We start from the raw sequence: 72,089 nt of genomic DNA on the forward strand, positions 1-72,089 counted from the left end.
AATCTATATGCTGGCAAGGGAGATGTGGGAGATGGAGATTTTGAGTTTTGCTATTCTTTTTGTGTGTTTTCTCACTAATTTGGTTTTGTGCTCTCACTGAATTTCGCACACAAGAAACTCTCTTTTAGTGGCTGAAAATTTCAATGGTTCATTAATTCCTTTCCTTGGTAAGATCCCAAAAAGGTCTCTTTAAAGCTGAGGTGAATGGCCTGCCCTACAGAGCAAGAAAAGATGGTCTAATTAAACTATGCCCTCCACCACTCTATTTAACATTTGCCTGCTTTTTTAATGAGTCACTTGCATGGAATAGATTTGATTTATATTCCATTTATTCATAGACACAATGAGAAAAATATGGGTCGACCCTCCACAGAAGTCTCAGTCTTAACCTGGGGTTACGACATTAAAGCAATTGCAACAGTGAGAGTTAAATATTTGTTAAACACTTCCTAGTTATAAGAACTATAACACTTAAAAGTCATGTTCACAACAATTGAGTTGTGATAAAAGTTCTTGCACATCCACTGAGAAGGTGAGGAAAGGGACAGACACAGGAGGAAAATGAACAAAACAATGGTGAGTCTGTTGGGGTTTTGTAAATACATATTATAGTCTGAGATTGTATAGCTGATCCAATGTAATCAGTCCATGCAAGCCTTGTGTCCCAAGAGCCTCATCAGTGGCCATCTGTGAATGAAGCACAAAAAAAATAAGCAACAGGGAGTTTTGGAACTCTGGAAATGCTGAATCAAATCTGCACAACCAGCTGCGGTAAGAGAAAAGTAAGATGTGGTGGCCTGGGAGCGGAAGAAATCATAGAAGAAGAAGAAAAGAAGACTTTCCTTTGATATAATGAGCGTATGACAGAAAATAATGCATGCCAAAGTTTCTCAATCCAGAAGAGACCCTTATTAGACTTCAGATTCAGAAAGGTTCAAATATTTGCGTCCCCCTTTTTTTAAATCCCAAGGCTGAGAAATTTAATAAAACATGCATGAGTTCAGTCAGGACTGAATTATCATGAGAGTAATGCAAAAACTGAAAACTGGCGCCACACGATGCATTTAGCAACAACCCTGTCGTCCTATAAAAACAGAAATTCAAACAAAATGTATATTATCACATACATTTTTTGCTTCATGACAGTCTTTATTAAGATGATGAGTGACTGAATGACTGGGTGAGGAAGAAATGGAGGGGGTGAGGGAGTTAGGGAGGGAAGGAAGAGACTGCTCTATCATCTCCACCCAGACACCACTGGGATTCAGAGTGAGAGACTGTATAGAGCGGTGGAGAGACAAATCGCTTCTCTTGACCTTTGAGAGAATAGCTAAATACAGTAATAATCCACTGAGGGGAGGAAGTTGAGCCGGCCATAATATTAGGGTTTTTCACTTTTGCTACAGAGAAGCACTCTTCCAACGGACTGCTGAGGGAGATAAGACTGGAGGGATGAAGGCCTGAGCACTCCTGTGGAGTTCTGTACTTGTACATGTTTGTTGGTGTTTGATCTCTTAGTGTTACAGCTCTGGTGATTGTGTGAGAATTCATTTATTCCACGGTTTAAAACTAACCAGGATGACACAGTGTATTGCGAATGCTCAAATCAGTTTAAAAATTTGTTCCAGCTGGATCAAAATCTTTCTTCTAGTGCTTTTGGCTGCACTTTTCCCTCCCAGCTAGCAGTTCATTGAGGTCTTGAACGCTGAGATTTCCACTTTATGTGCCTTCATTAAATTCTAACTAGTGCTATAATTCTCCTCCCTTTGATTCAAAAGCTCTTCTCTGCACTTTTTTGCCATACAGTGCATGCGGGATGTAGCCTGCAGTGGTGTGCAAGCAGCAGAGTTGCTGCATTATGGGCCCTTAACTTTTTCATCTGCTACAGTAAAGAGGTTAGCATGATGGACTAGTTACTGGTGGTGCCTGTCACTGTAGTGTGCACTACTCTCTGATCTACATCGTTCTGGGCTTTAAGTACTACTTCATGCCCTGAGCAATTATGGGCTGCTTCACTATAGTCTGCCAGAGAGAAAGCTGAAGATGTATTGGTGGGAATAGTACCATTCCTGCTAGTGAATTATTCATCTGTTACATTACTGTAGAAATGATCTAGATCTTTCTCTGGATTGCTTGATTCATTTGAACCTGTAATTTCTAACAGCCCACTCTGTCACATGTGCTTGGAACAAAGTTTTTTCTTACACTGTGGGCCCACCTTAGAGTATTTTAAAATTGTTGCCATATTGTATATCCTAGGTAACCATCAGTATTTTTGGCTGACACTGTCTCAACTATTGTTCTTTCTCACCTGTTCACTTGTTCCCTCCAAGTCGTACAGTGGATGCACTCTGCTTGAAAGGGTCCATACGCTTCTAGCAGACACTGCAGCCCATGACCTGTTTGCTGCTAATGCATCATCTCTAATCATTATCCCTGCCATGCACATCCATTCAGTATGTGGGGAATCCCTTTAGTTTACACACTGAATCTGGGTCTAATGGTCCACAGTTGACTGAGCAGGAGGCAATGTATGGCACATTGCCTCCTGCTCCTACTGTGGGATCATATCTTACTGCATGTCCCACTGAATCCAGTAGAGGCAGGCCCACCTCATCACATCGACACATTAATAACTGCCACAAATATTCAAATGACTTATGGGTCTGTGAAAAGGCATCATCCTCCACAAACGGTGTGCTGTACAACATAATCAATTTCAGGGTAGCACAAATACGTGCCACTTTATTATTACAAAATAATAAATGAACATTAGGCAGCTGGTAATGCAACCAATTTGTCTTTCTGGGGGTCGTTAATGGCGCAAAACACTCTGCGTGAACTCGGCAGAAAGAACTTTGGATATTCTGGCACTTTCCATTAAAAATTGAAATGCAATCAGTGTTGTAATCTTCGGGTGCAACTCTTGCTGAAGTCAATGGTGCTGAAACAACAGCCAGTTCAATCTAATATCAATCAATCATAGGAGATTGTGCTCACTGGATGAAACTGCTGAGACAGAGAGATGGAGGCAGGTTCTGCTGGTGGTGTATGCATAGTTTATGTATATTCTATATTGAGACAAATGTGAATTGATTTAGGTAAATGTCCCCATATAGTAGCCTGCCTTGGCATTATGATTTTCACAACAAATATGAGCACACTGCTCTGAACTCTAATCGACCTTCTATAAATATACTCGTTTGTTCTTAGAACTGAGGGCGTCCTTGCCTGTGTGCTCCATTTGGTGCCTATGCTCATAAAATATCCTCTCATCAGGTCGCAGGGTCATGGACACTGGGCTGGGCTGTCTGAGTTGTCTGTGGTGTGGAATACCAGAGAAGCTCTGTCTGAGTGCCAGTCAGACACTCATACAACCCCCCTCCCACCTAACACACACACACACACACTCAGCTCTAATGAAACAGATGAATTATTGCTCCAAGTGCCCGGAGTTTCACAGAAAGTGACATTAGCAGGAGCCACAATAAAGCTGTACCTCATATCTACACAGAGAGGGGAAGGAGAGGACTTTAGACTTCAGACTTTGTGTGTCTGTAAAAGGGAAAGCACGTAGAAGGCGGCGGGTAGTGAAGTGCAGGGGGGTGGGGACTGTACGCACAAACAAACACACACACACACTGCAACCCTCCTTCCTCTATGTGTCAGTGGCTCAGTAAAGGCCCAGACATCGTAAACAGGATTTATGTCATTTAATTAAGCTTTTGTACAATTACCTTTATTTACAGCTGCATGAAGCAGGCAATGGGGAACTCATGGCAGTGTGAGCCAAACAGAGAGATTGTAATTTCTCTCCTTTACTTCTCATTGTTCCAAAGATATGAGAACAACACTCACGAGTATGTAGGCTACAGGCTTTGCTTGGTGGAGCCGCATACTTACATTTATCGGAAATCAATTCCTCTTGTGCGTGATTAATAATTGTAGATGATTTGTGAGTCAGTTTCGGATTATGTCATAGTTTTAGCTTTGGGTTATGGATGGCCAGTATGACTGATTGATTTTAAACATGTAAATGTGAAGCTCAGAATCTATCTAGATTTTGTATTTTCTTCTGTCATCATCTACTTTTTTTTATTACACAGCTTTAATTCCAATCATTCTGTTCCCTAATTTGAGAGGAAACATGAGACTGACCTGTCCTATAATCATGATGTACAGTATTTAGCTTCTACTGTCATATAGCAACACGAGGACACTTGATTCAGCTTTAAGGTTACAGTGCCATCTACTGGCCAGTCTAAAACCATTCCATACTTGGCAGGTTGCTGACACAGAAAAGAATTCAAAACATGTGATCCTGTGCCCCATGTCTGTTTTTCTTTGACAGCAACAGAGGACCCGTTCTGACAACTGTTCCCATCTCTGTGTCAAACCATCAGAACACATGGCCGTGTCTGTGTGTGCTGGCTCACTGCCACGTGGAGTCACACAGACGCACTGACACTGCTGGCATTGTTGTCCTTTCAGGAGGACATGACTCTCATCAACATGGGCATTGTGGAGCAAGAGTCACACAATATCATCACTGTAGTTTCTTTTTTTAATGCATCAGATTACAGCTAATATTATAAAGCAAGATTTTTGTGTATTATCTGTCATAAGCTACAATTATTTTTTGAATGTTTTCAGTTGGATTTTGCAGATGAATTGTACATTGTGTGATTTTTTTCCTCACATTTATTGAGACAAAACATCTCTTGTTTTAAGGTTGCAAAATCTGACCAGGAGAGGGAGCCTTACCCACACTTTTCCTCTGGCTGCATGGGCTCAGACAACAGCATGGAGGCTTAGAAGTCTTACAAGTCAAAATACCTTCCTGCTAGTTTTCTTGAAATTGATACCTCAGATAAGCTTAAAATCGGTGATGCAAAACAGATAAGTGAAATCAATCAGTGGTGCTATTTTTCTTTTGTTAATGTAAAGGTATGCTACTTTCCCTCATAACACCTACTGACATCTACTTGTAACAAACACTAATAGTATCGGTGAACAGTAGAATCTGTATCGCCCTCTCTTCACATCGCAGGCAGTGCCCCGGCCTCCTAAGAATAGCCTGCTGTTTGCTTTTTTGTTTGTGCATCGTGTCCTTTCGTCAACCCTTGTGAATGGGATGGGACATGAAACTAAGCTCAGAAATGCAACAGGCCCCCGAGGCTCCGCGACTGAATGCAGAGCTTTACTTCTCATTATGGTTCTCATAAAGAGGCTTTTGGATGCCGCTGGCCTGGGGAGGTCCATGGAGAAAAGTAAAAAGAAAAAAAAAGAAGAAGAAAGGAAAACTAAAGAGGCAGATGGAAGAAAAACAGAACAAGAGCAGTGAGTCTGGATTTGCCAGTCACAAGACAAACATGGCAAGGAGATAAAAGACTGACTTTCACACAATATGTCTATCTATCTATCTATCTATCTATCTTACACTCTGTAATATAGAGTGCAGTATGTGTGTATTCACACAGCCCAGGATTATGAATTCACAGGCTGCCATTGTTATGGAAAGTGAGAGAGAATGAACACCAAAACAGCTTTGTCCACTGTACTGCTGCAGTCAGTGTCTCACGGCATTTTTAGTGTTTTGGAAGACAGTGAAGGAAAGGACGGATAAAAATAGTTCCTGTCTAGCCAGTAATGATAAAACCATACCTGCTGATCCGGAAGCTAACCCTTATCTCCTTTGAAGACAAAAAGCCAAGAGCAATATCGAGAGCTCTGAGCCTATTCGATCATGCACAAAACACACAGTCTACAGGGAGCAGTTCTTTGCGTTGTCTCGAGCCCATATTTTTGCTCTCTAAATCCCAAGGTGCGCCAGAAGAACAGCTATCATCTCTAGATATAAAAATGCAGCACTGAAAGACTTGAATCAAGGACACTGAGACAAATTCTGTATTCTGAGTACATGCTGAGGAGGTATGTGTGTGTGTGTGTGTGTGTGTGTGTGTGTGTGTGTGTGTGTGTGTGTGTGTGTGTGTGTGTGTGTAAGAACATTATCTAGTAAAAGCAAGGAATAAAGTACGTTTTAATTAATTGCAGAGCGAGTTTCGCCCTCAAGCAAAAAAATATTCCTGCTCCTGGTTTCCAGAGATATTGCCATGGGTGAAAATACATGCGTCTTGCTGCAGGCCTTTTCCAGTCAAAATGAGATCTGTCTAAACATCAGCATCAGGATCATTACAGTTAGTGCCAAAGAGGCTACAGGTTCTCCAGCCTGACTCAGTGGGATAAAAAGTGTGTGTTATTGCTCTCACCTTTGACACCAGAAGTACCTAATTTTGAGAGTTCTGAGAGATCAGAGACATACATTTTGTATCCAATTGTGGTTCAAACTAAGTTATTTGAGTCATGGCAATTGGCAAGATTACAGTAACAGGAAAGCAGTAGAAGCTGTTTCATATTTCTAGGCTATTTCTGCTGGAAAGCATGGGCTAAGTGTTGAAGATGAATATTCTTCCTCATCTAATGGCTCGTCCTAGATTTCCCCACCTGCAGTGCCTCCATTTTTCACCGAGAGGTCTAATCCACCATCGCTCTTCCACTTACTGTAACACAAAACAAAACCTCCTACAGTGTTACTCTAGGCTGCTCTAGGGAGCTGCTCTGTTGAGACCCAACTTCATCACATTGTAAGTAACACACTTTTAATGATATCCATTCCAGGGAGGGGATCATGCCAAACAAGATAGCAGACAGTCACCTCTTGCCTCCAAGCACTCTGCTGATTTATAATACAATCTGTTCCATGATCTAAATTTGTTTTGCATTATTCATGCTTGAATGTACTTTTTTTCAGAGGAATAATTTGTTATTGAGCTGCTGAATAATATAAAGAGCTTCACATGGAATCCGGAGTATAAAGCAACAGCTGAAGTAATCAAACAGTTTCTCCCAAGTTGAAAAGTCAGTGTATGAGTTTACAGCTACTGTCATAACCAGATGTGTGAACTGAGTCTCTTGGCATGCTCAGGTCCCTTGATCATAGAGCGCCCTCCCTCTATTTCCTGCTACTGTTGCTGTGGTAAATGTAAGGCCGCAATGCAAGGAATGAGCAATATTTCAATGTAGAAATGGTTTATTTTATTGTACTTACATACAATGGCTCAGAGAAAAACCCCAAAATGTAGTCTTCTGAAACATTGTATATATATATATAATATATTATTGTGAACCAATCCACTGATTGTGAACCAATTCTGGTCCTTAAAATACCCTGTTTAGAAGATAGCATCAGTATACCTGACTGATTAGAATACACTGTGGTTTTAAGATTCATAATTACAAAGTTATTTAGATCATTTACAAACATGCAGAGTACCAAGAAAAAGTGAATAGATTATTAATGTTAGTAAAACATATCATACAGCACACAGTTGTCAGGTATTAATTAAAACATGCAACACAGAGACACATAATACAAGACATGCAAAGCAAAGAAATGGGGAATATTAATGTTAACAGAAATATGGACGGAATAAGACAACACTGTGCTGCATTATTAGACACTAATATGATCCATGCTGATTCCATATCCAGTAGATCGATAATCAACAATAATAGCTATTTGTGAATACTGTGACAAAATCAAAAAAGCTCCATATGTGTCACAAAATGTATCACATGTCATGAGAATGCGATTATATTTTTAAAATATATCACATTCCCTGAGGTACGGTTTTGGAAAACTAGATCTCCTTTTGGCAAAGGAGCTGTATACCATGAATATAAAAAAGAAAAGAACTAGAGAGGATGTTATGTCATAAGTGCCATGCTGAAGGATGTTTGCATGTTCACACATACAGTCCATATACACACAGATTCCAATATGTACACATGGGCTGCATCAGAACAGCCACAGGGAGCTAGATCAAGCAGAATTAAACAACACATACCTCAGTGTTGAACAGTTGGGGGTTTGCACAGGTGATTGTTAAACACACTCATCCTATGCAGTGTATTTGCTGAACATAGCACAGATTAATAAGCACATGGTGTGTTACCAGGTTATTACCCCCAAGAGATTTCCTATGTTGATCTGATCACACTGCCATGACATTTACATCTCTGTCTCACACTCTCTGTCTGTAGATGACACATATGGAAACACAGATTACATACATGTGCATGCACATATATGACACTTTATTCTGCTGCGTATTTCAGCACTGTGTGAAAACAATACTGTAAGGGAACTGTTGATGGACCCATTACCTCAGGTGGTGTCATACTCTTGTCTGCATAGTGTATGAGAGAGATGGGAAAATAACATTGGGTGCATATGACCAAAGCCCACTGTAAACTTGTATACTCGCAGTCACACACACTCATCATTCAAAATCTGTATTTCAAGTTTGAAACACCCCCTGTAGACTTGAAAAGCAGCTGTAAAAAGTTTGTACTTTGCTCCATCACAAAGAAAAAAGTATGTGGTCAGCTTGGATTCACGGTGGACTCAGCTTTTTTTTATTCCACAGCTGACTCAGTTTTCTATCGGTGCATCACAGCATTGAGCCCTCTGTTATATTACTGGCTTATTTGTCCAATTTATAGCAAGTCGTAAACATGCCTGATACCCTGAAAATTGATAATGGAGAGATCCTGCAGGATGAGTGATGCTGTCACAAAGAAAAGAAGACAAATTACAAGGGCACTATGTATGGCTCCCGGAGCTTTACTACCCCATCCAGGCTTAGTCTCCTGCCCTGATCCATTCTTTATTGATGTACACAGAACAAATATCCTAAAGGTAGATATTTGAGTAGGACAAGGGGATCTTTGTTGTATTTGAGGAATTGCTTAGCTATGTTTAACAAGCAGATCATCCTAAAGACTTGCCTCTAAAGACTGCCCTGTGAGAATTAAGCGAGGGCCTTGCCTCCTCACTGATGCCCTGATTTCTCATTTTGTTTCACAACAATATTGATCTGCACATCCTGTTATGGGGTTTAAGGAATGATTCCACAGAAGATCACTGATGGGATGCTGCTTCGAACCCCCTCTGCTGTGAATAATGCCAATAAAACGCCCAGAGGTGATCAATGGTAAAGATTCTAGCAGTGGGAGAATGTTAGCTTGTTTGATAAATGATCCTCAACTTGATTTTATGAGGAATACAATCTGCAACAATGCAGCCTATTGAAATAAAATGAATAATTGAATTAAAAATGTGATGTGAATACACAAAGAGTAAATAGTGAGTGTTATTTATATGGCATTAGAAAAAATATAATATAATTTATAACTTAATGTGATATCTGTGCAAGAAACTTAAAATGATAACACTCATTTCTTGATTTTTTTTTTTTTTTTATGTTGAAGGTACAAAATGTCCGACGAGAGAAACATGGCGTGTCAGTCCACTATGCAAATGCCTGAAACACTTGAATAACTGCACTTCCTGTTTGCCATATGTGTAAAAAATAATGTTATGAGCATGACATATGTGTTAAAGAGGCATAGAAACACAGACTGTTGTCCTGTCCTCTCCGTGGGAGCACATGGTGCGCTGCTGTGACAGTCAGCATTGAACATGTCTTTGGGGATGCTCCATTATTTACCGTGCCTTCCTGTGGCCCCGATGAGACATGACAGGAGCCACAGGAAGCTCATGAATTAAACAGAAGGTCCTAAAAGCACAAGGGGAGGGTACAGGGTGATGGGGGATGCCTGGAGAGGCCTGGGGAGACAGCAGAGCAGTGGGGCTGCAGATTGCAATGCACATGTCGCCATGGCCTGAGGGGCTGGAAGGAGGTGAGGCACAGAGGAACGCAGGGACATGTAGGGACAAAGGGAGAGAGATGAGAGTGCAGAGAAAAAAAGATTTTGTTGGAGAGGAAGTAGTAAGAGGATACAAGAGAGAGGGGGTGATTAAGACGAGTAAAATGGCAGACAGGAGGAATACCGGAAATGCTATAAGTGGGTTGTAATGAAAGAGACAGAGAGGAGAGGTATAGGCAAAAGAGCAACAGCAGTCTTAATTTAGCCAGAGCGACATTAATCCCTTACTGAAGCATATGAAACACAGGAGTGGAGATGATGTCATGCATTCAGTGGACAGTTAGTGGGGTGTGTGATGTCTCAGCTGTTGCTCAAATAGGTTGGGCAAAGAGTAGCTTCTGGTGTCAGCCTGCATGTCCGGATGTATGGGATAACCTCATTTAGACTGACTCATCACCTGATGCAGCAAACCAACACACACAGTAGCTGTGGGCTATAAAAGACTCAGGCAGTACCCCTCCTCTTTTAGTGAAGTGATAAAATTTGACTAATGGGTATTGAGGTCAGAGACATGAATGCTGAATTTTGATGGATGTTTTTTCATGCTTTATGTACAGACATCAATAGGTTTTCACATTGTGCTATGCAATTTTGTGTTTATATTCATACCAAATGTTTCCATTTGTCTCAGGATTAACCCATGATGCGGATTAGTCTCTAATGCAATGGCTGTTTCTATGGAGGACCACAAGTGTCATGGAAATAATAATAAAGCATTTCATCAATTAATAACTAATTGTACAATAAAAACAGGAATTAATAAATTGATTTACAAATCAGTTAATTAATCCATAAACAAATAGACTAAATTACAAAGTAATTCATTATTTGATATTTTAATGGGTAATAAAAAGAGGAATTATAAAAAGAAATTATAAATTAAATAATTATCCATCAATAAATCATTCAACTTAAAACGCGATTTACAAAAACATAATGGAATTTCAAAATCAATTTGAAAATGCAGTTTAAAAAGATCAAAAAATAACTGAATTTGCAAACTGAATTAAGAATACCACTTTTAATTGTGCATTTAAAAGGGCAACTCCTTTTCCCATTTGCCTTTCCTTTTCCTATTAGCTAACATGTTAGCTAATGGATTCAAGTAGGTCTATCTGTGTTATTTTTTTCCCCACCCACATTCTGCGAAGACCCACCCCTATTCTGTCTCTGATTGGCTCTGACCCTGATAATTTTATCCTTACCCTCATCATCTCACTCCTCATGCCTAAACTTAACCAATCTAACCAACAAAGGCAACTAGTACTGGCCAATCAGAGGCAGAGTAGGGCAGGTCTTTGCAGAATGCGCGTAGGAAAAAAATAAGATGGTTGATCCACTTCATGGATATATTATAAGAGCTGGATTGGGCGCCGACAATTTGCAGCCAATTTTTCCCAATGGTCACTCGTGGTATTGCAGCGAAAAATCCCCATAAACCACCACTGTAAAAGAGACGTCTGTAAAACTGTTGACAGGACACCTCGAACTGCAAACAAGGTCAATTATGACTCTCTCTATTATCCATTTTTGATCCACAGAGGTTTGATATTGGTAAAACTTTCCTCGAGTCGAGAAAAGCTATTTAAAAATCTGTGATGTCATCACAATGTAATGTCTATGGGCCAAGCAAGAACTTGCGGGTGGGGCCAGCGGGGGAAACACCACTGAGCTAATCATCAATTAGATGTGTTATTTACGTTGTCTACATACAACATAGTTAGCCTACATTTGTTAGAATCTGAGTATCACTACAAACAATCAAACCGCGGACATAACATGACAACCTGTACTGAGACTCAACAGAGTTTTTATTAGCCTATGAAAACCAGAAGCCACTCACAGAAGGGGGGGCTTCCGGGGAGACTGATTTGCATTGTTTCAGCAGAGCGAAGTGTCACAGAGAGGCTAAATGGAGAGGCTAAGAGCAGAAACTAAATGACTCAGCAAATCCACTTGTTAACATGTTAGCTAATAGGAAAAGGAAATGGAAATGCAAATGGAAAAGGGGAAATGCGCGGTTAAAAGCCATATTCTTAATTCAGTTTGGAAATTCAATTATTTATTTCTCAGACTGCATTTTCAAATTGATTTTGATAGTCTATTGTTTATTTAGTTATACATTTATTAATGTATTTTTAAATTATGTAAATATTGACTATTTTATGTTGTTTTTGCAAATCCGTTTTTAATTTGAATGATTTATTGTTGGATAATTATTTCATTTGTAAATTATTTTTATAATTACTCTTTTTATTGCCCATTAAAATATCAAATAATGAATTATTTTGTAATTTAGTCTATTTATTTATTTATTACTATTTACGTGACACTTGTGGTCCTCCATAATTTGCTGGATGAGACCATGCTTTTGTATATTTCTCTCTCATTCAAACACATGCACACACTCACACACCCATTTTTGTGTTGTATGAGTCTGATATTTGTAAGTAACTTTTTACAGGAAGGGCTTCTAATGACAACCCCTTTCATTGGCCCCAAGAGAGCTGCTGTCCATCTCTCATGGCAACCCCAGACGGGAAAAGGAACCGCCCAGACCGTTGGTGCCAGGGTGATATCATCTGATCATCAACCTCAAACATGGGCGCTGAGCCACACAGTGCATTTTCATATAGTGGAAGGTCTTCATTCTTCACTTCCCCCTTTTATATTCGGGGCATTTTTTTCTGCAAATATTGATCCTGCAGAACTAGTGAAATTGGCTTGTCATATAAAATGGGAAGTTGTGAGCGTTATATATCTGAATGTGTGCCAAGTAAATTAGACTTATTAACTTGAATCAGTAAAATCTTTTTTTAACCTCAAGCTGAATGTGGCTTCTCTTATTGATGCAGTCCATTAGTTGTAATAGTAGTCTGTCGAGTATCAGCTGTCATTCTACTTGTGCTTGAGTGCTCTTAATTCCCTCCAGAGCCCATCTGGACAAGCATCTTTTCAAACAGTATGACAACGCACTGCAAAATTTAGATGCAGGCACCACGCAAGCTGGACATTTACACAATCTTTTCAGCTATTACTGAATGAACATAGTCTCAAACGTGTTGAAGCAGTTTTAACCCGTTGAATGAAGCAGTGACATCTCTATTAATTTACATATCCAATTTCAATGACAGAGATAGTTAACCATATAAAATGATAAAATAATCAAGTCTAAATACATAAATGAAAAGCATAAGACTCATGATTGCGAAAACATGAATTGATATGTCCCAGTTAACCATTTTTCCCTTCTAAGTAACTAAATGTGCCTGTGGCTGGCAGTGGGGCAAATTAGATTATGTTGCTCTCCCAACTAGCTCTCTGAAAAAAAAATCACATTACAAATTTGGAAGATAAATTTAGAAAAAAAAAGATTCTCTGAATGTCCGTTAATATCTGTGTATGTGAGAGAGTGTGTGTGTGTGACCTATTCAGTCTCTTTTGTCAAAGTTGCTCTTATAAAATAAATTGATAAGTTATGCATGCATAGGGCTGCCCATTTTCTACCAACATCCCTCTCTAAAAGTGTGACTGAGGGGGCCATGTGCTCTCTGTCCCCCCACCCCCATCTCACCACCACTCTGCCCATATGTGCATTCAAGTGGCAGCTGCAAACTCCCCCGCTTGCCCTCTGAAAAAAGAAAGTGAAAAACAGCCCTCTGCACTAGTGAAAGTAGAAGAGTTTTTTCTGGTTAGACTGTGTCTGGCTGTCGCTGTGAGTGTCTAGAAGTAACAAAAAGAAAAAGAAAGACAAAAGGCTTTCAGTGTCTATTATTGTATAAAAAGTAAACCAGTAATTTGCAGGGCTGTCCTCTGCAGTATTCATCTGTAAAGAAGGAAACCCGGTTTCTTTTTATTTTTAATGTCACACTGTTTTGTAATGAAGTAGATGCATTCATCATGTGTATGCGTTCACACACCATCACACACACACACAACCTGCAGATATCCACTAATAAAGCACCACAGTAGCCTCTCCATCTGCCTTCTCCAACTCCCTTTGGGGACTGCAGGAGGTGTAGCGCAGCAGGCTGTGCCATAGCCTGCTCAACACATTAGTAACTCACTGACACACTGAGGCCAAGCAGGCACATATTGCACATATTGAGGCAACGCCAGCGGAAGTCTCATCCGGCATCAATTAGAATATTACAAGACAAGTGGGCAGGCAGAGAAAGAAATGTAAGAATGCGCTGCACACACCATCACATATATGCAGCGAGCCTCATACTTCTGTCTCTTTCACACTCTCTGTTTTACATACACCACAATATTATAACACATAGTGATGTGAAATGTCACATAACACATACACACACAAGCCAGATCTGTTCAGCAACAGCACAGAAGGACCTACTACCTCTTTTGCAGCGTGAGACCCATCTTGTGCGAGGGAAGAACTGAAGCCATGTGGAAAGTTATTTTACTAAACAGACCAGATGAAAAAGATATTTGAGGGCCTATCTTAAATCTTTGTTGTAGCCTCCAAAACTGGAACAAGCAACAGAAAGTTACCCAACAATATCATGCTGCACTGACAACTTGAAACTTAAATGCTATGGATAATTATACAAAATATATTCCGAAACATTATTTATAATCAGTGCAGTGTCTTGTGCAGGTTTGCCTGGGTAATTCCATGCAGCTTTAATGCACAAAATAGATTTTAATCTGAGCTAATGTATGTGTATCAACAGCGAACACTACACTACATGCTGGCACAATCAGAGACATATTCTCAGAAACAGGCTCATTGGAGTTATTTTTTCAGATGACTACTCAAAGTTTCATGTCCCATCTTGAAATTCACATTGGTAATTCACACATGACATTAAACTTTAAGCATATGGTTAACATTGGACATGGTATGGGAAGGTTTCATGAATCCCATGAAAGTAATGTTGGAAAACTAGGCCCCTGCTCCCGGGGACCTTTGCTCACGATATTCATGCATGTGTCACTCATCCCCTTTCTTAAAACTTTTATGTTAATCCAGTAAATTATTCACGCGAGTCCTGATGTGACTAGAAGTATCCTCTGATTGAGTTGAAGAAGGGAAGGCAAGTGGGTTTGTGCATGGATCCAGGAAAATATGTGTAAATGTGTGTACTTCACTAAGACGTTCACCACTTTAGCACTTAAATGAGACACCAGGGGGTTAGTGGGCTGACACACATTATGAAGATTTTGTTAAAGAAGGTGTACTCATGCTTCTGTATGTGTGTGGTTTATATGTGAGGAGACTGTCAGATTGATATGCATGTGTAGCCTGTCACACACTGTCATGTTGCAGTTTATATCTAATGTATGACTTTTACCTTACATATCCACCATACAGGATGAAAGAGGATTAGCACACACCCAAGTCACGTGTTTAATAGAATGTCTGCACGGTTGCTGCAGCAGACAGCCCACTTCACTGTGTCATAAATGACAATGGGAACAGAGAAATATCTTGTTAGTTAATCTAACACAATCAATGGCTACATTAACCCATGTGGGGTGGTTATTTCCCTCACATTTTGAACAACCAGGGAGCTTATTTTATAAATTACATAAAAAGACATGGATGCTACTCCTTTACATCACAAGATGTAAAGGAGTAACATCACAATAACAATAAAAAACGTCATTGTCTTCAAAGGCGAAGGAGGGTGGAGATCTTCCCATGTGCTGTCTTTGAGGGCAATGAAGTGTTATGATAATATGACAATGAATATGGATGAGAGCCCTCAGTCGACACCCAGTCAGGCTCCCGTGGTACTCAAATCAGTGCCCATCCTCATATCTGACAACGCAGTTATGGTGAAACAGAGCAGAACAGCAAGGCTGCCCTGCCGTTCTCCTTCACACACTCCTCCTCCCCTTGGCAGTCTGACAGCGCCAGCCCCCCTCCTAGAACACACATGCAGAGATACGAAGATGAAGACAAAGACATGAAGGTGTACACAGATTCAGACAAAATCCGAGAAGGACACATAGGGCGAATATACAGTGCATGCATGCAAACGTAGCAGTAGTACACAGTAGCACATAGGCTTGAAGTTGGATTTTGGACTTGATTATTTAACCTTTGCAGGTTTGAAATCTCCCATTTTATACACACAAACACAGTCAGTGATAGAAGTCAAACATGGAAGAGAATGGTTACTCCACTTCTGGGCAGGTATGAAGCTGGTCCTCTTGATTCGACCGCCTTCCAGGGAAAGGCGATTAGCCACATCCTGTCTGCAATCTCATTATCCTCAGTCTGGGAGCATCTACAGGACACTGCCACACAGAGACAGAGGGCGAGCCCAGTCCTCCAGATTATACCACCATATAAGGCCAAATGAGAACCGGGGACTACTGGACCTCGCAGCAATGAAGCCTAAGGCATGGCCTTAGATCCATACAGTAAATGCAGGAGCAATGATGGCTTGATGAAAAATGTCCACGCTGCCGTGCCACTTCAAGAGCCCACTTACATTAGAGTGCTCTACGTGCTTGATGAGCATGCTTTAAGACTATGGCTAGTGGTGCATGTTTGCGTGTTTACAACTGAGTATTTGTGTGTTTCAAGCGGAGTGGCTCTTATGGTTTACATGTCACGTCAATGTCAGCCTTGAGATTTCACAGTTCACCGACCTTCTGTGTCATAGGATTTGAGTGAAGCTGGTGCTTTACTTGCTTTACTGGAGTACACAGGCATCAGCTCCCTGATGACCCACGTGAACACAAGGTGTGCCTCCTCCTGAGTGGCGGTAAAGTTTTTCACACCCAGGCCCATCCACCTCTGTTATAGCCCATGTCAGGAGCCATTCCTCATGAGAAGAGCACTCAGAAAACAGAGAGAGTGAAGGAGAGGAAAGGGGCACTGATAAGTTGTCAGTCACATTAGATCAGAGGACACTGCAAATCAGCAATGGTTTGGATACACAGATCAGGACTGACAGCAGAAGCCATACAGCTCTGCCTTAAATGTATTATCTATCTATCTATCTATCTATCTATCTATCTATCTAAACAGAGGAATATGAAAAGACTGTCAAATCACAGTACAAAAAGAGACATAGCCCAGAGAGAGGGAGAGAGAGAGAGAGAGAGAGAGAGAGAGAGAGAGAGAGAGATGAAGGGTAATAAATTGAGAAAATGACTTATACAGAAAGTAGAACTCGTGTGAGCAATGAGAAAGAGGACATCCAGGCATCCTTTTTTACAGTGCCAGTTGCTCTAAGACGGATCAGTGTGGAGGGGGAATGGTGATGGCAGCTGCCTTCAGGGCATGACTGGAGATGGTGGGCGGAGAACAACAGTGGCCCGCTGCTGCAGCAGCTCAATACCATGTAAGCTCGGGTCAAGGTTAGCCCATGGCTGACTTACTGGAGCTTACAAATCAACTTCTCAGCCTGCAAACGACATTTGAATGTTAAGTGTGTTATTTAAAACTGCAAGATCAGAATCTATATGGCATCTAGATGCCATTGCATTGATTTATCTCTGCTGAGTTTACTGATGTATCCCTAAGTTAACATTCCCTTTCAAAATTTTTTTATAAGAGCACATGTGTGCAATTTTTATTTCCTTTTTGTTGCTGCTATTAAACTGCTCTAAAGGAAATGTGTTAAATATGTTAAGTGTGACACTATTGATTGCCCCTCACACAGTTTTGTTTCTACACTTATTTTGTGGTCACTAAAACTACCACCAACAGACCAACAGACATCAGCAGATGTGTGTTATCTTCTCTGACAATGATCTGCCAGACCCGCACTGCAGTCATGTTTACTTGCTTGTTTCAGGGGCGTTTGTCATCGGTCTTGTCAAACATCTCCTTGGTTGCCTTGCCTGCATGTTTAAGATCATTCTGCTACTGTCTTAAAATTGCAGGAGCTATGTAGCTATTCAAATGGCTATGAGTCCCACTATGTTCTACCAGTATGAAGGTTAACAACCAAAACATATCACTGTCCTAATGCTTTCTGACTACAAGTAGCTACTCAGTATTTGTGTCAGTCTATCTGACATAATGCAGTGGCAAAAGGCATTAAAGTAAATGAAATACTCACTCAAGATAAAATTAACAACAGTAGACGTTATGTCACAAAGCCAGAGCTATATTCAGAGTGTCTTCAGCACTGTGTCAAAAATGATGATTAAAAGCACCCAGTAGACCACATGTCTTTCATTTTGTCATCAGCAATCAGAAAGAAAGGATGAGGATTAGGTAAAATGCCAGACCAGAAAGACTGAATGATGCCAGTTCAGTAAAATTGACAAGTTTTATGTACATTGCCCTTTGGGAGGAATCCTTACAATTACAATCAATTAAATTAAAGCGTCCAAAGTATGATTACACATACCTGTCCACTTAGAAAAGACTGCAAAAACTGTTGTTGTTATGCATCCTAATCTCTTACTGTTCCTAATTTCTGTCTATACATAGAAACTGAGTGATTGATATAACCATTACTTAGTTATCAGAAAACTAAAAAGAGCGACTTGTTCTCTGAAGTGGTGCACAAAACTATAGGAAGTGCCAAAAAAAAAAAAAAAATCCTGGTTGAACATTAAATAATTTACATGGAAAATATGCATGTAATCTTTGTACTGCATCTAATCAGTCATTCAGCAGACCTGATTTTGGCAAGCATCTATCCTGTCATTGAGCAAGAGATTGAGAGATAAGTCTTGCAATACCCACTCTCTAACTCTTATATGAATTAATTGTGCAGTTATATTTTAAGCCATTAGAAAAAAATCATATAAATCTCAATTAGGATACGGGACTCATTTCTCATAGTAGCCCACTGATTGAAGATGGCATGGATTGAACCGGTGCTGCTCTGTGTTCACTTGGCTCTGTCTGCTGTGTGACTGGAGAGGAGTGGGAGAGGGAGGGGAGAAAGAGCAGCGCAGCAGCGGGCAAGCCACCAGCCCCGAAATCGAGAAATAAAGGCGAACTTAGCTTGAATACGCAAGAAAATTTGACTTCGGTTTAACGACATGGGAGTCTGTATAGAGCAACACACCGTTTCGGGGATTTAGGCGATAAGGCTGGGTCGTTCGTGGACACTACCCGAGACGACTGGAAACTCAGAAAGAAAGAAAACAACAACACTGGAAAAAAGACGGGGATTACACACTAACAGTGACAATAAAACAACACTCCCCGGACAAGTGGTCTGCCTGGTGCCGAGGGTGAAGTCCGAACAGAAAAAAACAGGAAATATTGGGTGAATTGATATTCTATTTGAAATATTGTAAATGTTAGTTTCCAGATAGCGTTTCTATGTGAACTTTAAACTCAGGAAACAATGAAGACATAGCGAGCAAGAACTCATCAAGTGTCTCGAAGCTGCTAGCTGTCCCGCTAGCGTTAGCTTGGCTATCTTGAAGCTAACGCCCGCTAGTGCAGCCAAATAAGCTAAGTTAGCTTGTCGGCTAGCGTTAGCTGGCTAGCTAAACGCGTTTTTGAGAAACTTTTGGTGTTGTTTCCCCGGAGCCCAAACGCTGAAGGAGTGTTGTAGAAACAGAGGGGAAGGGCAGGTTCCCTTCTGGACTTTTTCCCCTCTACGTATTTTCCTAATATGATGGCTGCGGAGGTCAGCAGTGAGGAGACGGGCTCGGTCACGACAGGGACAGGGGTGGCAGGCGGAGGAGGCCCGGAGACGGCCCCTTTCCCCTACTATCCCAAGTCGACCAGAGTGAGAGTCACTGATTTGGGGCAAGGACCAGCACCAGCCCTCCGCCAACATTCAAACACCTCTCCGGACTCGCTGCCCGACATGAGTATAATCTACCCCCCGTCTAGTGGGGATATGACCGGATCAGTGCTGTCCGCAACAGGGAGTGGCGGAGCAGGACATTCAGCTTTCCAAGGAACAAGCTCAGGGACCGTGGGTGGCATGTGCTGCTCTCCCACCTCGGAGGGTCCGGCTAGTCGGATTTCACCCACATCAACAGGCCTGGATGGGGTCTCTGCCTTCCCCCCACTGCCACCTCCTCCTCCGCCTCCAGGTTGTGGGGGGCTCGGCGGCACTATGGATGAAAGCGACATGCAGGATGGACCGGAATACGAGGAAGAAGAGGTGGTGTTCCCCCTCTCTGCACCTCCCACAAACCAGTAAGTATACTATCAGTAGAAATGACATTTTGAAATCAACATTTTCAAGCGTCTTGTACTTTTTAGGGGGTTTACTTCCTTCCTGCTGTCATATTTGTGTCTGAATTTGACAGTGTGAACCTCAATAGGTCAAACACAAAGCTTGTGCTACTCTCAGCTGTCAGCAGTTATGATCGACATTTACAGCCCACTATTAATACTTTGTGTACCCTGGATTTTTGTAACCAATAACCAAACAGTTGTGGCAATGAGACCAGAGCCTTCTTACTGAAGTAATCTCAGATCAATGATGCAGTACTGATATATGAATTAATGATACATTGATTCTTTGTTTAAACAAAGTCAAATTGTTGGATTGAAATATTCCCTCTTCTCAGAATGAAGCAAACAAGACAGTATTAATGTGCATTTCATATTCTCTAAACATTTATATCATGACTCTTAAAGTGAGAAGAAATATATTTAGAGTGGGGATGCTAATTTTAAGCAGTCTTCATTGTTGATCTTCCACATTATTGGTTAGTTATTGATCATTCATAAAAGTTTATGAATGATAAAACACATCTTATTATATGAGAAAAGCTACATTTAAATAATTGACATGTGTTATTGTCACAGAACTTTTCATAATCGATTTAATCTGTCGATTATGTTCTCAGTTAATTGATTAGTTGTTTGGTCCATAACATGTCAGAAAATGGTGAAAATTGTCAATCGCTGTTTCCCAAAGCCCAAGATGACATCAACAAGTCTTGTTTTGTACCAACCAACAGTCCGCAACCCAGAGATATTCAGTTTACTGTCATAGAAGACTAAAGACACTAGAAAATATTCACATTTGAGAAGCTGGAATCAGAGAATTTTCGCATTTTTTTTTTTTTTGAGTAATGTAATAGTTGATGACTAAGCTAATTGATTAATCGACTAATCATTGCAGCTCTACTAGTAAGCATGTAGATAAAAAATTACACAAATGAATTATTTGCTGAGTCAACAGTGAAATAAAGTAAAAAATATAAAAATATAATACCGTCACAAAAAAGCTGCCCCTGATCCTCTTGTCATTAACAAATAGTCAAACACAAGTCAAATGATTCAACATAAAATTTCTGCATATGAGAAAAAGTTAAGCGCTTAAAACTAAGTTTAGTCCAGTCTTGTATCAACAAAAGGGCTGTAGCATACACATGCAAAGATATTTATTAAAGAAGTGAAATTAAAGGGGCTGTTGCATTTTCCTGAAAACAAACTAAAGTCTTAATGACTTTTATTCAAGAAAATGAATATATACATGTAGTAAGGGGTGAATTGTATGTGCAGTCTTAAAAACTGCACATTCAAATGTCACATAATACTGTCATAAAAATGCCTGATCTGTTTTGTAAGGGATAAAAATTGACCAGATCAGTTTTGCCATGCAGAATTAATTAGAGGAAGCAGCGTAATTGAACTGATTAGATAAAGAGGTTCAGATGACAGGTGCTTATTTCATTCTGGTTGAGATCAAAGTATGTCATCCCGGTGAGCAACATCTGTATTGAAATCCACTTGTGTCATGCCTGCATCATGGGTTCTGATCACAAAAACAGCTGAGAGTAAGCACAGTGCAGTTATCCTAACGTTATGGAGTTCAGCTTAAGTCTAAGCGCTGAAACATATGGATGGGTACAGATGATATTCAAGGGATGCAGAAATACTGCCACACCAATTTGTGTTAGTACTGTATCTTCTTAAATAAATGCTTTATTTTGATTGATTGTATGTCACTGCAATAGTTACCATATGATTTTCAGTGAAGTATTATTCTCCATCATGCTGTATGGAAAATAGAGGTCAGCTAAAAGAAAAATCGAGTGTTTCTGGTTTGCTGAACAATTGTCTACATATAGCTAGGGATGTTTGCCCTTTTAATAATGGGTATCTGCTGATAACAAGTCCAATCCTAAATGTTGATTAAATATGTATCAAGCACATTGAAATAACAAATACTTGGTTCAAAACTATTGAGTTCCCGAGCTTCAGTTATAGATATGATACGAATGAAAGTTAAACTAAGAAAACAAGACTCCTGACAGTGAATTGTCACCTGGAGAGAAGATATTTCACTGTTGTTAGAACTACAAAACAACTTGTCACTGTTGTGTCCACTTGTGATTGTACTGTTGTGTTACAGATTGGAGTTTCTACCCTCATAAACAATTGTTGGTCGAGTACAGACATTTGCTTTGGACGCCACTTTAACCAAACAACAGCCAAGTTTTATTTTGGCCTGTCATCATGTTACTCACAAAATTCATGTTAAATAGTGACAGCTGATATGACTTGTTGCTAGCAACATTTGTCATTTTAGCCGGCAGAAATGACAGTCTGTGTTGGCTAAAAATGACGAGCTGCTACCTGATGTTCCGCACAATGATTTTTACTAATAAGAAGGATAGAGGAGAGAAAAAGATTGAATAACAGTACATTTAATTTTGTCAGAACTCACTCACTAGTACGTACTAGATGTGCCTTTTAAAATTTGTATATGCAGTGAAATGCTTGCACTGTAGGCTGTCAAAAAAGAGAGCTGCGCTGCAACACGACAAGGCTGAGGTGGACAAAACATAGCAGAGTACAGTAAAGAAAAGAGGATAGGCAGTTCATCTGATTTATTTTGGTCAATGTGATCCATTAGAATATGCCCGGATTGACCCTGATATGTCTTGGGAAATATCTACTTATAGTCAATTTACAGTCCTCTTTACTTAATGGACATTATGTGATTGAAATATAATGTTTTGTGTGTGATTAAAGTGAAACAGGGCTGAAACCGGGTATTTGTAAACCTTTTATTTAGAGCAGCATCTAAAATATATCTTAAGTTGTTTTTATGAATTTATCAGGCATGTACACAAGCACATGTCCAAAGCCGGGTGTGTGCTGGTGTTGTAATAACCTAAATACGGCCCTCCCATTTGTTACAGTCTCATTAGAGAAGTGCTGACTGAGCTTTGTCATTTCTGGCCCTCATACTGTGAGATATGGAAGTGCCTGGGCCTGGAGTGTGGATTCAGCTCTTATTTTAGGAGCCACCCTATATCTCCCTGTCAGATTACAGAGGAAGGGGAAGGCCAGCATTTCACCATTCTTGCCTGTACTGGTAATGAACAAGCCTAAATGGAATTAACCACACTCAAATCCAAGTGCTTACATATAGCACTGGTGTGGAAGTGGTTGTTTTGCCAAGGGAATACTTCTCCATTGGTTTGCACTTGCATTCCAGTTTATCAACTTGTAGCGTTGCCAGAGAGGCAGTGGAACAGTTGTCACTTGTGCATGAATGGCATTGATTTTCTTTGGTCTTGCTTGTTTCACAATGAGAGACTTGTAGTTGAATGTTTATCTGCCACATTCACCAACACACATAACTTTACACGCTGGTGAGAGTCAAAATGAATCTACTCACTCTATGGCCTTCCCTGAACTGCTTTACTCAACTGAGTTGTGCAAGGCACATACACAACACAAACTTTCCCTCTATTGGGTTTGTGGTTTTGGTGAATTGGTTGTATTGGTGATGAACGCACCGGAAAGCTGGACCACAAAAGTTTCTGGTTATTATTAGGTGACTATTTCCCAATAGATGTTGTGAAGCTATGACAGTGTTGATGAAAATTAGGCTTACTCTTATGACCTTTACACACATTGAGGATAGTCTGCATCAAAGTGAAGTACACACTAAGAAAAATACTGACAAAAGTTTTTACAATATACTATTTTCTTCACTTTAAAGAATATTTTTGAGGATGTATTGGTTCAATTTTCAATTACATTTTTTACTGTCACCAGAGGAATGTACTCAGCACAAACCTGGTTAATAAAATATTGAGGTCAAATGCTAAATGAATGTATGTGTGTGCTCATCATGAGAACACCTGCCATTGGCAATGTTTGCAAGGCCAGACACAGGCTCTCCTAAGAAGTAGGCACACTGCCTTCATTCATACTCTGGTGTGGCAGCGGATGCCTCTCAAGAACAGACAAGTTATAAGGTGCTGCCCTTGCCATGTAATGATGCCCCAGATAAGGAGAGGGTATGTCCCTCCTTCAGGATGTGTAACTGATTCTCTGTGATGGACAGCAGCCCCTCTGTGAGATTACTGTCTGATCCAGTGATGTTGTCCTATAGATGATGCCTAATCTAATATATAGGGATTCAGGCAAAATGCATCACAGTCATAGACATTGCTCAAGCTTTGGCCTGGATGAAATCTAGGGAACGCAATGACACATTTTATGGTATAAAATTAACTCATCTAGTGTCACGCAATGTATGTGAACATCCAGTCTATGCATATACAAGGCATGCATACATTTGTTTTTTTCCGTGATGTACTCTGGCACAGTTTTTTTCATTGTGCTTATAATAGCATGTGCCAATGGCGAATCTACCATTGGCAGCAATGGATGTTACATTCACAGCTGACTACCCTGAGTGACTCTGAATCACACCCTGCCCCTTCAGCTTTGTAGTTAGCTTTGTATGCCTTCTTTAATTGGGCTCCTAGACTGATCTTGTATTCCTTTGAGTTATGTTAGCAACCTCCAAAGTGCATGTTGGAAGAGTGATGGTGGAAAACTTCCACACTGTTGGAAGTGGTCCCACTGCGTGTTGCACAGTGACTGTGAAAGTGTAACTTGGCACATTTCAGAATGCCATAGAGTCAATATGTATGTGAGAGCGAGAGAGACAAACAGCAGTCGCGTTTATTCACACCTCTGTAAAACAGTGGGTCATTCATAAACAATGGTTGTAGCCCTGCAATAAGAATTTCACACCGATGACTTAATGAAGAGGCAAGAGTGAAGATGTCAGGTGGCCCCAGCAGCGTTCATTGCTGCTGCCTGTAGAAACCTCGAGCCTAATGCTTGAGCTTAAACAAACAGCACACTGGGAAATGAGTTGTTGATTTCAAGTTTCCACGAAGATTAGAGAGGATTTTAAGTCATAAATGGTTTCCCAGAGGAGTTGGTGGTAGAATGGAGGAGGAAAAAGGGAAAAGAAAAGTTGGATTTGAAGATCAGTGGCTGTGTGAACGAGTTTACCTATTTAGCTGTTGGCTGTGGAAACATCTCCTTAACTGCAGTGTTAATTGCGCACCCAAACTAACTAACTGCCCTTTGTTTAGGGTGGCAGAGACAATGGAATTCTGAAATGGCACAAGGATCATGTCACGTAGCTTAATGAGGTTATTCCCTGATGTTACCACTAGCCAAAATGTTGCAGCATTTTTCTAACAAAGCAGGGTTTTATTAATAGGATAGGATCAGTCATTACACAGTTTTGATTACTGACAAATCCAGCAATTAGAATTAAGCTTGTAATTTCCTGTTGTACGTATATTACAGCAATACTCCTACTTGGAAAGCTATACTATTGCAACTTATATAAAACTCTGTTTGCACCTTGTTTCACAACCGTCCCCTCAGTCTCCCACACGTTTTAGTAAAGGACGCACATGTTTATGGTGGGTTTACTAGACCCATTGATTGAAATACCAGTCCCACTTATATTAGTGAAAGCTCTGTGCTGTGCATTGATAAGGCAAACCCTATGGTTTCCATGCATTTTCAATGTGTTACGCAATGTCCTGTCATGCCCTTCCAATACCCACACTGCCCTGCCTTTTCTCTCCTGCATCCTGTTTTCAAGACTTCTGAGCCACTCATTGTGGCCTTAACAGGATCCTCAAAAGCATTTCAGTTGTGTTTGACAATACCCAGGATTTTTGATTTGAATGACTTTTCACATCGGTTAGGTGTGCTGAATAGTAAGTTGGATATTTTGCATGGTGAGTGTTACAGTGCCAGTTTAGACTTATGTACAATAGTACTACAGGCATGACTTCCTACACAACAAGTATGATAAAGGAGTCTCTTTTAAAAGTGTTATTGATGCATTGTTACTTGTACAAAAGAGCGGCCACACAACTGAAAACTAGTTTTGCACATCTCCATTTTATTGAGCTACACTATCTGTCTCATGCATGTTTGTATAAGTTAGAGCACATTCAGTTGGCTTTAATTCTTCCAGAAGATAATGTTCTTAACTGGGTGTCTTTGCTCGTGGAAATCAAAAGCTCATGAGGAATACTGTATGGGTAGATGACAGTGAAGCCTATTATCACTGATGTAATGATATTATTTAAGGGAGGCTGATTCACAGCAGGAAAGCCGAGATGTCGGCTTTGGTCCCCGTGTGTCTGGCTGAGCATTAAAATGATGTTGGTTGGTTGGCATTCAAACTGAGCAAGGCTGAAGATGCATGAATGGCCCTTTCCATCTGTACGGTTTAAGTCTGCCCCTGTGTGCTGCCACTCTTTTACCTTGACTGAGGTAACAAGCCGCGGCAGTCCATCATGTGTAAAGCAAAACAAAACTAATTCACAACAGCTGACCTCCATGGCTCTCAACTTTTTTTCTTTCCATTGTGGAAACTTGAGCACACAAATATAAGTAAATGTTTAGTGATCACAATTTGCATAATTGTTGTTTGACTTGTTGGTTGGTGCATAAACCCTGGCAGCATTCACATTAAAAGCTCTGGTGTTTATTTATTTACTAAAAGATTGCTTAATGAGCGGCAAGCTTCACATCATTGTGTGTTTTGATCTTTAAGCCTGGCTGAAGCCAGGTTTATACAAAACTACTCTCTAAGGCCATTGCTGGTCACGAGGTTGTGTTGTTTGTTTCCACAAATGCAAGTCTGTGTATATGAGTGTTTATGGGCTGCACATGAATGTGTACTCATTCATACAGTTGCCCATGTGTGCTGAGATGCCACTCCCTACTGTTGCTGTCCTACTGCTTTCGAAACCAATAGGCAGCATGCTCATGATGCATGACTTTATGAGAGAGAAAGAGGGGAGAGTAAGAGGCAGAGGAAGTCAGAGGAGAATAAAGTGAGAGACAAGACTACAGAGCTACAGTTTTCCTCAGCCTCTTTATCAGGAAAGATCAACTTGGGTATCTCCTGAGAACAGTGGCTAAAGGATAACAGAAACAGACATTTGATCATTCAATTTTCCTCTTATTAGTGAGTAAAACTGAATGCATGCGGGGTGTCAGTCTACATCTCTGTGTCTTCGTGCTCATTTTACTTCCATGGATGTTGCTCATTGACCCTAGTGACAGGAGATGAGTGTATCAGGGCAGCAGAAGGGTCACATCGTCATGGCTTGTTTGGATTTAGAGCTGCCTTTGCTCTGCTTTCCACATCAGAGCTCACAGTTTTTGCCCGGCCAGCAGCTGTATCAGTGGAGTGGGTGCACCTTGTGAGACCAGGGGACACATAGGAGGGACATGCAGCAGAGGGCGAACTCGGCGTAAGTGTGGCATCAGATAAACCTGCAGTTTCTTACCTCGCCTCCCAAACAATGGGCTAGAAGAAAGTGCTGACAGCTCCTGCTCATTTGTGTCTTTTGTTCAACTATTTTTTTAATTTCAGTATTCCATTTTTTAATTCAGAAAATTATGCGTGCATGTCTGCGTGCAGTACATTCATTGAAAATTTTGCTTGACTTGCTTTTGAATTATCAATTAGAATATCGCACGAAATCCACCAAAGATCTTTTTGTGTCCACACTCTCACTTGAAAATAGTTCACTGGGTAATTGTCAAACACTTGGTTTTGGCAATTTAAAGGTAAAATATGCTCATTTTGTCTGATCATCTAATTCCCAGACCTGAAGGATAAAAGACATCATATTTATCCACATGCATGGTAAAGATATAACCCTACTGGAGTTTTGCTCTCTTTTAAAATGTTATGCTTTACTGGGTGTTAAATTTCTGTGTAGAAAACATGTTGTGCTTAGTCTCCCTTATAGTAAGTTGGCAGCTCCACTGAGGCGCATTGCTAATGTACGTTAATGCAATGTTTCATTACTTTTTGATACTGATGAGAGCTGACAGTCAGTCTGTGGAGATGTTTGAGTACAGCCGCATCCATCAAGACAGAAGATGAAGAAGAGAAACGTAAGCTGGATAGAAAGAGCTCACAAAAGAGCTTAATGAGAGACAGACAGATGAGGTCCAGCTCACTCAAGTCACAGCAATCTGTGTCTGTCCTGTTAACCTTATTGCCCCCAGAGACGTGCCTTCAGCCATCAGAAAAAAACCCAGTTTGATTTTTCTATCATGTGGTAACATTGAAGCCGTAAATAAAGTGGATTCTCAGGGTATTTGTGCTTTTTAAAAATAGTAATGGTTTTGGTCAGTGGAGTATATTTTCCAATAACTTGGTGTTATTGGAAAGTATTTTGGCTTGGTATAACACATTTCACCTCAGAGCGTTTAAATTTGCTTTGTTTTCCTCCTAGACTATGATTATTAATGTGTACCTCAGATTATTCTGTCGATGTAATTTTCAGTCATTTTCTTCATCCATTTATATGTCATTGCCTAAGTCTTCCTATGGGGAGCATACGACTAGAAACTTGCTGGTATTGTTGTCTTAAAGTTCCGTCTAAAATACTCTAATTATGAATGCATATTAATGACACAAACAATGCAAGCAGAGTCTGCTATTTAGCCTACAATTGATTTTTAATTGAAACATAAATTAACATGCATAATATGCACTCAAATATTTTTTTTCTGCACTTACAGCACAAAGTAGGCTTATTTTGCTAGTTTTCTTGAGTTTTTTCTCAAATAAAACAATACCCCATTAAGAAAATAAAATGTAAAAAAGTATTTTACTATATTAATTTGTAATACAGTGCTTCTATCTACTCATGCCACTCTACAAAATATTAACTCTATAAAATGTGGTCATCTTTGTGCAAGACTGTTAGATTTATTCAGTAGCTGCAGCATCTCTCATTCCAATTGGAAGAAGAAAACTATATTTTTAACTCTGTGTGCTTCCTGTAGCACCATGGTTGTCCTTTCCAAATCAAAAGCTAAAAAAACAAGGAAATCACAGTTGTACAGGTTTAACTGGGTCAACACTATGGGCATAATCTACACACAGTATGTCACTCCTATCCTGTCAGAGCTCCTGTGATGCAATGTTTTTAAGGCATTAAGCCTTAAAATATAGCCAGAAGGATTGTGTACACAATAAATCATGCTGCCATGCTTGCTGGAGCCTAAGCCCTAGATTTTGTCATCTTGCCCAAGCTCACTAGGCTTGGGCATGTTCGATTTCAACAATGTGCAGCGATATTGTACTTGACAGCAGTTGACATAATTAGCAGAACTATGCATATAATATAACCTAACTTGTATGCTCACCGGAACTGCTGACATTAATGCCTTTGCAACTTTTCTCATGATAAAGTGACGTAATAGGTTTCCTGTGTGAAAGTGAGGTTTAGAATGTGAAACAGAGGATTCAGGTGGTGGAGAATGACACTGTGGGTGACTCCTCCTGCTCGTTCGCCAATTTGTTACTTGTGGCTTGGTTAGTGTAGATAGCACACTAATTTGCAATGCATGTGCACTGTTAATTTATATCATTTGTTATGAGTTAGTCTGCTATTGTTGACTGAGGGAACTGGAAAGAGATAAATGCCTTATTTTGAGTCGTGCGTCAGAGGAGAGAACCAGGACGTCACTGTGCTGCTCGTTGTTCATGTTCAGACATGACAGGGCATTCCTCAAGCTGATAGTAGCACTGTATCCTATCACCGCTGTCATGGCCTATGCTCATATTCTGTTTATTCTAACACCCTTCCTGCCTGGTTTACCATGCCATCATTGAGAGTGTGACTGAATATTGAAGCTCATAAATAAAGCTACAGGAAATGTCATATACACATCAAATTACTTCCATATCTGTCTATATATAAATAGTACTTGTGATGTGGCGTGTAAAGCATTGATAAAGTTTCATTTCAAAAGCAATAAACTGTGAAAAAAAACAAAAAAACCCACCACAGTTCATTTTAACTTTTCGTCAAAAAACTCCAGACACCAGGATCTTAGTTGCGTCCGTGTTGGCAGTAAATTAAATCAACAAGGCTACATCAATAATGCAGATAACCTCAAGGCACCGTACAACAACAAATCCACATGGCTTAGGTTGCTATGACAACACAAACCATATTGTACAGCGGTGAAATAAGAAACACCACAGCCATAAACTGTATGTTTTTAGCAAGATGACCAGTAACCCAAACTGAAAATACAGCAGAGCAGCACCGTCCAAAATGGAACCCAGTGGAAAGTTTGTGTTGAAAGCTGAGTATTGATATAATGGATTATTAATACACATTAGAAACCAGATTGGTTGATTCAGCTTGATTCATCAATGCCGACAAGCTTTTTGTTGGCCACAGGTATAACATTAAAATTTTGTAGGCAACAAACAAATATATTATAACTGCCAGTCTAATTTAGAAAAACCCACTTATTGTTGAGCTCCACAAAACACCAACAGTGAAGCTCCCTGCATCCTGCACTAAACCATAAAGCCCTGTTTTTATATTGAGTCTGGGCTGAAATTCACTATGAAAGCAAATATACTTTTTCATTTACACTCAGAAAAGTTGCTTGGAATTTCTATGGTGGAAAGATCAATCTACACGGAGAGTCTTCTGCTGTAAGAGTCCCTGTATTACTCAACAGCGCACATATCCATATCCTCAACTCTACGGAGTCGGTCAAACATCAAAAGCAATAAAACTTTGTTTAAGTCTGCGATGAAACAGTTACAAACTAAGCATTTGAACCAGGAAATAAAGATGATGAAATTAAACTAAGAAACAGCAGGGAAGCAACACAGTTATGGATGACATTTCTTGTAGGTGAATGTAAGGATATGTAAGGATATCACTATATTTCCCCTATGTTTAGCATGAAGTCATTGATATAATTGTAGGATGGTAATCAGGTATATTTAATGACCTTCTGTAGGTAACCTGTCTGTGATGAAGTATGACACTAAAGCCACTATTTTATAGTTTACTTGTCCATGTTTGTTTTCTAATCTGAGGCCCAATGATATGAATCACTTTTGTTAATGTATTTAGTATTTCTTGTTTAAAGCAACAAATTATGTTTTGTCTTGGTTTTGCAGAATAATGGTAGTAGTGATGTCTTAATTTCTTCAATATTTTATCCCTTTCTTTTTACCCTTATGTTTATGACACCCATTTCGTCATTTTTAGAAATTTGGGTTAGGTGAGTGGGAAGGCTGGTAATAATTTACAGAGACAGAGAAAATGCAGAAATACTAAAGTAATAGGATTAATGCAAAAACGGTGGTATAAGAAACATTCATGCCCATGCCCTCTAATCTTTTAAATTAATTTAAAAGAATGCACTTTAATCAATAATATACTAAAGCTAACACATGGATGTTACACTTGGTGTGACTTGGTTAGACTATCTGTTGAAGATGGCACTTCTTGTCTGATAGTAAACCTTCACATGTTACTATTTTTGTACTTTCGCCCACAACTCTAAACAGCCCAGAATAGGCTAGCTGATGCAGTTCTTGTGTTTACCACAACCTAACCTGTGGCAACAGCAGCAGGCTTTGTGGCAGCAAGATGCAAAGCCTTGGGCCAGTTTATCATATTGAATCAACATTTTGCTGCATTAGAATATTCTTCCTATGTAACGGTGCAAATCTTCAACCGAATAAGTTTGTTGTAGTCAAAACAATCTTACTGGAGTGAGGCTAAGACTCAACCCTGTGTGTGGTTTAACTGGGCATAATGTTGACAGACAAACCTGGAGACTAATAGTGTAATTTCTCAAATTTGAAATTAAAAATCTTCTTTTTAATCTAATAGCTTTGCCCGTGAAAACACTGGTTCACAGCCGTAACATCTCCAGTGTCGTAGCTATTCTGTGATACCACAGGCACAGAGTGACACACAAAAAATGTAGCCTAATGTAATGTATATTTGCTTGTAAATATAAACAAAGCAATTTAAATATAAACCAACAGTTGTTGGTATTAGTAGGTACTGTTGGTAGTTGATGGGCAACAAGCCTGTTTTCATTCAGAAAAAGCATTTTTTTTTCAGTGTGTTAGTTTGGAGCATGCTATCATAGGCCTCCAGCATTTACTTGGCAGACTGAATCCCGCATCCTGTTGCAGTCAACAGTGCTATCTCAAGTTCATGTACAGCTAGGAACATAGAATGTTATCATTAGGGTTTTGTTACTTTTTTTTCCTAACATGAATAGCGATCAAAGGAGCCTTCAAATATACCAGATGCTTCTCTGACAATGTATTGAAATGGTGCTAATACATCAGGAGCAGATATTTCTTCATTTTCTTTTCATTTTGAAAGAGAGAGAGAGACGTTGTGGTTATGTTGTACACGCCTTAACCATTAGGGCCACCTGGGTGCTGCATCAGGAACGGGCTTTGGAGTCTGAGGTCCTTGTTACAAACCAACATCTTCCTGTCAATCATGATCCATGCAGTCTAGTGCCATGCCAATCTCCAAGTTGCAGACCTAACATTGGCTGCTCCCTCTGTTTAGTTGTTTAGGATGGCTTAAAGCAATGGAAACAATAACTGGCACTCACATGCTTTTTCATATTGTATTGTGGGTGGTTTTGACTGTAGAATATTTTTGTAGATGTTGTGGTTTGGGCAATTTGGCTGAGAACCCAGGGTCCTTATTGGACTGGTTAGGGACTAGTTGCAGTAGGAGTTTGTATCTGTAATGTCTTTTATGAAGATTTTGATGTCATAGTATATAATGGGTGGTGTGTGCACGTAGGGTTTTTGCCACTCTTCTTTTGCAGTTGTCTATCTTTCTCTCTTCACTGTTATACCCCACTTCAGCGTTATTTCCTGGCCGCTGGGCCCAACTCTCCAACTGCTCTCAAACGCCCTCTTCAATACTCTTATCACCCAAATCCCCTCAAAGCCCACTCACGGACGCTTTACGCTCCCTCTCCTCTTCCTCAGCCTCCTCTTAGCAAGATTTCTCCAGCTTACTCCATGGTAGCAGACTTCATCATGTGTTCTTTACAAGTAGAGAGACCTCTGCTCACCGTAACCAGATGGGAGCCCTTCAGGTCTACAGTGAAAAGAGGTACTGCAGCACCTCATTCAGCTTCTCACCACTGGATGTTTTTCCAGTCACTGCCTTCTGTTCTAAGAGGCACCATTGGCCTAAATTTGTGAAAGCGTGTTAATTTTTTACCTCAACTGGCAAGGCCCTGTCAAGTTCAGCCTCACCTGCTGAAACTTTAACCAGTGTTGGCTTCTGTTTAATTCAGAAAGCAGCAAGACTTTAATGGTGTGGTAGAAACTCAAAAATGAAAGCTTTTGGCTTTTAAGCTTTTACATGCCTTCCCCTTTCCATTTGTTTTAGAATACATGATTTGCTCATTTTGTGAAGGTTGTACTCGTTTCAGTTCAGTTCAGTTCAGACCTTTATTGTCCCTCGAGGGAAAATTTGATTTGCAGTAGAGGGCAAAAACACAAACACAACATATGAGAGGACATGGGACATTAATCAAACAACTACTCATGAGAGTAGGTAGTACAACTTTAGAGTGTTGTGGTGTCGGGCCGGGCAGTTAATCAGAAAATTAAAATCAGTATCTCTAACTGACCTAATTTCAGTCACGTTGATTTGTTTAATTAATTTATTCCTTCATAGAGGCTACCACCTATGCCTGTAATGCACCTGAAAGTACAACAATGAATCTAACCCAATGGGCATAAGAATACAAATAGTTAGACTTGCTCTTGGTCTTGTTCCACATGGCAGTTAAAAGCAATGTCATTAACCATGCATGTCCAGTCTAACTTAGAGACAAAATGACTCAAATGCTGGAGAATTGCAGCTGGGGGTAGATGAGAAAGGGCTAGTATACAAAAAAAGATGTAATCTTGGTCATATGACTTGCCTTGAGAAAGACCGAGTGCGGTCAAAATGTCAATTTTATAATAAAATCATTGGATCTTTGTGTGTGGTCGTCTTCCCTTTTGATATATGTAGACACACCTGAGTTCCTTTTTTCCATTATGTTTTTTTCAGGAGGATTTAGACAGTATACTTGACAGTTTTAGTTGTCTCCTTACTTTTGAGATGATTATTTTGAGATAAATAAGCATTTAATAGAAATAACATTAACTTTATTGGGATAAATATTGTTATAGCATTATATGGATTATTTTTTTTATAGAGAGCCAAAGTTAAACAGGAACTTCTGGGCTTTGTTCCAAAAATAGAAGGGTCTCCACAACCTAACATTTATCAACATTGACAGTTTTATTTACTCAATATTCCCATTTTTAACAGCCTTTAACAAACCTCATTTCCAATAAGACCCTCTCGGGGTTAAGTGTCACGGATTGACAAAAGACGCAAGGCCACTGCCGAGATGACAGGTTGTGATTAGTTCAGACATGTCTGTTATAACAGCAAGACATAGAAGGCTGAACAGTGTAGAAGTTTTTAGAGAGCAGAGATTACAACTAAAGAGTTGGAAATTAACTTTAGATGAGAGTGTATATTAATACTATAGATACTGATGAAGCCATGTTGCAATGACACAGGTCATTTTATGGGAGCTGTAGTTTTTTTTTTTTTTTTAAATTGTTTAAAACTTTCTAAAAGCAAGATTAGAATAGTAGATGACAATTAGTTGTGGAATATGCAAAGTAAACCCCCGAGACAGCTTTATTATTGTTAATTAATGCTGAATGAGAGATTGCATTGAGTTACAGAAGCTAGTGGAACAGAGGCTAGCCCGAACGCCATTGATTGAGCTCTCTGTAATGTGAGATTTTCGGTCATTTTGGCCAGAACTACATAATTTATTCAAACAGGCAGTTGAATTAATAGTGTACTTACTGCACAATAGGTATGTGTACTGCCCTGCCTGACAAGGGGTCAAGTTCAGTTAAATCTCATTTTAGTTTGACGTTTCACAAAAAAGTATTCTATTCACCACTTAATGACTACACATACACAAGATGCTATTTGTATACATAAATAGTGACCTAACGCACCATCCACCAATTTCCCCCTCTCAATCATTTCTCTGGTGTCTGTCTCAGGTGGTACCATGGCAAGCTAGACCGAACCATCGCTGAGGAGCGGCTGCGCCAGGCCCGGAACCCTGGCAGCTACCTCATCAGGGAGAGTGACCGCCGGCCCGGTTCCTTTGTCCTGTCTTTCCTCAGCATGACCAACGTGGTCAACCACTTCAGGTAAGTCTGAGCAAGATGCAACATGCGGAAAAAACTTACAGAAAAGATCTCAGTGATGGGCCCAGTCTGAAGAAATACTCAGGTGGTGCCATTGTAAATGCCATCTGACTCAGGTTGTTGTTTTTTGTCCATTGCCAGTATAATTAACTGGGAAACGAAAGTGTTTGTGAACAGGGGATTTCCATGAAATGGAAGGGTCTTCGAGGTTTGGGACCTCATTTGTGTTAAAGACACTAATTGTGGTACTTATGTGAACTTAACTTCCTGTCTTTAGCTAGTTCTACGTTGTTCTGCATAATAGTACTTAATAGTTTGGTACATAGTAGGTCTGTACCAAAATAGTTTGGTACAATATGAACTGCTGCACCCCTGTTCTCCATAGAGCCCTGTAAGTAGGTGAGATAGAACATGAATGGCATCTCACAATAAGCATACAGCGTGCCACTGTCAAGTAGAAGATAAGGATAGGGGAACTACACAAGTTATTCATTACCTGGTAAGCAAAAGGACAGAAATCCACAAAGTGCAGTCAAAGCCCAACCTCAGAAGAGCTGATACTGAAGTGAGGTTTAAGAAGTGGTTTCCGGTGCCTGTCATGCCATGGCAAACTACTTCAACCCATTTGTCATAATCAAAGAGACAGACAGCACAAGATTTGCAAACAATGTTTTTATAATACATATCAGCTTGCACTTTGATGTCTGCTGAAACCCACGACTTGTGTGTGTATGAGTGATGCATAAGGCTTTTCTTTCATGCAATGTGTGTGGGTGGACCTGAAGTAAAAGAAAGAGGACAGCACACTTATCTAGTAGCAATACCGTGGGGTATTTTACAACCTTACAGTCCATAAAACAAGACAGATTAGGCATCACAATCTGTCCTCCCCTTCACTGGATATGTTATATTCAGTATGAGGACACATTAACCCCACAGCCCACACACAAGAGGTGAAGATGAATACTTTTTTTTTAGAGTGGCTTCCTTGAAGGTGTGAAATGATCAAAGTGAAGGTATTCATTAGTACAGGAGATCAATAAAGAGGCTACTGAGAGTAACATTTTGCTTTTACAGATAGCACCCAGGTTTCGACATTTCCTGATGTGTGTTTAATACCAACTGTAAATGTTTAAAGACATAACGTGGGGGTGGGATGAAGGTCTAACTATCAATTCACTTCTATCTCAGTTTTTCTAATTTTGGTCGCACTCTCTTGCCTCATTTTTGAAAGCACACTGCCCTTCATCATACAAGTTTAAGTTTATTTTGTTTTTGATGGAGTGTATTTTGTACTTGAAATGTTTAAAAATGTTTATCATATTTTTTACAATGAGGAGTTTATGGGTAGATTGTTTAAACTGATTTATTAATTGATTGACTTGATTGTATGTTTATTCCGAACATGTGACAAAAAACCAAAAACAAAACAAGAATAACAATGAACAATTAACATACAGCAAACTCTCAATAAACAAAGTCTCATAAACATAATACTTATATGGTTCTACCCCTTCTCCATAACTCAAACATTTAACTTGATATTTATCATATATACAACTCACAAACAACTACCTGCCACTATGTACAACCCAAATATCCACCCAGTGTCAATCACATATAATGTAGACAGTTACCTCAACGTTGATCCTACTGACCCTTCCTCATCACTATACCTCTTTAAAACTTATTGTTTTGTACATTTTATTGAATTGATTTATATTTGAACTTTGCTTGAGTTCCATATCCAAACCAGTCCACAAATTTACCCCACAAATTGAAATACATACACTCTTCAGAGTGGTACAAACACAATGTTTTTTAAGTTAAACTTCCTCTTAAATTATAACCCCCCCTCTCTGTCTAAGAACAGTTTTTGTATATTACTCAGAAGTAAATTGTTTCTTGCTTATACATTATTTGTGCAGTCTTAAATTCTACCAGATCCATGAATTCCAAAGCTAGTTTTTAACATAAATTTTAAAAAAGGATTTAATATAAGGTAGAATGACTATTTCCATCCACAGCAAAACTCTGCCTCTGTGTCAAGGAAGGATATATAAGATATAAAAGGAGATATGAAACCATGCTTTTGAGACACAGTTGTGTAATGTGGTATCATTCTACCCATAAGTCATACTATAATTCTATACAGATAAGCCACTGTATTATTACTAAATAATGTATTATATTTTTAAGACTCCAAATACAATTAATTGACATTAACTTATTCAAACATGATGACCCATCATGCCTGACGTAATGAAACAGAAACAATGCCATCTTATACTATATCTAGCAATTATACATCTTTCAAATTGACATGGTAATGTTGTCAAAAAGTTCAGATTGAGGCTTCGACTAATATTTCGTCATTGTTTAAATATTGATGATCACCTTGCAGTGGACACCAGCTTCTCAAAGTCTGTGTCTGGTTTGCCTTTATGCACTCTCTTTAATAGACAGAGTGGTCAATGTGCACAACCTAATTTACTTACTGGTTATTGGGTTTGTGAGCTTACATTGTATGGATGAAGTATTTATTGTAGGTCCTATAGACTCAGTTTAAGAAAAATAGTATTTCCTGCCACAACTCTACTGCTCATATTTGACCTGCTGGTCCTAATTTTACACCTTAGAGAGCAAATGGTTTGTGTTCTGAGAAATCACAGACCTTTTCTCTGGAAAATGCACTTTTCTAATTAAGTAACGATGACATCATCTCCTTCACTCACATGGGTTTAGTGTGGACGCATGATGTCATTGATGCTCGAAGGAAGGAAAGAGCCCGTCTGTAAAGGAATTATGATCATAAGGTTAATTGCGTGACACTTACACCTCAGAAGGTTGATATTCTTAGATTGTGCATGCAGCAAATGAGTAATTGCACAAGTGCGTTCATTATAAACCCTCAATCAAAGATCCTCTCCACAGATGACAGAATTAGAATTAGTTGCTTCACAATGGGATAGGTTTAGAGCTGTACTTTTATCACGCCATTGTAATTATTCACAGTAGGCATTTTGAGGTTTTTACCTGAGTTGCAAATTACTGATGTAGTCATGATAGTTGGATCCAACAAGGCATTCTTTCTCTCTCACTGTCTTTGATTCTCTCAGGTAGATATTACCTATTACTTGAAATAGAAGTTTTGTAGCAGAAGCAGCACTGATAAAATACAATGTTGACACAATTCAGATAGATAATTTCACTGCCAAACGAATGAATAATTGCCCAACTATTAGCCTGTATTTAAAAATAACTGTGCTGTCTTTTATCATTGTTGTGTGCTCTCTCAACAGGATAATCGCCATGTGTGGGGACTATTACATCGGTGGGAGGCGGTTCTCTTCTCTATCAGACCTGATTGGTTACTACAGCTATGTGTCTTGCCTGCTAAAAGGAGAAAAACTGCTATCGCCAGTGGCGCCCCCAGAGGTGAGACTGACCTTATGGCTGTTAGTATAAATTACCCAAATGCCAAACTTTAAAGGACAATTCCAGCATGTTTTAAATTGTGCTTCATTACCCTACAAGTTTAAACTCTTGCCACTGCTTGTGTGACATATTACTATATTTCTCTATTAGTTATTATTTCTTTATTAGCTATTAGTTATGTTTCAAAATAAATATTGTGAAACACACCCTATTTCAGTATTATAAGGCTTTCCAGAGAGATGAGGGTGTCAGATAACTGTATCTTGTATCTTGTTTTGGTTTTTTCTGTTTCTGTCGTCACAGGGTTGTGATTGTCAGAAGGCATGTCCATACTTAACCTCAGAGAATATTTGCTGCTGATTTGCTTCTATTTAAAATGTTTATCGCAACTTCTCACAATGTGATTACATGTTCAGCTTCTTGTTCTCAGATATGGATCACTCTAAGTGAATTAGCAGTCTGTTTTACTGTTTTAGAATTGAATAAGAGAGAACTTTCCTCAGAGATCAAGCAAAACCTAATTCAACCCTTTACCACATGCATGCAAAATCTGTGACAACCAAGAGTACGACACGCAAAATGAAACCCAACCCAATGAAATGTTGTCCAGTAAAACTATTGTAACCTGGTACCTGATAAAACATTGGGTGAAAATAATGTACCTTTTACTAACTTGAAAGAACCCTCATTCAGCTACTTGCTCAATGTACAAGGGAGTATTTTTCACATCTTCCTTCTCCCCTTTTTTGCCTTCAGGCAGAATTCAAAACTGTTTAAGGCAAAGCTCAAGCAAATGCTAATTACCTTTTTTTATAGCTGAGTGTGATATCTCCCAGAGGGAGTTGTAGTAGAATACTTGATTTTGTGGAATAATTGGGGGGATTTAACATGGATGTCGTTTTAGAAGGTCAAAGCTAAGACTGAGATTTTTATTCTTTGTGTGGATGTTTCCATAGCCTGTAGAAGACAGGAGGAGAGTCAGGGCCATACTTCCATACACCAAAGTGCCAGATACTGATGAGATCAGGTAAGTGTGTATGTATATTTGTGCAGAAGACTTTTCTTGTCTTACACTTGTTGTAGCATTACATTTTCCTACCTAGCCAGTCACTGCTTAAAAGTAGCCTCATACATATGATCTACAACCTTTGAGCCACAAACAAGCACTGGTGATTTCCTTGGCTTAAAAATATCGTATTTTACTGTATTGCTCCCAAAGAGCAGCCTAGTTTTTCCTCAGATTTTGGGCATGTTACAGGCCCGCTCTTCCCCTCATAGCAGCCTGGAAAGCACATCATCTGACTTGTTAATGAAAAACAGTCTTGTCCCTGTCATTAAGCTGTAGTAGGCACACTTACTGATGATCCCAGCTATCCTTGATTTCCTAAATCTGATAAACATCTGTCTGAAGTCAACCTCAACCCTAAGTCTGCCAGTGAGCCACAGCCACAGCTCAACTGAGTAGACAGACATGCAAAATGTACCTCAGATGTTGTGTAAGTCAGAGGAGACACCTGCTGGTAATGTTGTGGTATCACAGTTTACACCAAATCATTTGACATTTGACAGTTTCTTCTGCTGGAATTTTTTTGTTAAATTTCCTTCACATTATAGTCAAGATAATCATGTCTTGGCCTTCTCTCTGACAGAGCAACAGTGTGTGTGAGAGAGAGAGAGGTGCTGTGATATATCATGATTAAAAACCATAGCAGAGGTTACAAAGATAATAAGGATGTGTAAGAAGAAACAAAAGAAGCATGAAATAAGTCATGGATAAATATAGAACTTATAGTTATAAATTAAACAATCTGCACATTGTTGTAACATTATTCCTCCCTCCAATATTCATTTTATGTGTCTCCAGTTTCCTGAAAGGGGACATGTTTATTGTTCACAATGAACTGGATGATGGCTGGATGTGGGTGACCAATGTTCGCACAGAGGAGCAGGGCCTCATTGTGGAGGATCTGGTTGAGGAGGTGGTGAGTACAGCACAGGATGAGTAGGATTTGTTTATTTTAGAAGATGTGTATCAAAACACAAAAGAAAATGCTCTTGAAAAGAGAAAGAAATCGATTGTTGTGTCTGCATAGTAAATGTGGTATAGTGTTTTTTTTCAAAAATATTATTGTTCTGTCCTATATTTCCCAACATTTTTTTGGGAAATAATATATTGCATAAAAGCAGCCAAAACATAGTGCCCAAGGTTGTGATATAATATATGACTATAAAGCATAACATCCATAGACATCACTTTGACTGCAGCCATTGGTCTATTAGACTTTTTGTATTGACAGATTTTTGTTTCTGATATTTTCTAGGGGCGGGAAGAGGATCCACATGAGGGAAAAGCGTAAGTCTCATGCACTAGACTTAATTCTCTTAGAATATCTAATCATTCGGTCATCTGTACGCCAGAACGTAACAGTTGATGTCCAGACCATCCATGCATACGACCAAACTCTGCTGTGTCCTGAAGCTATAAATCAGATTTTTATGTTTGCTTTAACAAACAGGACAACATGGCAGCGCTGTGTAAACAGTATGAGTCATTGTAGTGTCCTCACCTATGATGTCCTTCAGCTTTGGCAAATATTCAAGTATGACTAAGTCAGTAACTCTAACCCAAACAATGTAAGCATGCCAAAGAGCCATGGGCCCCTCTGACAGGGCAGACATTATACTTTAAATTATGATCACATTTGTACCTTTTTTTCTTTTAGCACATATGATATATTTGCAGACAATAATGATTAAGTTTGCAAACACCCGATAGTCATTTTACTCCAATGAAAGTCCCCATCACAGATGTCTGTAATTAAATATTTCTGTGTTGAGAGGTGGCGTTGTTGCAGTTGAAAGTACTGAACATCAGCATTTTGTTGATTAAGCTAATTCTGTTGGCTGCTTCTCTTCTTCTTTTACTCTTGTTCCATCTCCTACAGCTGGTATCATGGAAAGATCACAAAGCAAGAGGCCTACAACCTGCTGATGACAGGTACCATTCATCTTTGCTTTCCATTATTCCAAAGTTATTAATCACTTGCGACATTACTATGCATTATTTTTTGTCATAAATAAGTTGAGAGCATTGAAGCCCATTTATCAAAATATACAGCTGAGCATGCACTAAAACCTATCGCTCTCTTTCTCACTTTGATTCTTTTGCTCCCTCTCATACATAGTTGGCCAGGTGTGCAGTTTTCTAGTCCGGCCATCAGACAACACACCCGGGGACTACTCCCTCTTTTTTCGCACCAATGAAAACATCCAAAGGTTTAAGATCTCCCCCACCCCCAACAATCAGTACATGATGGGGGGGAGGTACTACAACAGGTATGTGTGGCAATGTGCCTGTGTTCAGATGTCATTATATCAGACTTAAAAAATAAAAGTGAAAAGCTAATTGTATCGTTTTTTTTGAGATGTAGCCTGCAAAAATCTGGTATTTTGACTCGTAGTTCCTGATGTGCCATACCTCATTTACTCTCTCTCTCTGGCAGTGTTGATGACATCATCGACCATTACAAGAAAGAGCAGATTGTTGAGGGCTACAATCTGAAGGAACCAGTGTCAGTGCAGGTAGGTACAAGTATATACTAGCATTCTTAAGCAAGTTTGCACATATTTACGCATACTTTTGACTCGGGGTTTGATCAGACTAACCACAAATGGACTTGGTAGATCAACTTGGTAGATTAAACACAATCTTTTATCTTCACATTGTGCAATGCAAAGTATCTAAATATATAATAGTTTGGAAAAACTGCAGCAAATGCAAAGTGTTACTGAACTGTAAATTTATATATTGAAGAACATATGTTGCATCAGATATTTTATTTAGATGTTTCCTTTCCTCCTAAACTCGAACATTTCTCTGGAGCAACAGATATTTAAAAAAATCAAATGTTGGCTCTTTGAATGGAATTGATTGTGCCTCTGTGGGTGTATAATGGTGTGATTTTAATTTTTGTATTTACTCTAGCACCAGGAACAAGTTATTACTGACACAGTGGATGGGAGAGAAATTTATAACACTATCAGACGGAAAACAAAAGATGCTTTCTACAAAAACATTGTCAAGAAAGGCTACCTCCTGTTCAACAAAGGTGTGTTTTCAACAGCTCTTTATAATATCATGAACAATATATCTCAGTCATCTCATGGCATCTATCAGTCAATACCTACCATTATAATCACAATTATCTTTGGTTCCTCTCTCCTTCAGGCAAAGGCAAAAGGTGGAAGAATCTTTACTTCATCCTGGAGGGTAACGATGCCCAGCTCATCTACTTCGAGAGCGAGAAGAGAGCCACCAAACCCAAAGGGCTGATCGACCTAAGTGTGTGCTCCGTGTATGGTGTGCACGACAGTCTGTTTGGCAGGTGAGATGTCAAAATATTGTTCCTTAGCCTAATTTAGTGAAGTTTGCAGGAAGAGCTGTTACTCTGATCTGAACGGTCTTTTTAATAATTCATCATCCAGTACAAAGTAATATAGACTCTTCTCATCATTTCTTATTTTATCTTTTCAGGCCAAACTGTTTCCAGATTGTTGTCCAGCACTTTAGTGAGGAACAGTACATTTTCTACTTTGCGGGGGAGGCTCCAGAGCAGGCACAGGTAATAGGAGGTTTTAACTGTCTAATCAAACAGGACAGAAGCTCATGCACATCTGTTTTGTCCAGATGATGAGAAAAACCTCTAAACTTGTGTTCTGTCTCCAAAAGGACTTAGAATGCTTTAAACTCCTTCTGTTATTTTATGTAAAGAAAAAATGCTTCCAGCTCTCACTGGATCTTTGTCAGATACAGAGGACCACTGGCTTTTTGTCTCACACTGAGGTCCTGATTACCTCTTTGCCTAACTACCCACTTGTTTTTACATAAGTACTAATAGTGTGAGCAGTTAACAGTGTTCTTACAGAGACAACTGTGTGATACAAATGTTCTGAACATGATCTTTTTTTTTTTTTTTTTTGCAGGATTGGATGAAATGCCTTCAAACTTTCTGCAGTAACCTAAGGAAAACCACTCAGCCCACCTCCAACAAGAGACTTAGACAGGTACACCTAACATCAGCCAATGTGTCAAATTTTTGTTTTGAGGACTTGGTTGAGCTTGAGCACAACAATAGGATTTCAATATATTAATGAAAGTCAGAGGAGGAATGCTTAAACATCTTAAGATGAATTGACAAATTGTTGTTTTGTTTGAGAGCATTTTTTAAAATGCTGTGTAATTTTTACAACCCATCCCTGCATATTTGTTTTGTGTCCTAAATTTGTCATTTTTTTCCCAGGTGAGCAGCCTAGTGTTGTATGTTGAGGAGGCCCACAAGCTGCCGGCGAAGTATTTCACCAACCCCTACTGTAACATCTACCTGAACAGCGTCCAGGTGGCTAAGACGCACCCAAGGGAGGGACAGAACCCCGTTTTCACTGAGGAGTTCATTTTTGAGTGAGTTGATCACACATGTGCCTGCTTATTTTCCTCCTTCAACTTCAACTTCCACTGCCTCCCTCTCTATTTTATCCTCCTGCATATTTCCAGCAACTTATCCTATTTAAAATTGATATTTTCTCCACTTGTTTAAAGAAGTAAAAATTATATTTATCTGTTGTTTCAGTGACCTGTCGAGTGAAATCAACAGATTTGAAATCAGCCTGAGCAACAAAACAAAAAAGAGCAAAGAAAGTGACATCTGTAAGTACATCTGTAAATTGAATAATAAATGATAGAAGTCTCTGCATTTACTTTTTCCTCTGGTTCACACTCCTTTTGTTTTCCTCCACACCTCCCATCTCTCTCCCTCTCAGTGTTCATGCGTTGTCAGCTGAACCGCCTGCAGAAGGGCCAGATGATTGATGAGTGGTTCCCTCTCAGCTCCCACGTGCCTCTGAAGGGCATCGAGCCGGGCTCCTTACGTGTACGTGCCCGCTACTCCATGGAGAAGATCATGCCCGAAGAGGAGTACAGCGAGTTTAAAGAGGTCTGCTCAACCAGAAAGTGGTTTTGATTGCCATGTTCATTAATTGTCTGCTGTCTACTGACAGTGATGTAATTTTTGTGTGTCCTCTGTTAGATGATCTTGCAGAAAGAATTCCATGTCATCTACGCTCTGGCCCATGTGTGTGGTCAGGACCGCACCTTACTGGCAAGCCTCCTCCTGCGGATCTTCAGACACGAAAAGGCTGAAGCCCCGCTACTCAGGACACTCAATGACAGAGAGATTAACATGGAGGGTAAGAAACACATACACAAAAGAAAACAAGCAATAACAAAAAAACAAGCAGAAAACATGTTTTAAGTAGAATTATTTGACTTTACCTCTAGTAGCTCGCATTCATACTTTTAACCTACCTCACATGGATTTTGTAATGGATTTGATAGGACTGGCTTCAGCAGAAATCACAATTAGTTATGTAGTAGTTAATAAGTGTTAATAGAAAATAAGTAATCATTAAGTATTCATAATTGTGTAGTTCATAAGAAATAAGTACAACCATGTGGCTATAAACTAGGATAACCTTCTCTGCTTGTGCATTATTACCAGATGAGGCCACAACATTGTTCAGAGCGACCACACTGGCCAGCACACTGATGGAGCAGTACATGAAGGCCACAGCTACACCCTTCGTCCACCACGCTCTGAAAGACACCATTCTCAAGATCATGGAGAGCAAACAGTCCTGTGAGGTAAAGATCTAATAGCGTTTCCCTCTCACTCACAAAGAGCAATACATGTCTGTGGGTTATTTGCCCTCTCACTTATGTGGTGTAAGTACATGGCAGTTATATCACATCAACAGTTTTTGTACTGTAGAAGAAGATGAAATGTTTCTCATCTCTTTGTTCACAGCCATACTTAGTGGATTCAAATGAATTTATCTTCACTTTTTTCATGGTTTCTGTCTCTTTTTTAAGTTGAACCCTTCCAAACTGGAAAAGAATGAGGATGTGAACCTGAACCTGGCTCATCTGCTCAATATCTTGTCTGAACTAGTGGAGAAGATCTTCATGGCTGCTGAGATCCTTCCACCGTAAGAACAACACACACACATACTTTCACACACAGCACTGTGGTGTTTTTGTCAGTGGATGAGTTGCACTGGTGCTTCCAAGAAATATAAATCCAAGGATGAAAGAGTCAAGAAAAAGTCTCTGTCTCTCTGTTATGACCTTTCCAGGACACTGAGGTTCATCTACGGCTGTCTGCAAAAATCTGTGCAGCAGAAATGGCCCACTAACACCACCATGCGCACAAGAGTTGTGAGGTAAAAAAACACAAATAATCAATGTTGTACACTTCCAATAGTAATAGAACTTTAATTTTAGTGTGTGACTTAGTGTTTGATCCCTTATAGTCTAACTTAAGTCATCCATTCCTCTTCCAGCGGTTTTGTCTTTCTAAGACTGATCTGTCCTGCCATCCTCAACCCCAGAATGTTCAACATCATTGCTGGTGAGTGTCCATTCAAAAGCACACACAAAATCTTCCTGTTTGCTGTGACTTGTTACAATCTGTGTTTTGTACCATATCCTCTTGCAGACCCTCCATCTTCAACAGCAGGCAGGACCCTCACACTGGTGGCCAAGTCTGTGCAGAACCTGGCCAACCTGGTTGAATTTGGCGCTAAGGTATGGAGTATCTACCTAAACCAGTAGCATGCAGGAAAAGTATTGTTTTGATAATGACATGTATCAGCAGAGTAGTTCCTGAGAATTGTTGGTATTTGTTCAGACTGTTACAAGATGTGGTAAGAGTTGTTTGACAGATGTTTTTCTATCCACAAACAGGAGCCCTATATGGAGGGCGTGAACCCTTTTATCAAAAACAACAAACATAGGATGATCATGTTTCTGGATGAGTTGGGGGTGAGGAACATGTTTTGCATTTTGATCAACTCATAGTCTGTAATACAGAACTTGACTCTAGCTTAGTGCATGTTTAAATAATTATCTAATGTGTTTGTAGAATGTCCCTGACCTCCCTGAAGCCACAGAGCACTTTAGGACAGACCTGTCCCGGGACCTGGCTGCATTGCATGAGGTCTGTGCCACACACTCAGACGAGCTTCGGACGCTGAGCAATGAGAGGGGAGCACAGCAGGTCAGAGACTGATGTGAAATCACCGTTATGTTGATAGAGCAGCATTCATGTCCTCAGGTTTCAGAAGATTGATCTAATCCCTGTTTCCTCTCTGCAGCATGTGTTGAAAAAGCTGCTGGCCATCACAGAGCTCCTCCAGCAGAAGCAGGCTCAGTATGCCATGTCCAACAGCAACAGGTAGTACTGCACTCCTCCTCTCCTCCCATCTTCCCATCCTTCCGTCAAGTCTCCTTCATCGGGGTGCAGCACAGAGGAGACCTAGCATGCTCTACCCTCATCACCTTGGCAACCCCTCCACCACCACCACCACCACCACCACCACCACCACCACCAGTCCCTCATCATGTCCTCCTCCGATAGTCCTGCTCATCCCCACCCACCTGTCATCTTGTCCCATTCGCCACAAGAGAGCTATGCAACAACAGCCAAGTACAACAACCGACGCAGTACTTAAAAACAGAAAGAAAAAAAAAAAACTTGCACCAGTGACTGAGAGCTGTATGCACAGGAAAAATATTTTTTTTCCCCCCTCATAAACTGTGTTCATGATTCTGACTTTGGGTACATTTCATTCCCTTAATCATGAGGGCCAAATATTAAGATTTTAAAAGAGGTTTCTTTGTACCCACTATGTTTTGATAGCACAGGTTGCCAAAGTGTACCCCCCCCCTCCTCCCTCCCTGCTCAATATGAGGAAACTGACATGAAGAAGCTAGTTCTCTCTGTCCCCTTTTCTTGTAACTGGATTATGAGCGATAATGCTTTTTATACTGTAATTAGTGACTGATTTATTTTAAGTTTGTGACAATATCCGCAAAGTGCTGAAACTAGCATTTCTGTCTATTTGTTCCTTTTTTTTCTCTTTGTTTTCTAGATTGGAAGAAAGTCTTTCAGAAAAGTATGGTTATTTTATATTAAGAATAAATTCTCTTGCTGGAATCATGAGTATATAAGTGAGATGAGCTGAATTCATTTTCCTCCGATTGTATCAGCTATTTTGATTATTTGGTTAAGTCCTTTTTTTTTTTTTTTTTCAAACTTCGCAATGTCAGACAAGACACATAATCAGAAACCAAGTAAAATGAAAAGTGTTTACAGCAGATTTTTGAAATAGTACAGACTGTATCAGACATGCATGCACTTATTAAACAGTTTTTGTAAAGTAGATAATGGAGTCGTTCATTGTGGAGAAATTTATGCAAAGCACAGCAGCGTGTGGCTTGTTATACTAGTCTGTTGTTAATTCACAGAAACATTAAGACAGAATATGTAGAAAAATATCTTTATTCTTACTGCAGAACAAAGGAAAACCCAAGATTTAGAAAAGAAAATGTATACTTATACAAACTGTGACACTCCCATCATGTTTTCTTTTAAGTCTCAGTCATCTGTGTCATTAACTTGACAGCTCAGTATTGAAATTAAGTAGTATAATAACTTAAAACGTTGTTTGAACCACATTGGGATAAATGCTCATAGCAGGTCTTCATCAGTCAATTCCTGCAATGAAACAAACATATTTAATTCTACAAGAAACAAGTAGCTTGTTTGCCTGGATGTCAAGTTGTAACGCAGAATATTGTCTCACCTCTTCTGTCATGCGTGGCTCTTTTGCTACATGGCCGTCTTCCTCGTATCCTCTCTTTCGTTTGCTGTAACACAAACAATTTCACTATGAGCAGTGAAGTAAATCAACATGTCCCAGAATTACCTTTTGTTAACGTCATAATCTTTGCAAGCTGTAATTGTTGGTGAATTCTTCCAACCCCCTCCTTCAAGTCCATTACAAACACTCATTTAGGTCAAGAATGTGACATGTAGTTTCCACTACACCCTCATGTTCACCATTAGTAGTTGTAGCTTCCTACGTGTCTTCATTTTCAGTTGCTGTGACGTCATGTAGACTAGCTTGCACCATGTGTGAATATGTACATACAGACTGATAGCCCTGCTGTTAGTAGCATCTTTTTATACACGCCAAAATTGACAGCATGTGCCTTTCACAAACGTGTCCACTTTATCTTACAGGACAGAGTGCACCATCATGTCACTGGCTGCTGCCATCCAGGTAATGTGAATTGTATGGATTTCCACCTGAGAGTCAAAGTGTGGTAATCAGACGGCCGGCCAGCCGAAGCGAGGCCTCGTCCCGTGAGGTTGCACGACTGAAGTCAGTTTGTATTTATAAGCATGTGGCAGAGATTCCTGGCAGTACAAATGCAATATGGCTGTTCTCCATGGGGAACCACTTGCTGCATATCTGAATACTGTCCTTCCAAAGCCCCTTCCCCCAAAATACTTCAGACACAGAACTGATTCAACACCTTGAAGAGATGATTTCTATGAAGATGGACCTGAGATACACTCAACTGCAGAAATGGCGTGAACGTCTTTTATTCTGGTATGCCTGCCACTCCCTCGGAACGTTTGGTGATTGACATGGAGCCGGACAGATGGGGCCGCCTTGATGAGCCCCTTCCTTTTTACTTCTCAATAAAGAAATTTAAGACAAGACATTAGAGGAGGGGGAGGCAATCCAAAGCATTGAAGTAGTGTTATCTGCTGTCATCAGGGAATTTTAACATAGCACCTCTCTCCAAGACGACACAAGCCTTAACTCCCTTTCTACACACCATCGTCTCGCCAACGTCGCCCAATTTTTTTCGACGAGCTCTTCCTTCAAACCGTTTTAATGACTTCCACTGTCTTTGTGTAAGAGCTACCACGCAGCACTGGAACCACTTGTTACATTTTTATACACTGCTTTGTTTGTTGATATTATAAACTTAGGCTTGTATAGACGTTTAAAAAAAAAAAAAAGGTGTTTGTGTATGATTATAGCGGAACAGAGCTGAGAGATAGATAATAGGAGATATCTGTAACTTGTCCTGTGCATGTGTTAATCCTGAATGGAACCTGCTATAGTGTGTGGGCCTACATATATGCTGCTCTTAATGAACATCACCTGAACTCCTCTTTAAGCCTGGTGGTGGAAGCTTTCATGCATTTGCAGTCTCTCTTGCTCTCCCCGCCTTCACGGGTGTTTCTGCACACCTACGCACCGACTGTTTGTTTTCATGTAGATTCATCGTGAGAAGTCATGCCACGCACAGATTTAATCAAAAGTCGTATGGGTTGGCCTCGTTGTGCCTCCTTGTGATACAAGCAGCTGCAAAAAGTCTGAATCTGTGCCTGTCATAGCTTAAGAGTTTACCAAACTGTTTACTGTAGTTGCACTTAAAGATACCACGGACCTCACCAAGTGTTAACAGATAACTGGCGACTGATAGATGATTGCGGATGAGCCTAAAAGTCAGCTCTCCTCGTCAGCCATACCAATATCAGCCGTGCTACATGGTATGGATGATGTAATAGGAATGTGGCGTGCTGTTGTACTTCCTTTCTGTATTTCATACAGCTGATGATGTGTTCCTTTTTATTTTTCTACCTGATACTGAACCTTGAACCTTTTGCATCTTAGATACGACAACCTGGCTAAAATAAAACTGTTACTACATACGACAAAAACCTGGAGTTGTTTACTCGGGTGTGGGGATGGATAGAGACCGCATCTATGATTAAAAAAGTTTACACACATGATAACCAATATGCTACAATATGAGTTTAGACAGAGTAAAATGACAATAGTTGCTCAATTAGGTCACTTTATCTCCTTACTTGCTTGAACTTGTGCCGAATTCTGCATGGATTCTCTCCAGCTTCTGTTTGTAGACGTTCACCTCATCTGGTTTGGCAAGTCCATACCTCTTAAGGAGGGTTTTCATCCCTGGATGTGCAGAGGAAGCAGTCAGATAAACTCAGTGCAGTGAAGCTCAGAACATAGCTGAATGTCGCCACCTTGTGGTGTCAAATTAAAGGTGCGAGTTACTCACGTCTCATTGACTCGAAGGTTTTTGAGAGGGTCTCTTTGTCCTTCAGTCCCAAGCATTCAGTCAGGTAGCTATGCATTAGAATAATAAGCAAAGGGGATTCTTTTATGATCAACATATTAACAAAACTGGCTATTTAGCTTTTTGTTGTTTTCACTCTGGTAAAATATATTCCTTTAATTATTGTACAAATAAACAAATGCATAATGTTCCAGTTCTCAGGACCAATCACCTTTCACTTCAAATTTCAAAAAATACAGTTGGGTCCAAAAGTCTGAGATCACATCTCTAATATTTTCATGTAAAACCTGGAAATAATCAGAAAATTTGAGGATTCAGAAACATTGAAAAATAAGACGTTATGACATGTACAATCAAGAAATATTTAAGATTCTGCACTATTTCTAGGTCAGCAATCAAATTTAACTCCTTCGTACAAAAGCTCAGATTTCCTTGAGTTGCGTCCCTTCCATTGAAGCATGCGTTCACATGACACTCAGGTTGATTTGATCTACTTATCAGAGGCTCGTTCAAGTAATTCAACTTGCAGCCAGTGTTGACCTGTTTGATATATGGCTGTACTTCAAGTTTCCAGCAGATCATTGCTTACTAAGTAGCATTGTGACTGTGGGAAACATGGCATCAGAACTAAGTGAAAGTGTTAGAAGTCAAATTATTATTCTAAGCAAAGAGAGGCTTTCTCAGCTGGACTAAAGGTTTCTAAGGGAGCAGTGCATGGAGCTCTAAAACGCTTTGCAGAAACTGGATCAGTTGTATCTGAAACACGATCAGGCAGACCAAAAGTGACCACACCACCAGAAGATCAACACATCAAGCTTAGTTCCCTGAGAGATAGAAAAGCAGCTTCATCACAGATACAGAATTTTGTTAAATAAAGAACACAAGACTCCAATCAGCAGAAGTACTGTTAAAAGAAGGCTGTGTTGTAGTGGTCTCAGAGGATGAGTACCAGTTTCTAAACCACTTCTCAGGAGGGGAAACAAGGCCAAATGCTCGGGGTGGACTAATAAATATGAAATTTATGGCAGTAATAGAAAGGTGTATGTAAGGAGATGAACAGGAGAGAGAATGATACTGCAGTGTATCCAACCCACAGTGAAACATGGTGGTGGGAATATTCAAGTATGGGGGTGTTTTGCCTGCTCTGGAGTTAGACACCTGCACCAAGTTGACTACATCCTGATCAAGGAGAAGTAACACTCTGTTCTTCAGAGACATGCTGTACCTTCTGGTTCGCATCTTTGTGGAGGTCACTATCCTGCAGCAGGATAATGACCTCAAACACACCTCAAAGCTTTGCAAGAACTACTTGAAGACCAAAGAAGACCAAGGAAACCTGACCATCAAGGACTTCACTCCTCAGTCACCTGACCTCAACCCCACTGAACATTTATGGGGTCACTTGAAGACTGAGAAAGCCAATCATTCTGTAACATCACAAGAAGCTCTTTGGAAAACTGTCAAATAATGTTGGGATAACATGGGTCATCAGGTTTTGCACAAAGTTGTGGATTCCAACTTCAACTTTTCACTCAAATCGTTAAGCTGATATTATCATTTGTAATGAAAAAAATGCATTACATTCAAAACAAATGCAAAGTAGAAGTAACTTGACTAGTGGTCTCAGACTTTTGGATGCCACTGTATATTTCAAACATGGTTGTGATGATTAATAATTCACTTTTCCTTATGCATGTGGTATACAGACAGCACGGCAAATCTCGGGAAATATAGCACACGATTTTAATAAATGAAGCAAAATTTCATTCTTATTTGTGCCGAATTGCAATTATTGATACTGAACATTGTAGAAAATAAACCTAAATGCTGCTGAAATTGTTTTACCAAAGTGAAGAAAGCTACTAATTCTCATCAGATGATTTAGGGAAATATAAAAGTAATTCGACTGGAGCACAAGAGACCTACCTCTCCATGTTGAGTCCAGCTCTTGAGGCACTATTCAGAATAGCTGTCAGAGCGATCTGAGAGGGAGGAAACAGCAGCCCTGCGTCTGTCATGGCTGCCTGTGTCAGAAAGTCATCAGCGCTCTTCCTCAGTGACTCTGGGTTCTCCAGCGTAGGGTATCTTGTCTGAGGGATGAAATTTATGACAAGGTATTGTGATGATGTGAAATTGAAGGCAGTATCTCAGTGAACTAGTTTAGCACTGTGCAGAATACATTCAAAGCTCTCCAGGAGTCCACCCACCTTGAGGTCAATGAGCAGGCCCTCCATGGGTCTGTAAGGGTTGTGGACCACCAGGTGAAAGTTGAGCTGCTGGATTAGAAGCAGCTCATACTCCAGGATCTGCTCTAGAACCCTTTCCTGTCCAGCTGGGGTCTCCTGCAGAAGGTTGCCCACAAACTGGCCGCTGGACACGTTGAACTCATCCACCTTGCAGGACAGGTATGCGCAAGTCAGCCTGAAACAGGAAGGTGGGTATGGAAAGGTTTGAATAGATAACTAGCTGAAAATATGGTTGGACAGTACACAGTTTCAACAATTGAACCATGTGATGAGTGCATATTAAACAGTTGCATTACAAAGCATATAAGGAAAGTTGAATCTTTTCTAAACAGCACAGTTCTTTCAGTAGTCCCTAAAGGAATCATTATTTTGTAAAACTATATTAAACATTGACTTGAACCTGGATTGTTGTGGAAGTATTTACTGTTGTTAAATGGTGTCATGTTGAGTCAACTGAATGGCTTTGAGTTAGTTAGGTTAGTTGGGTGAAACAGCTACAGTACATAAAGTAATTGTGAAATATTTGGTAAAAATTACAGAACCATTTTTGAAAATATTCCAATAAAAAATGAATAAATTGCATGATATTGACAATTTTCCTGTACTGTTTCACCCTGATACCTTATAATTAGACTGAATTGTCCATTGGTGTCACTTAATTCTTCAATTTGAATTGGGCAAAAGGACCTAACTGAGAAGACCTTATAAAATATTTGGAAATTGGCACATCACATGTGCCAAACATTAATTTATCTGCAGATAAGTGAATGTATCTTTTAGAGGCAAATTATTACTTGATGTTTTTATTCAATAATTTGATCTTCTGGTGGTCCACTACCACAACTATCTAAAACCAGGACACTTCCCATTTATTTCTCACCCCAATCAGCACTACTCACATGATAATCCTGGGGTGGTACTCCATGATGGAGTTGTTCAGGTAGAATCTTCTGAAGTACATGATAGCTGTACCCTGCACAGGAGACACACACACGGTTTAGATATGTACAAGCAGTAAGACTATATTGTTCTGATGATGGGGAAAAGAAAGTAAGTACATACCACAACAGACTTTGGCATTACAGGTTTGAATGCATTGCAGAAGTCCAGCAGCCTCTTCTCATAGTGTCTGAATAAAATGTCTTCTTCATGGCGCTCCAAGAACACAGACTCACTCACTATAGGCTGCAATATTGAGACAGACAGACAGGAAGAGGTGAGGTTTAAGTCTCCCTCCTCTCACAAATGCATTTTGCTTCTTGTTCCTTCAGTTGGACATTTGAGCTTCACTGTGCAAAATGATGTATATGCAGAGTTTGCCACTAGAATGGCGTTTTCACATTTATTTATTGAAAGAGGAAAGTTTCTTTGTGTTCATTGAAAATCCAATTTCAAGTGGTGGGCCTACAAGCATGATTTATGACATCACAAATAGTCTAGAAGCCAATCCTTGTCCAGTATTCAACTTACACAAGTGTGATTTGGAAACCTGAAGCCCCCAGTGCACAAACACTGAGAATGGACTTTACAGTTAAGTAGGAAACATCTTGTGTCAAGCAGTTAAACTTTTGAAATTAAAAATATTTACATATTCATAGTTTCTGTAAGTTTTAATGAGGGAGATGGAGAAGATGTTATTTTAAGGATTTTAACAAGATAATTTTACGTTTTCTTTTAGGGAAAAACTATATCAGACATAAATTATTATTAAAAGTAGAGTATTTCATATGTTAAAACGTGTGGAGGGGATTACTAGAAGTGTCGCTGTGCCGATATGTCTGTCCTACCTTCCCACTTTCTACAGTCTTTTTGCGGAATTTCTGATTGGCATTATATCTCATCTGCTCCAGCTCGTCTTCACTGTTAAACGTCCAGTGTTTCTTCTGTGAGCTGTTATGAAACATGACTGCTTCTGCAAGAGAGGAGAGCAAATGTCTCAGACAGACACCAGGTGGAAAAACAGAACCAGTTTGTGGAGGCAACGTTAGCTTACAATTAACTTACTTTATTTGTGTCCGCATGTACATTAGTCCATAAAAAAGCAGAATAACGTAGATGAAGGCAGTGGGTGTAGAGAGGACAGGCAGCTCAGCACAAAACAGACTGTTTGATGTCCAGTGAAACTCGTATAAATCGGTTTAAAAATACAAAACACCAGCAAAAACTGAAGCCCCTCGCACAACTCTTTGACGTCAACGTCGTCCCCTTTTGATGACGCGTGCTTTACCGTAATATAGGATGGCGTGCGCGAAAGAAATGTGCTTTTCTGTAAATTGTACTCTCTCTCTCTCTCTCTCTCTCTCTCTCTCTCTCTCGCTCTCTCTCTCTCTCTCTCTCTCTCTCTCTCTCTCTCTCTCTCTCACACACACACACACACACAAACACACACACACAACGTTTGTCTTAAAAAACTTTAAACATTCAGGTTTCGTTATGTTCTGGCACAAACTGTTATTCTACAGTTTACTCTGTAAATTATAAACTTTTCTGACCTCGTTTCCCAAAATTTCCATGATTCCAAAAATTTGAGGATATTTTTTTTCTTTTTTTGTCTTTTCTTTTACGTGACACTTCACATTTCGGTAAATTGATATTCTACTAATGGATCCAAAAATATAATATAGCAATAGATTTTTTAAAAATCTAAAATATTCAGATTTTTTTTAAAAAAAATAAATCATTATTTGTTTATATATCAGTAATTAATTTTTCATTTCCAAGGACCCCCTCTGCATATGTGACGTCACGGGGGTCTCAGGTTGGGAGACTTTCTGGGTATCTGTCACTCAACAACCCATATTTGGCCTTTTTATGATCTTGGAAATTAATAAACATATCCTTGAGGGAAAAGGAAATTATTTTTTGAATAACATACTGTTTATCCACCTAAACAGGCCTATACATCAGCCCCATACTGTCTAGACTATAATCAGGATCTGCACCGTTTCTTACATGTCCCACCTTCAGTTAACTGGATGAAATTTAAGACTAACGGAGCTGGTTCATGACCATGTTGGTCAAATGCCTATTTGGATCATTTTAGAGGGAAGAGCGCAACAGAAATTGAATCCCACAGTAGTCTATGTTACGGAGCCACTCAACCCCCACCGGTGTTTCCGTATACCGTCATTTGCATAAACATGAGTAATTTATGAATAATAAATGTCCTTGCGTTCGGCGGCAGCCGTTAATTTGCATATCACCACAGCTACAGTTTTATTTCCTTAGTGCGGTGTTATCATGAAGCCCTTCAAGCCTGCATAAAACAAAATCAAAGAAACGATGCTTTAACAGGTATGTGCTGAGAACAATTTTTATTATCTTCATCTTCATCTTTTTACACCTCTACAAGGCGTAAAAAGATTGTAACTTTTCTGTCTGAGCTCTGTCTGTGATATGCTTGTAAAACGCTTTACGTTCACCGTGCACAAGGCTCACATCTACAGTATCCATCGCTCGGTCTTGCCCTGTAAATTGCATAAACATGAAGTGTTGATGCATTATTGATGAGAAAGCGTTGCAACGTTTACTGTATGTGCGCCCATGTGTGCGCGCTCTGATAGGGCGTATAATGCTTGCGTGCGTGACTATGTGCATGTACGTCTGATGTCAGTCTAACCAAACATCCTTCCTTCCGCTGTTTCGCATAATTCCGCAGTGTGGTGTAGATGACCGATTTTTGTCTTTTTTATCTTATATTAAAATATATATTTCTATTTATATTTTGTGGCTGTAATGAGACTTCATCAGTGCAGCCTGCGGTCTCTTTATTTACAGAAGAAACGCTTGGATGCAACTGACAGTGGCAGCAAAAACTGTGTGTGTGTGTGTGTGTGTATGTGTGTGTGTGTGTGTGTGACTTAAGTTTGCCCCTATATAATCTGACAGGCAGTGTTTTATGGGAAATTTTGGGTGATTTTGTGGCATCAACAGATGATGCTGAATGATCTTTGAGCCTCCCTGATCAAGTTAGACTCACCCACCTTGAGTCCCCATCCTGGAGTGTATCTCAGACGCATATGAGAAACCTTTTTAGGCACCAAATGTGAAATGCTTGCAATTTATGGACACAAATTCAACCACTGACCGATGGATTGATGCAGTGTGAAGCATCACCTTGGCTGTACACAGCCCACCCTGTAAACTATTCATGATGATGATAATGTTGAGGAGGAGGAGGAGGGGGAGGAGGAGGATAATCCCCACCCCATGGCCCACCTCCCCACCGTCTCATCTATGAAGTTACTTTTCTTATATGAAAGGAAACAATTTGGAAATAACCTTGACAACGATGCAAATGATTTCTCTGACCAATGAGCTCACTTAATCTCTTTTTTTCCCTTCTCCTCATTTTTGCCGCATCGTTCCACCCATTTCAGCTTCACACACCAACAAATACAATTAAATCCTGATTCAAACTCCCTATATGTGCATATTAATTATTCTGCCCTCCATCACCCCCCACCTCCCCACCCCAGTTGCACTGCCGTTGCCTTGGCAACCAGAGGTGGCAGTGCTGATGTCAGACACTCCTCCAAGGACACTCATGCAGGCGCTGGGTCAGGTGATATGTACTGCTGCTGGGCATCGACTGACACCCAAGAACAAAATGGCCGCCATCCCCCTCATATTTTTTTTGCCACATGGGAGAGTCTTTTTTTTACATCTTATTGAGATTTAAACAAAAGAGGAAGTGCACCTGTGCTTGCCTGATACCTTTCTGATTTGATGATATGTGTGATATGGATGATGTGGGATATTCTCGGTGTGATTGGTGTGACCGAAACACATCACAGAGTTGAGCTGTCTGAGTCCCTCAGAGATCAGCTGCCTGTCTGAAGAATTTTAGAAATATGTCTGCCTATTTAAGTGCATTCGCATGTGTGTGCGCCTTTGTGTTTGAATGTGTCCGTACATTGGTTTCCTCAGGTTGGCATTAAGCAGCCAAGGGTTTTTTTTTTTTCTCCTTCCCCTCCCCCTCCTCTCCAGACACTCAACGCTCCCCCACCGTCTCTCTCTCTCTGTATCTCTAATTGAGCTTTGTGTCTACCTCCATCTCCATTCAAATCCAGACTCATTTGCATACTGCCGCCGCACGCTGGACAGCTCCCCAGCTGTACAGTACAGAACTAAATGAGGAACACAGACCCACTTTACGTGACGTGAATACTAAGCAGCGAGGAGAGTCATTTTCCTGTTTCCTGGAAATACAGCTACCTGAGAGATGAGTGGTAGAGAGGAAGGACAGTTGTATCAAATCAGTGCATTCAGAGTGAGACAGGCATTACCAGTCTGAAAAGAGATGCTGATGCAGAGGCAGAGTGGATTATTTTTAATATAACAAGACATTGCAGAAGGTATCATATTCTATAATTTGATATAAAAGTAGTCAGATGAGTTGTGATATATAAAGGAAGTTGTCAGTAAAAGGCAGTTTTACATGCATTATTCAGACTCAATGCTTGGTGCTTCAGGTTGAACGTGGTTTTTCACATTTTTCTTGAAAATCCTGCTCAAAGCTCATCAACATTTTGAAGGAAAATGCAGGATTTACACGGCATTTTTTGTACCAGTTCGACACGATAATTGCTCAAATATTGGCAGGTTTAATATGGACCCAGCTGCCCTGTAGCCTTTCTGTCGCCTCAGCCCTGCTGAGGCCTGATCCGCAGTTCTCTTCACCAGAGAGCCTCGCCAAGAGAGACTTGCTCGGCATCAAGGAATTTTCGGGACATTTTGCTTGAGTGCACGGAGACACGTAATTATGTTGCATTTTTGATGCACTCCAGCCACACTTAACAGAATGTGTTAAGCACACCCTTAATGGGAACCTTAAAACCCCAAGGCCAATTTTCTTTTTTCTGGCATATTGGTAGGGATTTGTGACATTTCAACTCATTTCAGGATTCAATCAAAGCCGTAGCTCTAGGGAGAGCAAAAATGACATACTCTTTATGGCAAATCCAACTGTCCTTGGTTTGCTATATGCATACAACTTCTTCCTCCACAGTTAGACCAGTGAAAATTGGAGGAAATTTGATGACCCATTTTAACTTTACCTTGAAGACAAATGCAAACAGCGCAAAGATGTTTCTGATTTTTTCCCCCCTTCCATGCATTCAGATGGAAATGTCTTATTTAGAAAACAAAGTAACCCGTGCTCATTTATAAACGGTTGCCAGGATTTAAATCACTTTACACACATGCAGTGCGGTCTTTGTGGACACACAGAGGGGAGAGAAAAACACACATCGTGCTCCATCATCTTGAACACCTTAGCTTTGAGTGAACTGTAGAGAGGAACAGATACAGAGATGTGAAAATGCAGCCATTCTGGTGAAAATGCAATCCCTCCTTGTACAAAGCTACAACAAGTCCTCCAAAGGACTCTTTATATCAATATGCAATGTCCTCACCTTTCCAAAGAGCCAGGACATTTGGGTGAAATGGTTTGCATGTAGTGTGCTGGCAGAGTGGTGTATGGCCTGTCTGTTGGCACTGTTCACAGGCCTGCGTGTATATTTCTGTGTGAATGTTTTCTGTTAGAAATCACCAATATGTATTAATGTGTTAGATTTTATTTCACCCTAAAATATAATTTTTCATATAATATATATATACAGTAATTTCTCAGAATTTCATGTGTAAAAGTACCGACTCCAACTGATATTTTGATAATAATGTAATTTTGGATATTACAATGAGTTGCACAAAACATTCTGAGTTAAGCATGACATTTAAAATAAATACATTCACTCTTAAAATGTTTAGAAATTAGAAACACAATTAAATCAGCAGTTTGGGCCTGATGGCAACAGTACATCTTATATGTGTGTGTGTACATCAGTAAAGCTTAACCCTGTATTGTGTGTGAGTGTGTGTGTGTGTGTACATCAGTATGAATATCCTCCCAGCGGGGGGTTATGCATCTTAATCTAATTAAGAACTAGATGCCTGAATATAGACGAAGAATTAGGAGCTTCAAAATGGGGGAGGGGAGCCGTGTTTGATCAAGTCAGGTTGCCCAGCAACCCAAACCATTTATTTCAGACAAAAAAAAAAAACCCTCTAAGATTTAATAATCAGGTTGTCTGCATTAAAATGCAAAGGAGGCTGTCAGGCTGCACCTGAAGGACAGCAAAAATTAGGCAGGGTAATTTCTCGACTTACAGGTGAATTGCTGACCTTCTCTGGTGAGTGCCTGTCAAAATCAACACTCAAACACTGAAAATCAGCCAAAATAAGCTTTAAATGTGACTTGTAAAAATTTAAGTGGTTAAAATGGGGCAGGCGTGTGCATGCAGTGTATTTTTCTCACTTTAAATTTTGTTAATTGAGCATGCCCAAGTGACTCTGAACGCAGCCATTATGAATTAAACACGATGTTCATTTTCAATTTTCTACTCAGACAGGTTCACAGTTTTTATGCTTTGTTAAGTCCAGGAAATAGAACAAATATAAAGACAGAATATAATAAGAGAAAAAGAAAAGAACATTCATTATTATGTCTTATATGAAAATTGCATCCATTTTGATGCAGTACAAATAAACATAAATATATAGATTTAAATGAATCATATTTTATTCATGTTTTCTCTAACTATAATCGCAGAGCTTTTTATTGAAACATATTTCTCAAATATTAACCACTACATGGGATATTTTCTGACACTCTTCATGGCTTCTCTAATTGACAGTGTGAAAGCTGGGTGTTGGCTGTTGAAGTGCTCCTGCTATTATCACTGGCACCCTCCCCTCTTTTGTTTTCCTAATTGCCGCCGTCCCTTTTGTTAGAGAGCATTCTTATAAGTGCATCACTCCGTTCTGGAGAGCACTGAAGGCTTCCCGTGGACTTCCTGTGGACTCCGACAAAAAGCCCTGTCAGGTGGATCAGCCATTAGTCTCCAGTCTACATTGTCTCTGACAAATCTGACGTTTAAAGTATACACATAATTCCAAAGCACTCCCTGTGCTCCACAAATTGCATGCATTTTATCCTGCAAATGTCATAAACATTCGGTTGATTTTTTTTTTTTTTTTTTTACAGCAAACATGTTGATACAAAGAGTTGATTTGAACGTTTGCTCAGTTAAATCTGATTTCCGCAAAGGAATGGCTGTAGATAAATACAATTTAATCATCAATAATTAACTATTGTTATCTTATGATAAAGTGCTGTTTTTACACACACAAAAAAAGTTGTAATTCTGAATTATTCACCTTTTGTGGTTATGAAATAACATTTATTGTGATCCTCAAATGTCTTCAACTTCTAAATGTCAGTTGAGATGTAATAATAATAATCATAAAAATAATATAACATACTGTATATTTTGGGTTTATAGAATCACACAGTTTTTGTCTGCTTTAGTCTTCATCTGAACAGGTTAAAATGTATATTAATTTTTTTTAACTTACTGAGAGATTTCATATAGTCTGTAATAGATTTCGCCACAATGCCCTGATTAAATAATGCCCTCTTGTGGTCTTGGTGTTAAGGAATATTAAGCAGAAGCAAGTACATAATTAATACAATAATAAGGAATTAGACTTTTTATGTATTTGTTACTTTTACCTGATCTCCGAATATACTGCTTCTATTCTTTCTTTTTTTGTTTTCTTTTAAATATTCCAGCACTTTCTTTCCTTTTTAGCTACAGCTTTAGTTTTTGAGAAGTCCTGAAAGGTTCATTTAAGCAAAGTCCTCAACACAGACACACACACACACACACACACACACACATGCACACACACACACACACACACACACACACACACACACACGCACATACACACGCAGGCTCTGTCACCTATGTGGATGATGTGAATTACTCTTTCTACTCACTAGATGGGGTAAGAGCATCATTTAATAGGCTTTGAAACTGAGCAAATGTTTCTCCTCTGCACCTTTGCAAACAACTGTTTCTTGATAAAACTGCCCTATAATTCTTGAATCAATTCTACAAGTTGTGTGTGTATTAAAGCTCTGAAGGGTAGTGTTTATAACCCCCCCCCCCCCTCCTCATTTGCATGGCTGCAGATATGTAAGCAATATTTGTCCAAGTGGAAAAATACAAAAACAAACAACAAACAAAAAAACCCCCCAAATGAACAAACAAAAAAAACAAAAAATCAAAGAAATAAAATATATATTTAATATATTTAGTGTTTTTGTACTCCCAAACTCCCAGTAAGCTGCAGAGTAATTTTCTGAAAAACACATTTTCCCACAGTACAATATTTTGGAATCTGTTTTAGATTTCATTTAATTATTTTCCCCATAAATTCAGACACTCAAAATTGTGTTTTTCTGCGATACATGAAGTTTCTCCTCTGTCTTCCTCTCTCCATCTCCTTTCTCAGAACTCCTCCGCTCCCCCTTTTCATACATTCATTTCAGAGCAGCATATCATTAGCTCATGGTTGTGTTATGGCCCACTGTTGTTCGTCCCGGCCCAGCTCCTCAGTGTGTCTGAATTGGCATGGGAAAGAGAAGGGGATAGAGCCTAACTGCCAGAACTGTGAGGCTCTGTGGAGATGACAAGTAGCTCCTTGATTAACCCATAGCCTGATTGAGCAGACCCACACTTTGCCTGTGTTCTTTATTCATTTCCCTTGTCATTCTCTTTCAGAAAGAGACCCAATAGGGCCCAGCAGGTGAATGTAAAGAAACGCGAGAGGACTCCCCTCCGATCAGCCTTTCAGACCCAGACAATAGGCTGGCCCACCTCTTGTACAGCTGCATTAAAACCCTGATTAAAGCTCTTCCTGTTAGCGATTGATTGAGGATGCAAAGCTAAAACCAACAAAAACCTGCACTGCTGTGGCCTGATAATGACTGGGCCCCACCTACAAAGCACAGACTTCAAATGATTAGTGGGATTTTGTTTTCTTAGTAGGTGTGGAGTGTGTTTGTGAGTGTGTGAGTGTGTGTGTGTGTGTGTGTGTGTGTGTGTGTGTGTGTGGTTTAGAGAGAGAGAGAGAGAGAGAGATGAGGGAGGAGAGGTTGTCTAACCATACCAGGAGGTCTTCAGACTGATAGCTCTAATTAATCAACAGGCTCTCTAAAAAACAACTTTTCTTTCTTTCTTTCTTTCTTTCTTTCTTTCTTTCTTTCTTTCTTTCTTTCTCTCTTTGAAAATGTATATTTCAATTAGCAGTGACAGCATATACGTGTGCAAGTGCATGTTTGCGTGTTATGTGTCAACAGCTTGATCAGCAAGTGCAACGATAGCGGACCGCAACTTAAAATATTAAGAAATACAAATATTAGCTCATATGTAAAATGAATAACCTGTATCCAATGATTTGTTAAATGAAAAAAATTTGATGAAGACATTTTACTTTCCGTGCTTTCCTCATGACAAATTAAGATTTGTACGTGCTCTGATGATAATAAGAAAAGAAATCAGGGGAAAAAAATCAAGGAAAAATTGAATTAAATACACATGGTGAACTGGGTTACTAAAAAAAAAAAAAAAATCAGTTTATAAATCCTGAACATTAGTTGAAACGGTGTAAAAAATGTGTTGTACTGTACTCGTAGTCCTTTGATCATCAATGACATTAGAGTTAGTAACAGAATAAAAAATCTTTTCCCACATATGCTTGAGGTCTGTTACGACTTTCACACGGTTATCATAATCATGTTTTAAAGTGTGGATTTTTAAACACTCTCGTCATTGTTATGTAAACAGCCTTTTTTGCATGTTAATCCTTTTATGAGAGAACGTTAGGGAGAGACGCATGACGACATGGGAAATGATTTGTAGAGAAGCCGCTGAGAAGACTTTAACAATCTGCATGTGTGTGTGTGTGTGTGTGTGTGTGTGTGTCTATATAGAGAGAGAGAGGTTCTTCAAGAATCCATAAATATTGCATTTCTTTGTTTGACGGATGTTTGACACATTTTCATGTTTCCTCAACAAATTCCACTGTCATATTTTTTCTTTTGTCAGTCATCTTCCAAACAGCAGATCCTGACAATTATCCCAGAGAAACTCCTGATCAAAACCACCTTATTCTGTCTGCTGCTCAGCTCATCACACTCTGATTCTGCATCACTCTCTTCTGCCTTCTGCGCAGTCTTTATTTGATTCCAGCTCTGTATATTGCACCGCTCATCAGTTCAAATGCAGAAATTACATTTACAACATGTTTGTGTCATCTATATTTCACACATTTTTGTAATGTCTATTTGTTGATGCACAGTGCAGTTATTGCAGTGTTGCTGCAGAGTGATTGTCGCAAAGCTTGTCTGTACCGTAACAAAGCGGCTAATTCACAGTTTCAACAGAGGAGGGCATTGTGCATTTGGCTTAATATGGCCCACCCTTAATGATGGATCTGTCAGCAAAAAGTCAGAAAAGTCAATTTTAACCAAAAATCATTTTTGGTTAAATATCGACTGGGTTTACTTTTTCAAGAATAGTCGGTTAGGTGAGAATATGATTTAGAGAATTGCTTAATTTTGCCTGCAGTTAATCAAGTGAAACAGAAGTAGAAAATAAAATCACAAACATTTATTTACTGATTAATATTTATGATTGTGACCACAAAATTTCCACAAAAATTTTCCTTGCGCAATTTTACATGAGAAGCTGTGGAATTCCCAGGAAAAAAACCCACATTCACACACTTGAAACTACAAGAAAAGCTTTTTTATTCAGACAATCCTGGAGTGTTTGAATAGCAGGAGAGTGAAAAACAGAGACAGACAGGTAGAGGAAGGCACCGAGGAGGCCCTCAGGCTACAGTGAAGGTCCTGGGCAGATTGGCTCTGGGGCTCCAGAACGATCCTCTCATCCCACACATTTATCAGAATAGGGTTACCACACTGTGCCTACACTTACACTGTGCCCTCCTAGAAATACACACACACACACACACACACACGCACACGTTTAGACCCAGACATCCGCCTACACCCACTGTAAGCCTTATAGCCTTTTTAACTTCTCCTCTGTGCACCTCTTCCTCCCACTCTACTGTTATTAGCCTTAGACAATCAGACTACCTGACTCCACCTCCCAGCATGTATATGAGTCAGAGCGACCTGCAGCCTCAGTTATTTTCAAGAACATAATTGTTCCATGTGTATGGCGTGCATCAAATTGCAGCTGTGGAATCAGAGAAATGGCACGAGAGAAAGGCATTAGTAAAATGTCTAAGACAGTGGAGTTATAAGAGATTCTTTGGATACCATGTAATAATGCAGCTATCTCAAATATCTCCAACAGGATGAAAAACCACACTGTAATAAATTTTTAAACATAGTTACGGGAGTTTTGATTTTATTCTTGCAACTTAAAGGCGTTGCAGCTCAGCCCAAGCCGTTATTTTTTATTTCACATATGGATAGGGAGTCTCATTTACTCTTACATGAAGCAAGTGTGGCCTCAGGCGCATGAAAAGACAAAATTCAACTTCTGACAGAGTGTCTATCTCTCTTTCATTTGCACCTTGTACATCTCTTTGCTCTTTGGAAGCTTTTTGCTTATAGAAATGGACATTAACTGTACCTGGCAGGCAGCGAGTGGGATAAGAGCAGGGGTCTGTTGATGAATCCAGCCTGGTTCATAGTTGGACTCTAACAATGTCTACACCAAGCCCTGGGAGTAAAAAGCTATGAAATACTGTTTCTGTATACCACTGCTGTTCTGCATGCACACTGCTGATTTATTATAGATAGGACACAGTGTTCCTCTCTGCCTACAAGTCTGCTTTTCAAGTGAATTTGTAGTGGGTCAGAAATGAACGACCACAAGAATCACAAAGCTCATGTGATGACTGACATATGGATTGTCCATTTTGAAAAGACTGCATTTCATGTATTAGATTTGTATTAGCATTTTTCACCTTAAATTAAATCTTGTGCTTCATCTGTGTCTGTAACTGTATATTTAAAATATGGACACATATGCTCAAATCATTACACCGTACCGAGTTATTAGTTCTCTTGGAGAAATTTGAAAATCACTGTGAAATCAAGATGGTGGGAAAACACTTTGTTGGTGTATTTCCATGTCCTACAGTAACCAGAGAGACTGGCAGTCTCGACACAACCCATGTCCTTAGCGCCAACCTCCACTCTCGTCCTTGCCCCCACCAACCCACCCTCAACAAACCGTGGTCCTCCGCAGCACAAACAGCAGCACATTGTCACACACTCGACCCTTTGTGACAGCACTGGGTCACGGAGGCCGACAACGGGCTGTGTGTACCATCAAACACACATGTCAGTGTGAGGGACTGCCAGATTGTCACTAACTCTTCTCATCCAACCCTAAAATATCTCAGTCCAACCCCCCTTTTTCACACACACACACACACACACACACACACACACACACACACACAGACTAGCTCAATATCCTGATCTGTCTGACCCCGGTGGATGTGGATCAGTGCAGAGGCACTGACAACTCAGGCTCTGGCATGCCAACACGTCTGGTGTCGATGAAGTGACGCTTTGAATTAAAAGTACGTTTGACGCTAAAGAGGAGCTAACCTGATTTGACTAGCTAACGTGATTTGAGTGGGCTCAGACAGAGATAGAGTGCTACAGCGTGTAGAGAGAAATGGATCTGTGCCAGCCGGATCTGCTTATTCAGTCGATAATGGAAGCAAATGCAACCAAATGAACCCTGAGGTTTAGCATGGAGCTAATCTGAAATGTTAACAGTTGCCCTCGCATTGATGTTATTCTAGGTTCTATCACTATGGTTATCCAAAAGCCTCTGCTAAATGCTCTTGAGCATTACAAGCATTTAGTGCATTGATCATTGATAAGCTCATAACGTGTTCTCTGAGTTTTATTGTCATTCAATGAAGGCAAGAAATCAAATTCAATAGAAATGTAATTATGCTTAAGGGCCATATTTGCCTTATTTGCTTAGCAGTGGAGGTATTTACTTATTTATTATTAAAATAGTTTTTCTCATACTGTTGCTAATTTTGTTGTGAGGGAAGCTTTTGATGAGAGAGGCCGGGCTTCTGAGGTGTTTTCAGAGGTGAGAGAATGTCAGAAATGGTAAGATACAAAGTACAGAAGCATTGATTTGGCTGAGGTGGGGTGATCTGGAGATTTTGGAGAAAAAGATTTGACTAATAGGAGGATGCCTGTTTATATTTATGTCTATGAGGTACCAGCCTGTGTGTTTCTCTTACCAACACTTTCCCTGTAGCATCACTGTTTGTGTAGGAGAAAGCTGGGTCTTTTGCTTTGTATGTAAAGAAGGTGAGGTGCAGTACTCCCCCCCCCCCCATCCTCAAAGAGCATTAATCATTGGTTCTCAAAGACACAGTCTCTCAAAGGAGCAGTCACTCACCCCAGAATGACGAGACACACATGAAAGCTAGCAAGGGGGGGTTCAAGATAAGGTATAGAGAACCATCCTGCAGGGAGAAGGGGGAGAGGATTTCCCCTCATTAAAGATCAACTGCTCGGCTCTCGTCTAACGAGAACTCTCTCTTGAAAGCAAACAAACAAACAAGCACTCACTTGGAGAGAGCCACAAAAATGGAGAAGAGGTTTCCCACAATAGATGATATTGCACACCATCAACTCTGCACCTTCAATAAACTCACTGTTGCCATGCTTGTCAGAATAAGTTGTGGATAGGAGCTTTCTTTGTGAGGTCACAGGTCACTTGTGGTCTCCGGAGGGAAGTGCACCGAAACTGGGCCTTCTTCTGCAATTCTCAGAAATGGCTTCATGATCTCCAAGCGTGAGGGCCTCGCTCCTGAAGACCCACCCCTGCTGGGCCTCTAATCCTGTCTAAAAGAACCAGGAAGATGGCTTCTCTGCTCCATCTCTGACCTTCAGGTCCTCCAACACCTCCCAGTATGTGAGGGGATTAGCAAAGCAGGCGTCAAGCATCCCCGCTGTCACAGTGTGGAGCTGACCCTGTAACCCTGTGGCCAGGTGGAGGTCTGCGATGGGTGGATACCCAGGACTGAATTAGCCTCTCTCTTCCTCTCCAAATGAGGTGTCCTGAAGGGCGCCAGGTAAGACAGGTCACGAAGGGTCGACAAACCCCTGTGGTCTGACACAAAAAGAGGCAGAGGATCACCTGCCGCTTGCCAGATCAAATGAGGGCTTAAATAGGGGGCTCTTCTCTTGTCAAATCTCTCTCCATGAATACTCAGGAAGGCCAGAGACTACTGTATGGCCTCCCCCGGTCTCGGCCTCCTGTAGACCCCAGACCCTGTTGACTGCTAACACCCCTGTACTTCAGCCCAGGTCCCCTCGCAGTAGCCATCAAGCTCTTAATTCCTACTCTCAGCCCTTCACTAAGTACTGTGTGCATAATGGTCCTATAATCAACCCCTGGCCAATGGAGCCTTTTCTCTCAGCGTGTCTGCACTCATGTTGAGCTTGCATGTCGAGTTGCAATGAGATGCTAATTAGACTTCATATCTACAGGGCTAATCTGTGTGTTCACATTCAGGTGCTTTTAATCCACTCCATAGCCGAGCAGCTTGCTAATTTGCAGGTAGTATTACCATAGTGGTCAAGGGAAAAGGGTAAAATTATCTTATGAAATATTATGATGTGGACATGCTTGAAGGGAGCTGTTCTGATATAATGCAGTCATTTCTAAGCCTATGTACAGTGTGTTCTGTGGCTGTAAGGTTAATGGTCAGATCCTGTTCTTTCTACCAAATAACCTCATCAAACCGCACCGCATGACAGGGTAAGTGAGGGGTGTGGCGATCTAGGTGCCCAACACAATGCCCCTTGTCAGTCAGCCTCATTCCTGGGGGTGAGGAGGGGCGAGGGAGGGTGCGACAGAGGCAGCCACAGGCCCTTGGGTCTCTGCGATTGGCCTTAATCCACCAGCTAATAAGTTCAGAGAGGGGCCATATGCTGCGGTGCAATGTGTGGGGAGGGGAGTGTTGCCTCATGTTACTTACACCAGGCCGGCGCTTTCTCAGGTACCGCCCTCCCACGGTCTGTTCCTTTGTACTGGGGGATCAGCCCTCTCCACGCTGTGAATGGTCCGAATTGATTAAACCCCACCGTATAATTGTCAGCAAATCCCAGCGAATCATTTCCCATCCATTTGAAAAGTACAATGTGCGTTTCTCTTTTTCTCCTCGCCTCCTTTCTTCCCCACCATCCCCACCCCTCAATGTCCCTTCCCCTCCTGTTTTCTTCTTCTTCTTGTTTTTTTTTAAGGTCCCAGGTTTGTCCCTGCATGCCACTCTCGGCCCCCTGCATGAGAGAGAAAGCAGAGGCAGGAGGACAAGGATAAGAGGAGGCAGGGGTGAGGAGGCATAGGGTATGCTTGGCTGGACAGTTGGCCATAGATGAAAGTGGGCAAAGGGGAGACGTGTTTTTAATCTGTTGCCCAGGCCAGAGAGTGGGGTGCTGATCTGAGCTGGTACCTGCCTGGGAACAGCCAGGGCCAAGTCTGGTCGCAGCATCAGGTAAACACCAGGCAGTCAAGGTTTGAAGGAGGCAGAAAAAGTCAAACAGGTATCTCAGTATTAAATGTCAAGTTATTTAATTTCTTAGCAGCGTACTTTGACATCAATGATAAATAACCTTTTATGTGAACATGTGTCTTTTAGCACAACTCCAAACCCAAAATGTCCATTCATCATGATTTTATAATATTGCATATTTATTTACATATTTGTCAATACCCTTTAAAAATGGTGTGCATCCCACTGTTGTTTTGCATTAACAGTTATGGAGTATTTATCACTTCCTGCTTTTTCTCTTGAGGAAGAGCCATCAAGCTTGAACTCCAGAGTAGCTGCCAATCCAAGCATGTTTCTGTACTGTCATGCAATTTACAGCCTGCATTTGTGCACACATTAAGCATATTACATTTTCTCTTTTTTCAGAATTTAACTGCTCCCCTCCTTTTCTCTTGGTGTCATCAGTGGCCCATTTGGGAAGGCCTTTTCCACAGTTCTTTTTTCGTGGATTTACATATTTGTTGTCTTTACGGGTAAAAGTAGAATAGCAGAATTGTTCTCCATAACACTGACCAGAGACCAAACAACCCATTTGACACTTGTCCTTCCTCTAATCTATCCCCTATTATGGGTACACATGTTCAACACCCTTTCATTGATCTGAGAGGTCCCTTGACGGAGGTTCAACACTCTCTGACCTCAGTCATTTAACCCTTGACCTCAGCTACTGGCTGACAGTAAGTCCCAATCTGGGGATTGGGTTTATTTCAGTTAGTATGCGGCTTTGAGGAGATTTATCTAGTTCTGGACATTCATTTTGTCTGTGAATCGGAGAATTTTGAATCTTGTGACTTTTTTTTTTTTTTTTTTTTACATTTGGAAGTAAAACAGCCCTTTGTCTGTCATGCACATCCATTAACAAAATGTTTAATTCCAAATCATATTATAACTATCTAGACTAAAAATATTACTGGATGTTATATTTACTTATAAGTACTGGTGGTAATTCATTACATATATTTCAAAACAAAAATAGTTTTCTAGAGTACTTGTCCACCTTTTCTAACGGATGTGTCTGAAAAAATAATCATAACTCAAGGCTCACTTACTGGCCTTTTCTTTTTTGCTTTCAGCTGCATTTGAACAGTCTTCATCAGTGAATAGAGTTCGCTCAGTTGTCTGGAAAGAGCTTTTTTAACCACTATTTTCAAGGTCAAGAATGGACCTTCACACATGATATTTATCTGGTTTTCCTTTGTCAGGGCTGTTTGATGGACAGCTTACTTTAAAGATCTGAAGTTCACTTGAACAAGGAGTTCATGTATCATTATTTGAATGTCTAGTACAGAAAAGCATCGCCCATCATAATGGACCGCACTATTATCTCACATTGTTCCCTATCGAGATCCCTTGGAGATCCCTTTTTTACATATGGGGTCATATACATACAAGTAGGCCCTGTCACCAATCTCATAACCTGCCATTGATCTTCAACTTTGACGCTTGGCTTTCATTACTGGCTGAAGGGCGTTGTTTGTGAGAGTGATCTTCATGTAAAGTGCTCATAAACGATCACAGGCCATGCAGGCAGATTTATGATCATGGGGGTTACAAGGAGACGTGGGACAATGCAGCATCTCATCTATACTCATATAAATAGGACAGTCATGTGGGTTTGGGGTTTGCATGCGGTCATGGTGGTGGTGATGATGGTGGTGATGATGGTGATGATGAGGAGAAGGAGGTGGAGAAATATGAGGAGGCTGGGATGAGGTGGAGAAGGGCAGCCAGTATGTTGTTATGAAAGAAGTTGGGTTATGATGCGTTCGGATGGATAATAGACCCAACAGAGTTGGTGCTAATTCATATGAAAAGTACCATGCAAATACTCATATGGATACAAAATACATATTAACATGCTAATCCTGGATGTAGCTTGTGGTCAGGAAAAGCTGTACCTCTGGCCCCTTATTTCCATGCAGAATAGTTAACCTTGAGATCAACACTGGAAAATGCAATGCTCAAAGACTGTCCCTCTAAAGACCCCATCTAGAGAGTTAATTATCATTCACTCACAGTTCTGCATTGTTAATGACTTCCCATGCATATTTTTGCTCACCACTTTCAAACTTAAATGCTTTCTCTCATTGTGCTTTAGGTAGGCAGGTTTTGCACTGGGGATCCAATGACTACAATGTGCTCTTATGCAGTCTCTGCATTAAAACTGTGTATTTGCCTATAGTGTAACATCACAGTATATCAAGGTCAGTGGACATTGACAATGGGCATGTGCAACTGGTGTGATGCTATTGTTGCACCAAGAGCTTTAATGCATGCCAGCACTGTGCATTTATGGCTACAACCTCCTGATCATTTGCAATCACTGCTGCTTGTTTGACAAGTTTTTCACATTTCTGGTCATAATTCTGCAAGGTTATATATGGCCAAAATAAATGTAGCAGCTCATCATGCTAAGGGTCATTAATCCCTCACTTGTCCAGCCTAAGCCCTTAATGATGTCTGCTAACTAGCATAGGAGTCCATCAGCAAGATCCCTCTGGGAATGAGGTCGTGGTGTATGGTTCGCGAACTCTGACCTCCAGTGACCACAGTGGTCTGACCCGCACATGTGCTCTTGAACCAACAAGGTCATCAATGGGACCTTGTCAAGGGCCTTGAGCAAACAGATTAAGCCCATTGTTTGTAAATAGGATGACCAGCTGCCTCACTGCCCATCACTACAATTACGTGACCCGTGAAGAAGAAAACGGACACAAAGCCTAGTTTATTGGGAGCTCAAGGTGTAATGATACTCATTTAAAGGAATTATTTGGTAATGTATACTGTGACACAATTTTTTACATATAGTTTATA

The 72,089-nt window shown here is 40.0% G+C and overlaps 2 protein-coding genes across 3 annotated transcripts; one reads left to right on the forward strand and one right to left on the reverse strand.

Moving 5' to 3' along the window:
* Positions 1–18,627: 18,627 nt before the first annotated feature.
* Positions 18,628–47,678, forward strand: rasa1a (RAS p21 protein activator (GTPase activating protein) 1a). The gene is made up of 25 exons (XM_042421097.1): positions 18,628–19,897; positions 34,929–35,081; positions 38,381–38,516; positions 39,473–39,543; positions 40,381–40,498; positions 40,838–40,869; positions 41,462–41,514; positions 41,702–41,852; positions 42,020–42,098; positions 42,502–42,625; positions 42,745–42,901; positions 43,051–43,138; positions 43,500–43,580; positions 43,817–43,974; positions 44,144–44,220; positions 44,334–44,506; positions 44,600–44,759; positions 45,071–45,213; positions 45,442–45,557; positions 45,705–45,791; positions 45,912–45,979; positions 46,067–46,155; positions 46,315–46,392; positions 46,493–46,627; positions 46,725–47,678. The coding sequence occupies exons 1-25, from the start codon at positions 19,362–19,364 to the stop codon at positions 46,806–46,808; spliced, it is 3,147 nt and encodes a 1,048-aa protein (XP_042277031.1). The 5' UTR covers positions 18,628–19,361; the 3' UTR covers positions 46,809–47,678.
* Positions 47,679–47,893: 215 nt separating this feature from the next.
* ccnh (cyclin H) lies at positions 47,894–54,998 on the reverse strand. Of its 2 annotated transcripts, XM_042421098.1 has the most exons (11): positions 54,789–54,998; positions 54,572–54,696; positions 53,847–53,969; positions 53,684–53,757; positions 52,746–52,959; positions 52,465–52,628; positions 50,521–50,588; positions 50,306–50,414; positions 48,998–49,113; positions 48,216–48,279; positions 47,894–48,127 (listed from the first exon to the last, which is right to left on the reverse strand). In XM_042421098.1, the coding sequence occupies exons 2-10, from the start codon at positions 54,686–54,688 to the stop codon at positions 48,242–48,244; spliced, it is 1,023 nt and encodes a 340-aa protein (XP_042277032.1). In that variant the 5' UTR covers positions 54,689–54,696; positions 54,789–54,998; the 3' UTR covers positions 47,894–48,127; positions 48,216–48,241. The 2 variants fall into 2 exon arrangements, with proteins under 2 accessions (XP_042277032.1, XP_042277033.1); XM_042421099.1 differs by lacking the exon at positions 48,998–49,113 and having other exon boundaries at positions 54,789–54,995.
* Between the last annotated feature and the right edge of the window lie 17,091 nt (positions 54,999–72,089).

The sequence above is a fragment of the Thunnus maccoyii genome, chromosome 9, assembly GCF_910596095.1.
Source record: "Thunnus maccoyii chromosome 9, fThuMac1.1, whole genome shotgun sequence".
In the NCBI taxonomy this organism is placed as follows: domain Eukaryota; kingdom Metazoa; phylum Chordata; class Actinopteri; order Scombriformes; family Scombridae; genus Thunnus; species Thunnus maccoyii.

Bases quoted from the DNA above. Each gene is read 5' to 3' on its own strand.
- rasa1a (XM_042421097.1), top strand. From the start codon at position 19,362: ATGATGGCTGCGGAGGTCAGCAGTGAGGAGACGGGCTCGGTCACGACA. The intron at 42,099-42,501 runs GTAGGTACAAGT...TATTTACTCTAG, and splicing joins AGGAACCAGTGTCAGTGCAG to CACCAGGAACAAGTTATTAC. The intron at 44,221-44,333 runs GTAAGTACATCT...TCTCCCTCTCAG, and splicing joins GAGCAAAGAAAGTGACATCT to TGTTCATGCGTTGTCAGCTG.
- ccnh (XM_042421098.1), bottom strand. From the start codon at position 54,688: ATGTTTCATAACAGCTCACAGAAGAAACACTGGACGTTTAACAGTGAA. The intron at 52,629-52,745 runs GTGGGTGGACTC...TTCATCCCTCAG, and splicing joins GCCTGCTCATTGACCTCAAG to ACAAGATACCCTACGCTGGA. The intron at 50,589-52,464 runs GTAGGTCTCTTG...TCTAATGCATAG, and splicing joins GCTGGACTCAACATGGAGAG to CTACCTGACTGAATGCTTGG.